The following is a 69,740-nucleotide window of genomic DNA, read 5'->3' as shown; positions in this document are numbered from 1 at the left end:
AGACACCAACTGTCCCACTCAGCCCCACAGGCACTGTGGACTTTCTCCTTCTATCCAAAAGAAGATCGGTACTCGAGGAAGCAACACATGAAGCTTTGTGCCCCGCTGCTCAACCCCTCTTATAAATCAGCTTCTGCCAAGCTCACCCAACACCACACAGCCTTTCCCGATGACCGTAACCCTGCCAATTTCCCCTCCAAACCAGCTGGATCTCCAGCTGTCCTCCCTTACTTCCAGTCCCATCAAACAAACCTGCCAAACTGTTTCTGCTCTTCCCATAGCATGATGTAGGTTGGACAGGGCCGGTCAGGGCTGTGTCCAGACGAGTCTTGAAAACGTCCAAGGCCAGAGCCTGCACAACATTTATGGACAGTGCATTCCAGTCCTTGAGCTTTTCAGGGTCAAAAAGAACTGGAAAATAAGGTCCTCACACGTCAGTAGAATTCCGCAGGTTCCAAACTGTGTCTGTGGCCTCTCGGCCTACCGGCACCGTGCACTTGGAGAAGAGCCTGGCTTCATCTTCTCCACGTGCTCAGAGCACGTAGCTGTAGACACCCATAAGGTCTCCCTTTGAGCCTTCTTTTGCTAAGGCCTCGTTCCCTCAGGCTCTGAGTGCATCATGTCCTCAAGCTCCCTGCCTGCCTTGGGGCCTCCCGCTGGACTCCCTCCAACACGCCTGTACCTTGCCTGCACACCGAGGAGCCCCAGCCTGAACGCAGGAGCCCAGGCATGGTCTCAGGAGTGCCAAAGAGAGGAGAAGGATGACTTCCCTGCCTGTGCTGGCGCTTTCGCTGGCATCTCAGAGCGCAGTAGGTGTGCTTTGCCACAAGGGCACACTGCTGACTCACCTGCAGCCACTGGCCACCAGGCATCCCCTGCCTCCCCAGCTGCCTGACCTCCAACCTGTGTCTACAGCACGGTCCCAGCCCTCCAGAAGCTGAAAGGTGCCTCTCCCCGGAGGAAGTGCTCGATCATGGCTCAGGCCTTTGGAGAACAATCCTCTTCTGGTGTGTCCTACCTGCATGGTCGCTTCTGGTGGAACTGCAGCGTAAATTCCTTCTGCCTGTGATCTGTCAAGCCAGAAAGGTATTTCAGCATTGCCTGGCTCCGTGTCCGCCGTATCTATCCGTTTGTCAGCTTTGGCACTGGGCTCATGCTCCACCTCGCTTTCTATAAGCTGCCAAAGGCTGATCCATGCATCTGACAGGGTGAGATTGCAGGCTCAGGGGTTCAGCCAACCCCCATGTGCAAGGCAAGGAGGGATCTTCCCTCCTTGGGCTCATTGGCCAGGAATTAAGTCACTAGCATGATCATGCCTCCTGCCTAGAACCATGCCTCATCCAACGGCAGCTCTCGGTGGATGCTGGGGGGAGGCCTAGGAGCAGACAGTAGGATCCGTCTGCTGAGGATTCACTCCTTGGTCAAGCCCCGGGGCTTGGGACTTGGCTGAAAAAGGCGCCCCCATACCATCTCCACAGCGTTCCATCACTGGCACAGAGGCTGGGGAGGCACACGCCCAGCCTAACCACAACCCACAGCACCATGTTGCCCTCTGCTTTACAGCCAGGCTATCATCCATCCCTCCAAGTACCCACCTGAGAACCCCTGGCGGCCTGTGCTGCCCTGGCTCCAGGACACCACCGCTGAGGCAAGCGTGCTGGCTGGCCGCTTTGAACCGCGATGCAAAGAATGCCTGGAGAAGGGATCCTTTACCACCGTTCACGGCGAGGGCCTCTGCCGCTGCACAAACCAGGTTTTCCTCTGTGCTTCTGAGCCCAAGAACGTCGACTCTGAACAGCTAGTGCTGTTCAGAGCCGTGCAGGCTTCCTCTCCACCACAGACCTTGTGCTCAGGAATTGGCTGCAGTGCTGGGGAAGAGGATTTCTCTTACCTGTAAATCTCATCCCGTCGGGGAGATGGAAGTGTCTCTTGGCAGCCACCACAGCCTCATATCCTATTTGCCTCCACGAAAACCCCGATGGCTTGACAGAAATGTACAAGTGGAAGGATGGAAATCCCTACACCCCTGTCCTCCACCGAGAGGGGATTATGGCTAATGAGCACATACAAGCATAGCAAAAATGTGAAAAGGCCAACACCATTATAAGGGCGTTCTGTTGCGTGCCTGGCAAGTAAGGCCTTTTGCCAAAGCCCTGCCAGAGCGCTGCTACTGGCTCTTGCACGACCTCTAGCTTGCTTGCCCAACGGAGACCATGGAAAGATAGAAAAGGGGCACAGGACCCACCCAAGTTTTAGACCTCAAACTAAGGGCATTGCTGCCAGCGGTTGTCCTTCAATGGAGATTTAAATCAGGCTGCAGCTCTTCTGTGCAGAAGACGGGCACTGGAGCTGTCTCAGGCTGCGCTTCTCATTTCAATGCTGTGGCCTGGTTCTATGCCTCATGTGTCGTCACCTACACGGGAGCCCCCGAGAAAAGGTCACTAGGCAGAGTAGTGGCTGTTCTCTGCGTGTTCTTCCTCTTCTGCTGCAACACTTGGTTTACACCCTAAGAAAGGAGGATGTGAAAGCTGCTCTGAGCAGGGTCAAGAGCTGGCAGTTCTTCACATGAGGGAAACACCAGCAGGGTGCCATCACCCTCACCCCCACATCACCGTAGGTCAGGGAGTTGGTGATCCAGGTATCCTGAGGAGGCCCTGGCCTCTGCTGTGCCCTGCTACAAGCAGAGCCTGGCCTTCAGGCCCGTGTTGTTCTGCACAGATCCCTTGGCCAGGGGACAAACTCAGCCCGTCCATTGCAGCCGATGAGCTTTCAGGCAGCTTCGGCTTGGTGCCAGTGATTGCACTGCCCTTGTGTCCTTGCCTCTATCTGAAGTGCAGCAGGAAGGTCTCATGTGAACATGGCTTCTGTTTCGCAGCAGAAATGCTGAATAGAGCTGTTTTATTTCATGACAATCGTCTTAGAGTTTGACTGACCAAGAAGGGGTGACCTTTTCATGGGCAGGACGAGCGTGGTGTGCTGTGCCCTGACTGGAGCCACCTATTTGACAGCACGTAGCTTAGGGCTCCCAGCGTCTGAAGGACATAGGATTATCTGTACTGCCATCTCTTTCTTCAGTGGCATTCTCTGGGATAAGAAATGGCCATTTACAGAGTCTGGGTGCCTTTCCACTGGGAATCAAACCAGCAGCTCCTGGTGCAAAACGTTTGGTGCAGCTGGCAGGTCCCCGTGGGAAATGCCTTTGCAGGGGAAGGACAGTGATTTAAAGAATCACTCTAGCAATATATGAGCAAGCGCAGGTTATCTTTATTTGGCAGCGGTGGGTGCATGGGGGATCGCTGCACCAAAGTCATGCACAGCAAGGGAACCTTTCAGCCCCTTCTTTATACAAGTCACTCATGTCTATTCATTAACTTTCCATGAACTCATTAACATATTTCACACCTGGACAATTAGCACAACATTCCCTCTGTCACCCATTCAAGGATTTAGTACATCTTCAAGTTAACAATATTAAGATATCTCATGCCTGGACAATTTAGCACCCTCCCTGTGTCACCCATTCAAGGATTTAGTACACCCTCAAGTTAACAATAAGGGTCTCCTCAGACAAACATGAGCACATGTTCTTTAAATAAATCGTATATGGCCCATTATTCAATAGTGAAGCAGAGACAGAGCAAATGCCCGACTGGGCCCGCGCACACAGCCATGGAAGGCTGTTACGGGACACGTGGCCTAGGTGGTTTTCCTGGTGAAGCGGGAAGTGAGGAGGGATTATCGGAATGTCCCAGCCCCCCTGAACAATAACTTGTTTCAGGCAGCGTGGGCCCGCACAAGGAAAAGGCAAGGAGAACCTGTGCTGTGTTGGTTGTGGCATCCGTGCTGGAGGTGGACGTGGGGATGTTCGGAGCTGAAGCAGCAGCCCCAGGTGAGATGCAGGCGCGGTAGCTCAAACGCATCTGGGCAGCACATGGTGGTGTGGGAGCAGGGGGCACACGGGGTGGCATCCCTCCTCACCTGCAAACCAGCCCAGGGAAGGGGTGTCCCCTCTTCAGCCCTGGGGCAGGGACAGGGCTGGCCAGGGGCGAATGAACACAGCCCTTGAGTTCTGCTTGTGACACTGCGGAGCCAGCACAACACTCGCCGTGTTACGGCTCTGCTGGATACTGGGGCAGAAGTAACCCTAATTCATGGCAATCTGCACCATCACCCCAAGACGAAAGCAATGACCGGTAACACAGTTGGGAAGGGGCTGTTGGGGGCAGAGGCAGAAGAGTTGTCTCCAAAAGTCTTTCTAACCTTGCAGCCAGGAGGAAACGAGCTACTTACAAGTTGGGGTGGGCTTCCAGAGTGCCCTGCTTCATATCACAGGCCGCGATCCCTTAGCAGGAAAGGCTTTCCATATCCAGCGGGGGAAAATATTCCTCCCACATCCACCCAGCTCACAGCGGGGAGGACTTTGCCCCCCACATTATGCAGCCCCCTCCCTCCAGGACAGTAGCCTCAGAGCAGGACTGGCTGCCTTCAGGGCTTGCTGACAGGTCTCCACCAAGCCAAACACTCCTAGAGCCTGGGGTTATCCAGCAGGGGCATTTGCCTTTCAGTAACCCGGGCTGGCCTGTAAAGCAAGCGACTGGGTCCTGGTGTAGGACTGTAGGTCCCTGGCTTTTGGGCATGGTACAAAAGTTTTAACCAGAATGTATAAGCTAATGAACAATACTATATGGACATACGGTTTTGTTTAATAATCTGCACATCTTCTTGAAGAAAGAGAACATCCCCATACTTTTGATTCAGGATGTGCCATGCAAAGAACTATCAAGGATAATTAGCTGAGGCAATTGCTGCTTGGGACAAGGTGACTCTGCAGAAGAATACATCCAGGAAAGTTGTACCTCATCCTTGTTGCACAGGTAGCAAGAGATTGTCCTTAAGCAAACTGCCTTCATTATAATACTATAACTCACAGCCCCTTAACCAGATGCCTCGGCCCACAAGACACCCTTCCTCAACGAGCATGTGTAGTGACCAGTAAGATTGTGTAACCGTTAAGTAGATTACCCTCCACTCAGTGTTAGAGGGTTGGAAATTAACAAATTCATATTCATCTACTCTGACTGTGGAAACTACCAAGTTGTGTGAGTTCACTCACCACTGAAAGCTAGAGGAACTTTTTATTAAAAGCAGTATCTCGTAGACTTACATTACTCCCTCCTCTGGGAGGCAGTCCTTGACAAAGTTCTCCAAATGGGTCCTTCCCATGCACTGCCATTCTTCATAAAGTCCTTTCCACGGTCTGCAGTCCTTCAGGAATGGAGTGTTCCAGTCTGGGTCCCCCCTGCTGTACAGGTCCTGCTAGAAAATGTCTCCTCCGTAGGCTCCTCTCTGTGGGCCGCAGTTTCTCTGAGGAGCCTCCTCCAGCACAGGGTTCTCTATGCTCTGCAGCTTCCTTCAGGGCATCTCCACCTGTTGTGGCATGAGGTCCTCCGTGGGCTGCAGGGTGGGTATGTGCTGCATCATAGTCCTCCGTGGGTTGGCACAAAGACAAGCTGTGTCACAGTGTCTTCTCCATGGCTGCAGGGGAGTATCTGCTCTGGCACTTCAGGCACCGGCTCCCCCTCCTTCCTCAAAGGACCTCGGTGCCTGCCAAGTTGTTTCTCTCACATTTTCTGACTCTTCTCTCGCAGGTGATGCACAGCACCTTTTACCCCTTCTTGCATATGTTATCAGAGAGGCGCTGCCAGCGCTGCTGATTAGCTCTGCTTTGGCCAGCAGCAGGACCGCCTTGGAGCCGGCTGTCATTGGCTCTGTCTATGGCTCTGACATGGGGGCAGCTTCTGGCAGCTTCCGCAGAAGCCATCCTGCAGCCCGTCCGCTACCACAGCCTTAGGTGAAACACGTGCACTGTCATTACCCCTGGTGTTGATTATGTGCAAAAACCTGTTTTGTGTCTGCAGGATAAAGCCAGCCAGCTCAAGGCGCACAGAGGAGGCTGCTGGCAGCTCCCTCTTGCTACGGGCAATTACCGCACCCCGCACCTGCAGGCAAAACAGCAGCAGAGCAAAGGCCAGCACAGCAATTAAAACAGGGGAAAAATAACAAGAATGCGTGAGCATTCGCAGGGCAGCCAAACATTTGCTCAGCTGCTCTGTAAATTAATGGTTGCTCCTGCCTTTCTCTGCCTTTACAAGAGAGGTATTTGCCTTCACGTGAGCCTAGAGACAGGCTCACTGCTACATCACTTCTGATGCCCAGCCTCAGCGGCTTGCGGCCCAAGGGGAGTCTGGCTTGTCCCAGACACACCCCTTCTGCGGCCACATGAGTGTGTCACTGTGGAACTGCTCCCTCTGCAAGGGCAGGGGCTGGTCCCAGACCCCTGAGGAGATCACCAAGGTCAGGCGGGAGCTGCTACCACTGAGGGATTTAATGTTTCTTTTCCTTCTTTTCCTGGTACCATGGGAATTCTTTGGGTGGCTGCAGCAAAGGGGATGTTCTCCAGCTTTGCATTATCCTCCACACATAGGCTTGAGATGTGGACAGGCTCGATATCTGGAAGGGCCTTGAAAACGTCCACTCTGCGGTGCTTTCTTGAGCGCTTCTCATCATCAAAGAGCCTGGAGCCAGACGCAGCTGCACAAGTCACACAGGCCTGTGCCTCACAGCAGTACAGGCTGGGGAGGCAGAGGCCCAGCCTACACCACAGCCCCCAGGTGCTGCTGCTGAGTAGGCTGAGCTCAGAGCTCCAGGCAAGCAGTGGCAGGGAGGGATGTGCCCCTCACAGCACCGCCCATGTTCTATGCGCTGCTGCGTGCTGTGGGCACCACTGTGGGCTCAGTGCACAGAAATAGGCAGCGCTGTCCTGGAGCTCAGCATCCCGCACATGCAGAACCACCTGGGAGGTCTCACAGGACAGTGAAGACGAGAACCTCCCTGAATCCACCTGCGGTTTCCATTTGTGCACTCCCTGCAGCAGCATCTGAGGGGACTGTCGTCTGGCGCTGCTGTTACCAGAAGATGTAGGGATTGGGCAGAACTGGTGGAGAAATTGCAGCGCAGAGCTGTGCTGTGTCCTCTCTGGATGGTCATTTCTGCAGGGAACTGGAGCAACAGAGGCCTTTTGGGCATGACCTGTAAAGCAGAAACTTCGTTCAGCCTTGCTTGCCTGTGCACCAGTCCATCTGTCACTTCCTGGGCTTGCTCACTGTCCCCGCTCTCCATCTCACTTTTCCCAGGCTCTGAGATGCTGAGCTGCTTGTCCCTGCACCCTTCTTCTGCAGCTGCTTGCCACTCCTCACCGCCCAGATCATCCTGCTTTCCCAGCAGTGCGCACATGTCTTTCCAGCCACTCTTTCTCTCCGTATCTGCCTCTGAGCTGTTTACTTGCTGCTGTCTCCTTCAGCAGCGGCAGCCATGAGCTGTCCCTTCTCCCACCTCTGACTGTATCTTCTTGCTAGCGAAGCTCCTCCATATGAACACCACGTCCTCTGCCCTTGCCCTGTCCCTGTACAGCATTTCAGCTCTCCTTGACTCTAGTTAGCCTTCTCTGTTTGTCCCCCGAGGTTTAGAGACAGCCCTGCAGAGGCTGGTAACCTTTTCTCCAGCACACCTAGGAGAGAAGCTCCTAGATGCCACACAGCTCCGTTCCCCAGCGTCTTCCCTCTTTCAGGCTTGGACTGTATTAGCAGCACACTCAAGAATGCTCGGTACCTGCAAATGCAGGGTAAAGTCTTGTCCTTCCTCTTATGCTCGTTACTCCTGACATCTCCCACATTATTTGCCATACCCACCTGCAGCCCCCGGCTCTCCCTACAGAAACACTCCTGATCCCCCAGGCCATCAGGACTGACACCTCCGTGCTTCCACCACCAGCTGCGCAAACTCTTGCCTCCTTCACCCCAGCCTGGAAGTGGCATCTCACCAAAGGCGCCAGTCCCGCCAGGGCTGCCAGCACAATCAGGGCCATGTCACGCTCTCCCCTTCACGGGGTGTGCAGGCACCTGCCAGCCGGAGGGACCTGATGCTTGCAACTTCACCTCTTCCTCTGCCTCTGCCCGATCAAGAGGCCTCCAAACCACAGCCCAGAGGTGGAGCAAAACTCTCTCCCTGCTGCTCCAGGCAGGCCTCGTTGCACCTGTCCCCAGCCTCTACCACCAGAACGTTCTCCAGAGCCTCGTGGTGTAGGTACCGTCCATCAGAGGGAATGGCATCCCTGGTGTCTTCATCCTGGCATCGGACCCAGGTGTCACACACTCTCCCTTCCCCTCTGGCCGTGGAGCAGGAACCTGAAGAGAAACATCTCTGTAAAGGCATCTGCTGCAGAAACCAGCCGCACAGGGACAGGCACGCTCCCGCACTCTGGCAGGGGGAGGACCACTGCCACACAGCTCTCCGTGTACAGGCAGTCCCCCTGTGTCCCTTCACCTGCCACATTAGCCACAGGCGCCAGGTGCTTGTCCCACCCTGGGCCCCAGAACCGCTATCCCCAGGCAAGCCAAAGGGCTGCTCGGTTTTACTGCCTCCTGCTCCTGGAGCAGGGCTCCTCTGCCACTTCTCACCCAGGGCCCTTGGCTCACACAGCTGGCAGGGACTGCAGAAAACAGCTGGCGAGCGCAGCAGCCCCCATTCACAACCCCGCTCCCACAAGGCCTTCAGGGTCCTGCTGCTCAGCCGAGGCCGTGGCAGAAGGACGGTGGGCTGCCCTCTGCTCTCCAATGTCTGCAAACCTGCCAGGGGCTCCTGGTAATGCACTGTAGCTGCCACCACAGTCCCCAGCTGAGGCAGGACGAAGGGCTGAACCTTTCCCCTCTGCCTCTCAAGCCTGTGCACATGAACTTTCACAGCTGTGTCGTCAGCTCCTGCAGCCGCACCGGCCTCGCTGGGGACTGGCTGGGACCAGGAGCCAACTTTGACATCTAGATGAACACGCCAACCAAATGTTTTATATATATATATATCTGTATTTAGTATCCATCATTGGTAAAATATGCATGATCATTAGTGAAAGATGTAGCTTAGATAGAATATAATCATTTGCAAAGATGGAGTGCATCCTTCCTTGCTTGGAGGCAGGTGGTCAAGGCTGTGAACCCAGGCTGTCTCAGTTGTGACTTTCTGTTCTAACAGGGCCTGGCTATGTTAGTGGGGTGGAAGAGATCCCCAGCCCCTGCCTGCTGAGCAGCAGCAATGCCCGGCTCATGTGGCAGGAGGACCTCTGCTGCCTGCCTCCCTGTGCAGACCCAAGAGGAGTCGCTCCTCGCCAAGGACCACGACTGAAGGGCAATGTTTTATCAGGGCATTTCACTTGCATGTCTGAAATCCTTTTTCCCTAGCTGTGCTACAAGGAACCATCACCTGCAGCAGCACAGCTGCACTTCCTAACCCAACCACAGTAAACCTTGTAACAAGCTGGAGTTCCTTCTTAATGAGGATAGCACCTGCAATGGTCCTTGTAGAAGAGGGAGGGATGGCATTTCTCCATACAGACGAGTAAGCCATTTGGCCGCAGCACCGCCAAAGCGCTGCTCCTGGCCCTTGGCATGCCCCCTGGTTTGCCTGCCCGACCGAGGAGATCTTGGACATGGAGGAAACGGGTACAGAATCCATGCAGGTTTTACAGTCCAAACTAAGGGCGCTGCTGCCAGAGGTTCTGGGGGTTTTTTGATGGTGATTTAAACCACCTACTGATGGAGCTGCCATGGTTCTTTACACCTCTCTTACTCCCCTGCTGATTGCCTTGATTTATACCCTGAGAACTCAGGATGTCCCAGCTGCTACTATCTGCTGATTTGCAGTCAACTTCTGTCCAGCTTGCGGTGGTTCACAGTAGCAATGATGTCAGATCTGTTTCCAATGGAAGAAAATGCTCTAAAAGCTTGACCAACCGCAATGGTAATCCTTCTGTGGACGCGATCTGCACAGTGTCCTGTGCCCTGGCTGTGGCCTGCTGATGTAAGGGGGAGTTTGTGAGCATTGTGGACTGTCTGAGAAGGGCATATATGACTGTTAATTGAAACACTTGATTCACAGAGGTGAGGAGTGGAATGTATTTGGTTTATGGGGCAAGGTTATGGTAGCAGGGGGGCTGCCGGGTGGCTTCTGTGAGAAGATGCCAGTCAGTGCCGCCCCATGTTGTTCAGAGCCAGTTTCAGGTGGCTACAAGACGGACCTGCCACTGACCAAAGCTGGGCCAGTCAGTGACGGTGGTGCGCCTCCACAATAATACATTTAAGAAGGTTGAAAAAGTGGTGCACAAGAGCATGTGGGAAGAGGAATGAGAATATGGGAGAGAACAACTCTGCAGGCACTGAAGTCAGCAAAGAAGGAGGAGGGATGAGGTGCTCCAGGTTCATGTGTGGCTCATGACACAGGTTGTCCCTGATGAGCTGGTGATGCAGCTTGTCCCCCTGCAGCCCATGGAGGTTAAGGGTGGGCAGACATCCACCTGCAGCCCATGGAGCCCATGCCACAGCAGGTGGATGTGCCCTGAAGGAAGCTGTGACCCCATGGAGATCCCATCATGGAGCAGGCTTCTGGCAAGATCTGTGGCCCCACGGGGGATCCACGCTGTAGCAGTTTGGGAACTGCAGCCCACGGAAAGGACTCGTGTTGGAGAAGGACAGTCTCCCACGGGAGGGACCCCACCGCAGCAGGGAAAGAGCATGAGGAGGAAGAGGCGGCAGAGGGAATGAGTTATGAACTGACTGCAGCACCCATTGCACATCCTCCTGTGTTCCTCTGGGGGAGGAAGTAGGGACGTCAGGACGGAAGGTGAGCCCAGGCATAAGGAAGTGTTGCAGGGAAGGTGTTTTAAAATTTATTCTCATTTCTCATTCTCCTACTCTGATTTGATTGGCAAGAAATTAATTTCTCCAAGCTGAGCCTGTTTGCCTGTGACACCAACTGCTGGGTCAAAATTTCCCTGTCCTTGCCACAAACCATGAGCCTTCTTATTTTTCCATCCTGGTGAGGAGTGGGAGTGATAGAGCAGAGTGGGGAGACGTTGCAGCCAGGCAAGGTCACCCAACTCCAACACGCCATGCTCATGCTGGCCCAGTACAGCAGTAGAGATAGTTAACTGTCACAGCAGTATCCAAACTAGCCAGCTGCAACAAGGCTTTTACCATCACATACCCCCTTAACTTCAATAAGTAGCTCCCCATCTTGCCCCGGCAGAGCTGCCAATCCCTCACAGGTTTCACAAGGTCATCTACTGTCCATGCTGTTTCCTCATCCTCTTCAGGCCAGTACACCCTGCTGCGTTCCTCTGCTGCATCTGGATTCTCTCTTCACCCAGGGCTCCTCTTGCAGCCAGCCTCTACCTTATCCAGCCCCCCCTTCTACTTCACACATCTCCCTGGCACTCTCCTTGGTTTTTTATACATCCAGAACACACGTGCACTCTTTCTCCTCCCTCTGCTTCTTCCAGGTCTCTCTTCATCCAGTGGTCCCCTTCCATACCCCTTAGAGCTATTTAACTACTTAGCAGGAACCAGCCACAGCTGCGCATTATCCACATCAGCCAACCCACCGACCCTGAAGGCAGCCCAGCTGGTATTATCAATGTTAATTAACAGGACTTCATTGCTCTATAATTCCTCTACAGCTAACAAACTTCCCTTTGCAGAAGGGACATTGCAGCAGCAGAGCCACCTGGGAGGTGACCAAAAGCCCACTGCCCACACTCCCGGTGCTGGCAGGGAGCAGAGCTTCTTTGTCATGACAGTGCTTTTTGCCAAGCACTTTGCGTATGGTGACACCATGACCCAAGGCCATGGCTGAGAGATCGGGAACTCAGGCATAGCCAGGAAGAAGCAGGAAAATAACAGCAGGAGACACAAAGGATTGCTCTGTTGGCAAGGAATCTTGGGGACAGCATCTGGGGACGATGGTGGTGACACAGCAGATCTCCAAGAAGGAAAGCCTGACAGGAAGAAATGCACAAGGATCTGCAGGGAATTGCCTGATTGAATGCCCAGGGAGCTTGTTAGTGTTTAACAACTCCAAGCTGAGATCTTTGTGTGCGTCCTTGGGATGGGGAAAATTACCGGGTGGAAGCTGCTGCTGTGTTTGCCCAAGGCAGCCAGGCAAAGGTGAGACACCCACTAAGCTGAGCATCGTGCTGGAGCATTTGCGTTCGCTTTATTCTTGACATCGTGAACTCCCTGTGCCATGGCAGCACTTGGAGGACCTAGAGGTGTCACTTGGCCTTCCTAAAAGTCATGAAGCCAGCATCCTTGGCAAGAGGAGAAGCAGCCTGAGGTGGCCTGGATGGGAATCGGTCCCCTGGGAAGGCGTTGCGGGACAATGCCGGCAGGCCTTTTCAGACAGGCCAGGGGACGCCACGGTACCCGCAAGGCTCTGACCCCGTGCTGGGCAAGCACGAGCGCGTGGTGGGAAACACGCTGCGCCCCGCTGCCTTGCACAGACCCTCTCAGGCTCCCCGTGCAGCGCGGCCCAAGCGCGGCTGTTTGCTGCCTCGGAGCACCGATGCGCAGCAGCCCTCGAGGAGGAGAGGTGCTGAGCCCGGGCAGCGACTGCAAGGGGCACCCGCTGATCCCGGTGCCGGTGCCGGTGCCGCAGGCGGTGGCGGGAAGCGCCCCGGCCGGGCGGGGCGAGGCGGCAGCGCCCCCTGGCGGGCCCGGCCGGGGCTGTCCCCCCCCCCCGACACCACGCCCGGCGCCGGCCGCCGAGGTTCGTGCCCGGCCGCAGCCCCGGCTCCGAGCCCCGTGTCTCCCACGGCGCAGTAATACACCGCCGCGTCCCTGCGCCGGGCCGGGCGAGCCACAGGGCGCTGGACCGGGTCTGCCGCCACCGACATCCGCCCCGGAGGGTCCTGCACCTCTCTGGACCCTTTGTGACCGCTCGTGATGAATGCGGGGCCTCGGCCCGGGAGCTGGCGGTACCACACTATCGACTCTTCTGTCCGTATGCTGGGGTTGAGCAGTTGATGGCGATGCCGGTGTCCTCGGTGGTCTCTGCCGACGGCTCCTGCTGCAGCTGGGCTCTGCCCACAGCCACTGCCGAGGAGAAAAAGAAGGGGGAATCCTCAAAACCTGCTTTGTGCCCTGCCCGCCTGCCGTTCGCCATGGCAAATCCCAGTCGGGAACATTCGGGCATGGGGGGGGAGAAGTGTTTCCAGAGGATGTCTACAGGTGCATTAACGGAGGTGTCCGTTAACGGCTGGCAGACATACGCACGCGAGAGTGACAGGTGGAGTCACTGGACAGAAAACAGGGACAAAGGGAAGGAGCCCGAGGGGAAGCAGCAGCGGGAAGGAGCCCGAGGGGAAGCAGCAGCGGGGAAGGAGCCCGAGGCGAAGAGCCCGAGGGGAAGCAGCAGCGGGAAGAGCCCGAGGGGAAGCAGCAGCGGGGAAGGAGCCCGAGGGGAAGCAGCAGCGGGGAAGGAGCGGCTGCAGGCGCTCCGCGGCAGAAGGCGGAGGGAAGGAGGCAGCGGGCAGGGCTGGACAGCGAGAGCACGGCGAGTTTCCGCAGGGAAGGCGGGATGGCAGCAGAGGGGAGGGAGGGACGCGAGCCCGGCGCGGCGGCAGGGCTCCGTGCAGAAGCCCGAGGGGACGGCAAGCCCCGCGGGGGCCCCCGCAGGCCGAGCCCCGGCCCGCCCCCCGCCGCCAGCCCCGCGCACCCAGCAGCAGCGCGGCCAGCCCCGCCAGCCCTGCGCCCCGGCCCCGCCGCATGCCGCCGCTCCGCCGCCCGCGCCTCGCTGCCCCCGCGCCAGCCCCCGCTCTGGGCGGGCGGCCGCGGCGCCTCCTCTCCGCCGCCTCCTCTGCTCCGCGGCCGCCGCCAGCTCCGCCCCGGGGCTGAGCCCGGCGCCGGCGCCGCTCGGGGGCTCGCCGCAGCCTGGGCAGCAGCGGGGCCTCGGCCCGGGAGATGGAGCAGCTTCCAGAGCTGCCTCCCCGCTCCGGGGCTGGAAGCGGCAGCCCCCGCTGCCCTGCGGGTGCCGGGGAGCAGCCTCAGAGCCTGCCTTCTGCTGCCTCTGCAGCCCCAGCCCTGGGCCGCAGTGTCCTGTGCAGGCAAAGGCAGCGTGAGGACGCGTGTGCCCACGGGCGTGCGGGGCTCAGGCTGAGCAGGGGTGTTGGGGAAGCACAGCGTTGGGCACAACGGACCTCCAGAGCTCATCGAGATCCACCCACTGCTTGCAACAATGCCCACTGCATGAGGTTACGCGAGGTCACAGTCGGTCCAGCCTTGGACAGGCTCGCTCAGGTTGGTACTGCAGGAACGCCAGGCACATCCATTCCAGTTCTTGTTGTTGGCTGTTGGCCTGTTGCTTAAGCACACCTCCCCGTGTTCCAGCAGTTCTTCATTGCCTTGGCTTCTGTTGCAGAGCACTTCCCGAGTGCAGTCCCTCTTCTCTGTTTCCTTTGAACAGGAGATCCTGCCCCTGCTGGGAACAATTTTGGCTCCACAGAGATACCGTCTGGTCCTGTGGGTTGGCTTTATCCCTAAAACTTGTGGTAAGCATCCTCCTTTCCATTTCCCCTGGCATTCATGAAACATTGGAGTGTGGGTCCTGCTGCCTATCCCTGAGAGGCCCTGCTATTGTCTGCCTGCTGGGCTTTGCACCACTGCTCACAACTCCTGGAGCCTGCTAGTCCAGGCCCTTTGCTACTCACCTCTTCTTGATCCCTTTTGTCACCACTTTGGGGATCAACAAAGTATGGGAGAAGACGCCACTCCAGCTGTTGCCCAGCAGTGCTGAGAAAGGGGAGCAATCGCCTCTCTTGGCCTCTTGGCAATGCTTTGTCTGAGGCGGCCGAGGATTCCCTTGGAACTCCTTGGCGCAGGGGCAGTACTGGCTCATGGCCAGCTTGGTGTCTACCAAGGCAAAGGCAGCCTTCAGCACCTCAGTTTTTCCCCTATTCTGTGCCACCAGGGCCCATCTCATTGAGCATGCTCCTTCATTTGCTGTATTCTTCCTTTTGTTACCCATGCCCTTAGAGGAGCCCTTCTTGCCTTTGACATCCCTCCCTCGACTGACTTCCAGGGGCTTTCCCTTCCTTAACCTCATTGGAGGTTGTCTCTGTACGCCTCCCAGGTTACTTGTTGTGGCTTCCCACCTTCCGTATGCTTCCTTTTTGTGTTGAGATTGACCAGGAGCTCCTTGTTCATCCAGGTAGGCCTCCTGGCGTTTATTTCCAGACTTCTTCCTTGGTGGCATGGGCTGCTCTTTGTAGAGGAATGAAGGCAGAGGGTTAATTAGCTTGATAACATGCATCTGCTGGCCTTTCCTCAGCAGCAGCAGGTTGATTGACATGGATGATGTGCAGCTGTAGCTCGTTCCCACTAAGTGTTAAATAGCCCAGAGGATTGTGGAGAAAATGTCAGATGGAACAGGAGGAGTGTGGTCTGATCTCTGGAGGAAGGTGATACAGCACTGACAATAGAATCTGACCAACGGGTAAAGCCTTGTTGCAGCAGCACTTGAGCCCGGAGAATGCAATTCTTGACTAGGAACCAGCTTTCTTGGGCCCCTGTTGCCTCTAGGGCCTTATCCCAGGGGACTCTTCTGAGTACATCTTTGAAGCAGCCAAGATTCAGCCTCCCTTACCTTTCAGGCTGAGGAAGACACAGCCAGCTCCTCCAAGTCAGTGACAATCAGACCCTGTATCCTGGCATCTCTGCTCAGGAGCAGCCCCTTGGCCTCAGAGCATGTCCTGCAGATGGGCCGCCCAACCACGGCTGCCCTCAGTGAGGATCCTGGTGCTGCTGGCGGCCTGAGCTGTCAGCAGCTCTCAGGCCTATGAGGAATGGTATTCCTCATGGTTTCGGTAGCGTAGTGCTGCAAAAGGAAGCCTCAGTGAGAAGATGGCTCCAAAGGAAGCAGGCGTGGGGCTGGAGTGAGGAAAAAAGCATTTACAAGAGCCCAAGACATTCTCCTCCTCCTCCTCCTCCTCCACCTGTCCCCATAATGATGGGCCATGGCCTGCACCCAAGGGCAAGGATAGCAAGTGCAGGTCACCTGTACACCCTCTATGCCAGAAACAGTTCCCTGCACAGCACGGCAGTTGCACGCATGGGCAGGGCTAAGGCGACTCACAGGCTGACGCTGAAATCAGCCTGGCCAGGCCACAGACGACGGCACCCAGTGCCCAAGCCCCCACAGCTGCTCTGTGCTGCCTGGCCTTCCCCCAGGCAGGAAGCAGCTTTCCCCCAGGCCAGCTCTTCTCCTGGAGGACATGTTGCCCACCTCTGCCTGCTGGTCTGCTCCCCCATTCAGCTCTTGGATAGACTTGTACAGCATGGTCCCGCTGCAGAAGAGATGAGGCAGGGCTGAGGGCAGCACACAAGTGTAGGGCATAAGAAAGGCTCCAGGGACGGACAGAGCGCACTGAGAAGAGACTTCCTCAGGCTCCCAACACACAGCAGCCGGAGGGTTTTCCAAAATCCTGTCATCATGTCGTTCCAGGAAGGAGCATTGCCACGTGGCATGTCACTTATGTACCTTTCCTCTTACCTTGAGCTCTGACCTGTGAGGGGACGCATCCTCGAGCAGCTGCTCTAAGGAATACCTGAAGAAGCAACGTGCCGCAGGGAAACCAGAAAGCAAGAGCAGCAGCAAGGCACCAATGCAGAAACTGTGCTGATCTCCTGCATTGCCTGTCACCTCAGCAGAGCCATTGGGCAGAATACTCACGTAAGCCACAGCGAAGGCACGGGGACCTCAGATCTTTCACCGCCTTCGGCTGCCTCTCAGGCCACTGACCCCGGCCCTCCCTGGAAGAGGGTCTTGGCCTGCAGAGCTCTGGGGTGGACGGGGGAAGGAGCGCTGCCCGGGGACACCTGAGGGCCCTTCCCCCAAGCTCAGCCTTGCACCGGCACGTCCCCTCCCTCCCCTGGCTCGTCGCACAGCCGGAGCATCTCCCTGTGCCAGGGTGTCTTGCACAGCAGCGAGGTGCACGGCACTGGCCGAGACCTCGACTTGCGCTGGCTGCAGGACGCTCTATTTCCCTGTGGTGTTCAGCAACGTGGTGAATGGCCGCTCTGCCTGGGGAACTACCCGCTGCCTGCTACGAGACGTGCTGTGGGGGCTTAGCCTTTCTCTGCTGGTACCAGAGCAGACGAGGAATCGTACCGTCAGTCAAAGCCAGGCTTACCCAGCGGTTGCCTCAGGAAGTCAACGATGACGAGATACGCAAGGACCATGCTGAGATGGATCGTCCTGCATGTGTGAGAGCGACTCAAAGACCGCCCGCGTCCCCACCGGGAGCTCTGAGAGAGCAGAGCTGCCAGAACGACTCTGCCAGGGAACCCAGAACGAGAAAGGGAGGAGGAATTCTTGTTCTTACGCATGCCTGAAATGCCTGTGCTGTGCTCCTGCCTCCTCCAGCAGTGGCACCTGTTGCTCCTGCACTCAGCAGCTTCTGCCTTGCCAGGGTGGAGGGGCGACAGGCCTGCAGCTGGGGACCAACCTCTCTGACACATCCTCCCATGCAATGTCGTGGGAATCTCTCCTTCCCTGATGCCTGTGTCCTCTCTCTCACAGCACAAGGCCTTGGTGGGGTTGGCCTGTCCTAGCACCTTCACGGTGCCTAGCGCCAAGCTCCTGTCAGCACAGCCCAAGGCTGCAGCTCTTACAAAACATCATCTTCAACACCCCCAAGCCCTGCAGACACCAACTGTCCCACTCAGCCCCACAGGCACTGTGGACTTTCTCCTTCTATCCAAAGAAGATCGGTACTCGAGGAAGCAACACATGAAGCTTTGTGCCCCGCTGCTCAACCCCTCTTATAAATCAGCTTCTGCCAAGCTCACCCAACACCACACAGCCTTTCCCGATGACCGTAACCCTGCCAATTTCCCTTCCTCCAAACCAGCTGGATCTCCAGCTGTCCTGCCCTTACTTCCAGTCCCATCAAACAAACCTGCAAACTGTTTCTGCTCTTCCCATAGCATGATGTAGGTTGGACAGGGCCGGTCAGGCTGTGTCCAGACGAGTCTTGAAAACGTCCAAGGCCAGAGCCTGCACAACATTTATGGACAGTGCATTCCAGTCCTGAGCTTTTTCAGGGTCAAAAAGAACTGGAAAATAAGGTCCTCACACGTCAGTAGAATTCCGCAGGTTCCAAACTGTGTCTGTGGCCTCTCGGCCTACCGGCACCGTGCACTTGGAGAAGAGCCTGGCTTCATCTTCTCCCGTGCTCAGAGCACGTAGCTGTAGACACCCATAAGGTCTCCCTTTGAGCCTTCTTTTGCTAATGCCTCGTTCCCTCAGGCTCTGAGTGCATCATGTCCTCAAGCTCCCTGCCTGCCTTGGGGCCCTCCCGCTGGACTCCCTCCAACACGCCTGTACCTTGCCTGCACACCGAGGAGCCCCAGACTGAACGCAGGAGCCCAGGATGGTCTCAGGAGTGCCAAAGAGAGGAGAAGGATGACTTCCCTGCCTGTGCTGGCTCCGCTTTCCCGCTGGCATCTCAGAGCGCAGTAGGTGTGCTTTGCCACAAGGGCACACTGCTGACTCACCTGCAGCCAACTGGCCACCAGGCATCCCCTGCCTCCCAGCTGCCTGACCTCCAACCTGTGTCTACAGCACGGTCCCAGGGCCCTCCAGAAGCTGAAAGGTGCCTCTCCCCGGAGGAAGTGCTCGATCATGGCTCAGGCCTTTGGAGAACAATCCTCTTCTGGTGTGTCCTACCTGCATGGTCGCTTCTGGTGGAACTGCCAGCGTAAATTCCTTCTGCCTGTGATCTGTCAAGCCAGAAAGGTATTTCAGCGTTGCCTGGCTCCGTGTCCGCCGTATCTATCCGTTTGTCAGCTTTGGCACTGGGCTCATGCTCCACCTCGCTTTCTATAAGCCTGCCAAAGGCTGATCCATGCATCTGAACAGGGTGAGATTGCAGGCTCAGGGTTCAGCCAACCCCCAGGTGCAAGGCAAGGAGGGATCTTCCCTCCTTGGGCTCATTGGCCAGGAATTAAGTCACGAGCATGATCATGCCTCCTGCCTAGAACCATTCTCTCAACGGCAGCTCTCGGTGGATGCTGGGGGGAGCTAGGAGCAAGACAAGTAGGATCCTTCTGCTGAGGATTCACTCCTGTGTTCCAAGCCCCTGGGCTTGGACTTGGCTGAAAAAGTCGCCCCCATACCCAATCTCCACAGCTTTCCTCACTGGCACAGAGGCTGGGGAGGCACACGCCCAGCCTAACCACAACCCACAGCACCATGTTGCCCTCTGCTTTACAGCCAGGCTTCATCCATCCCTCCAAGTACCCACCTGGAGAACCCCTGGCGGCCTGTGCTGCCCTGGGCTCCAGGACACCACCGCTGAGGCAAGCGTGCTGGCTGGCCGCTTTGAACCGCATGCAAAGAATGCCTGGAGAAGGGATCCTTTACCACCGGTTCACGGCGAGGGCCTCTGCCGCTGCACAACCAGGTTTTCCTCTGTGCTTCAGAAGCCCAAGAACGTCGACTCTGAACAGCTGAGTGCTGTTCAGAGCCGTGCAGGCTTCCTCTCCACCACAGACCTTGTGCTCAGGAATTGGCTGCAGTGCTGGGGGAAGAGGATTCTCTTACCTGTAAATCTCATCCCTTCTGGGAGATGGAATTGTCTCTTGGCAGCCACCACAGCCTCATATCCTATTTCCTCCACGAAAACCCCGATGTCTTGACAGAAATGTACAAGTGGAAGGATGGAAATCCCTACACCCCTGTCCCTCCACCGAGAGGGGATTATGGCTAATGAAGCACATACAAGCATAGCAAAAATGTGAAAAGGCCAACACCATTATAAGGGCGTTTCTGTTGCGTGCCTGGCAAGTAAGGCCTTTTGCCAAAGCCCTGCCAGAGCGCTGCTACTGGCTCTTGGCACGACCTCTAGCTTGCTTGCCCAACGGAGACCATGGAAAGATAGAAAAGGGGCACAGGACCCACCCAAGTTTTAGACCTCAAACTAAGGGCATTGCTGCCAGCGGTTGTCCTTTCCAATGGAGATTTAAATCATGCTGCAGCTCTTCTGTGCAGAAGACGGGCACTGAGCTGTCTCAGGCTGCGCTTCTCATTTCAATGCTGTGGCCTGGTTCTGTGCCTCATGTGTCTTCACCTACACGGGAGCCCCCGAGAAAAGGTCACTAGGCAGAGTAGTGGCTGTTCTCTGCGTGGTTCTTCCTCTTCTGCTCAACACCTTGGTTTACACCCTAAGAAAGGAGGATGTGAAAGCTGCTCTGAGCAGGGTCAAGAGCTGGCATTTCTTCACATGAGGGAAACAACCAGCAGGGTGCCATCACCCTCACCCCCACATCACCGTAGGTCAGGGAGTTGGTGATCCAGGTATCCTGAGGAGGCCCTGGCCTCTGCTGTGCCCTGCTACAAGCAGAGCCTGGCCTTCAGGCCCGTGTTGTTCTGCACAGATCCCTTGGCCAGGGGACAAACTCAGCCCGTCCATTGCAGCCGATGAGCTTTCAGGCAGCTTCGGCTTGGTGCCAGTGATTGCACTGCCCTTGTGTCCTTGCCTCTATCTGAAGTGCAGCAGGAAGGTCTCATGTGAACATGGCTTCTGTTTCGCAGCAGAAATGCTGAATAGAGCTGTTTTATTTCATGACAATCGTCTTAGAGTTTGACTGACCAAGAGGGGTGACCTTTTCATGGGCAGGACGAGCGTGGTGTGCTGTGCCCTGACTGGAGCCACCTATTTGACAGCACGTAGCTTAGGGCTCCCAGCGTCTGAAGGACATAGGATTATCTGTACTGCCATCTCTTTCTTCAGTGGCATTCTCTGGATAAGAAATGGCCATTTACAGAGTCTGGGTGCCTTTCCACTGGGAATCAAACCAGCAGCTCCTGGTGCAAAACGTTTGGTGCAGCTGCAGGTCCCCGTGGGAACTGCCTTTGCAGGGGAAGGACAGTGATTTAAAGAATCACTCTAGCAATATATGAGCAAGCGCAGGTTATCTTTATTTGGCAGCGGTGGGTGCATGGGGGATCGCTGCCACCAAAGTCATGCACAGCAAGGGAACCTTTCAGCCCCTTCTTATACAAGTCACTCATGTCTATTCCATTAACTTTCCATGAACTCATTAACATATTTCACACCTGGACAATTAGCACAACATTCCCTCTGTCACCCATTCAAGGATTTAGTACATCTTCAAGTTAACAATATTAAGATATCTCATGCCTGGACAATTTAGCACCCTCCCTGTGTCACCCATTCAAGGATTTAGTACACCCTCAAGTTAACAATAAGGGTCTCCTCAGACAAACATGAGCACATGTTCTTTAAATAAATCGTATATGGCGCCATTATTCAATAGTGAAGCAGAGACAGAGCAAATGCCCGACTGGGCCCGCGCACACAGCCATGGAAGGCTGTTACGGGACACGTGGCCTAGGTGGTTTTCCTGGTGAAGCGGGAAGTGAGGAGGGATTATCGGAATGTCCCAGCCCCCCTGAACAATTAACTTGTTTCAGGCAGCGTGGGCCCGCACAAGGAAAAGGCAAGGAGAACCTGTGCTGTGTTGGTTGTGGCCTCCGTGCTGGAGGTGGACGTGGGGATGTTCGGAGCTGAAGCAGCAGCCCCAGGTGAGATGCAGGCGCGGTAGCTCAAACGCATCTGGGCAGCACATGGTGGTGTGGGAGCAGGGGGCACACGGGGTGGCATCCCTCCTCACCTGCAAACCAGCCCAGGGAAGGGGTGTCCCCTCTTCAGCCCTGGGGCAGGGACAGGGCTGGCCAGGGGCGGGGAATGAACACAGCCCTTGAGTTCTGCTTGTGACACTGCGGAGCCAGCACAACACTCGCCGTGTTACGGCTCTGCTGGATACTGGGGCAGAAGTAACCCTAATTCATGGCAATCTGCACCATCACCCCAAGACGAAAGCAATGACCGGTAACACAGTTGGGAAGGGGCTGTTGGGGGCAGAGGCAGAAGAGTTGTCTCCAAAAGTCTTTCTAACCTTGCAGCCAGGAGGAAACGAGCTACTTACAGTTGGGGTGGGCTTCCAGAGTGCCCTGCTCATATCACAGGCCCGCGATCCCTTAGCAGGAAAGGCTTTCCATATCCAGCGGGGGAAAATATTCCTCCCACATCCACCCAGCTCACAGCGGGGAGGACTTTGCCCCCCACATTATGCAGCCCCTCCCTCCAGGACAGTAGCCTCAGAGCAGGACTGGCTGCCTTCAGGGCTTGCTGACAGGTCTCCACCAAGCCAAACACTCCTAGAGCCTGGGGTTATCCAGCAGGGGCATTTGCCTTTCAGTAACCCGGGCTGGCCTGTAAAGCAAGCGACTGGGTCCTGGGTGTAGGACTGTAGGTCCCTGGCTTTTGGGCATGGTACAAAATGTTTTAACCAGAATGTATAAGCTAATGAACAATACTATATGGACATACGGTTTTGTTTAATAATCTGCACATCTTCTTGAAGAAAGAGAACATCCACATACTTTTGATTCAGGATGTGCCATGCAAGAACTATCAAGGATAATAGCTGAGGCAATTGCTGCTTGGGACAAGGTGACTCTGCAGAAGAATTACATCCAGGAAAGTTGTACCTCATCCTTGTTGCACAGGTAGCAAGAGATTTGTCCTTAAGCAAACTGCCTTCATTATAATACTATAACTCACAGCCCTTACACCAGATGCCTCGGCCCACAAAGGACACCCTTCCTCAACGAGCATGTGTAGTTGACCAGTAAGATTGTGTAACCGTTAAGTAGATTACCCTCCACTCAGTGTTAGAGGGTTGGAAATTAACAAATTCATATTCATCTACTCTGACTGTGGAAACTACCAAGTTGTGTGAGTTCACTCACCACTGAAAGCTAGAGGAACTTTTTATTAAAAGCAGTATCTCGTAGACTACATTACTCCCTCCTCTGGGAGGCAGTCCTTGACAAAGTTCTCCAGATGGGTCCTTCCCATGCACTGCCATTCTTCATAAAGTCCTTTCCACGGTCTGCAGTCCTTCAGGAATGGATTGTTCCAGTCTGGGTCCCCCTGCTGTACAGGTCCTGCTAGAAAAATGTCTCCTCCGTAGGCTCCTCTCTGTGGGCCGCAGTTTCTCTGAGGAGCCTCCTCCAGCACAGGGTTCTCTATGCTCTGCAGCTTCCTTCAGGGCATCTCCACCTGTTGTGGCATGAGGTCCTCCGTGGGCTGCAGGGTGGGTATGTGCTGCATCATAGTCCTCCGTGGGTTGGCACAAGACAAGCTGTGTCACCAGTGTCTTCTCCATGGCTGCAGGGGAGTATCTGCTCTGGCACTTCAGGCACCGGCTCCCCCTCCTTCCTCAAAGACCTCGGTGCCTGCCAAGTTGTTCTCTCACATTTTCTGACTCTTCTCTCGCAGGTGATGCACAGCACCTTTTACCCCTTCTTGCATATGTTATCAGAGAGGCGCTGCCAGCGCTGCTGATTAGCTCTGCTTTGGCCAGCAGCAGGACCGCCTTGGAGCCGGCTGTCATTGGCTCTGTCTATGGCTCTGACATGGGGGCAGCTTCTGGCAGCTTCTCGCAGAAGCCATCCCTGCAGCCCGTCCGCTACCACAGCCTTAGGTGAAACACGTGCACTGTCATTACCCTGGTGTGATTATGTGCAAAACCTGTTTTGTGTCTGCAGGATAAAGCCAGCCAGCTCAAGGCGCACAGAGGAGGCTGCTGGCAGCTCCCTCTTGCTACGGGCAATTACTGCACCCGCACCTGCAGGCAAAACAGCAGCAGAGCAAAGGCCAGCACAGCAATTAAAACAGGGGAAAAATAACAAGAATGCGTGAGCATTCACAGGGCAGCCAAACCATTTGCTCAGCTGCTCTGTAAATTAATGTTGCTCCTGCCTTTCTCTGCCTTTACAAGAGAGGGTATTTGCCTTCACGTGAGCCTAGAGACAGGCTCACTGCTACATCACTTCTGATGCCCCAGCCTCAGCGGCTGCGGCCCAAGGGGAGTCTGGCTTGTCCCAGACACACCCCTTCTGCGGCCACATGAGTGTGTCACTGTGGAACTGCTCCCTCTGCAAGGGCAGGGGCTGGTCCCAGACCCCTGAGGAGATCACCAAGGTCAGGCGGGAGCTGCTACCACTGAGGGATTTAATGTTTCTTTTCCTTTCTTTTCCTGGTACATGGGAATTCTTTGGGTGGCTGCAGCAAAGGGGATGTTCTCCAGCTTTGCATTATCCTCCACACATAGGCTTGAGATGTGGACAGGCTCGATATCTGGAAGGGCCTTGAAAACGTCCACTCTGCGGTGCTTTCTTGAGCGCTTCTCATCATCAAAGAGCCTGGATCCAGACGCAGCTGCACAAGTCACACAGGCCTGTGCCTCACAGCAGTACAGGCTGGGGAGGCAGAGGCCCAGCCTCACCACAGCCCCAGGTGCTGCTGCTGAGTAGGCTGAGCTCAGAGCTCCAGGCAAGCAGTGGCAGGGAGGGATGTGCCCCTCACAGCACCGCCCATGTTTCTATGCGCTGCTGCGTGCTGTGGGCACCACTGTGGGCTCAGTGCACAGAAATAGGCAGCGCTGTCCTGGAGCTCAGCATCCCGCACATGCAGAACCACCTGGGAGGTCTTCCACAGACAGTGAAGACGAGAACCTCCCTGAATCCACCTGCGGTTTCCATTTGTGACACTCCCTGCAGCAGCATCTGAGGGACTGCTGTCTGGCGCTGCTGGTACCAGAAGATGTAGGGATTGGTCAGAACTGGTGGAGAAATTGCAGCGCAGAGCTGTGCTGTGTCCTCTCTGGATGGTCATTTCTGCAGGGAACTGGAGCACAGAGTCCTTTTGGGCATGACCTGTAAAGGCAGAAACTATCTTTCAGCCTTGCTTGCCTGTGCACCAGTCCATCTGTCACTTCCTGGGCTTGCTCACTGTCCCCGCTCTCCATCTCACTTTTCCCAGGCTCTGAGATGCTGAGCTGCTTGTCCCTGCACCCTTCTTTCTGCAGCTGCTTGCCACTCCTCACCGCCCAGATCATCCTGCTTTCCAGCAGTGCGCACATGTCTTTCCAGCCACTCTTTCTCTCCGTATCTGCCTCTGAGCTTTGTTAACTGCTGCTGTCTCCTTCAGCAGCAGCAGCCATGAGCTGTCCTTCTCCCACCTCTGACTGTATCTTCTTGCTAGCGAAGCTCCTCCATATGACACACCACGTCCTCTGCCCTTGCCCTGTCCCTGTACAGCATTTCAGCTCTCCTTGACTCTAGTTAGCCTTCTCTGTTTGTCCCCCGAGGTTTAGAGACAGCCCTGCAGAGGCTGGTAACCTTTTCTCCAGCACACCTAGGAGAGAAGCTCCTAGATGCCACACAGCTCCGTTCCCCAGCGTCTTCCCTCTTTCAGGCTTGGACTGTATTAGCAGCACACTCAAGAATGCTCGGTACCTGCAAATGCAGGGTAAAGTCTTGTCCTTCCTCTTATGCTCGTTACTCCTGACATCTCCACATTATTTGCCATACCCACCTGCAGCCCCGGCTCTCCCTACAGAAACACTCCCTGATCCCCCAGGCCAGTCAGGACTGACACCTCCGTGCTTCCACCACCAGCTGCGCAAACTCTTGCCTCCTTCACCCCAGCCTGGAAGTGGCATCTCACCAAAGGCTGCCAGTCCCGCCAGGGCTGCCAGCACAATCAGGGCCATGTCACGCTCTCCCTTCACGGGGTGTGCAGGCACCTGCCAGCCGGAGGGACCTGATGCTTGCAACTTCACCTCTTCCTCTGCCTCTGCCCGATCAAAGAGGGCCTCCAAACCACAGCCCAGAGGGTGGAGCAAAACTCTCTCCCTGCTGCTCCAGGCAGGCCTCGTTGCACCTGTCCCCCAGCCTCTACCACCAGAACGTTCTCCAGAGCCTCGTGGTGTAGGTACCGGTCCATCAGAGGGAATGGCATCCCTGGTGATCTTCTCCTGGCATCGGACCCAGGTGTCGCACACTCTCCCTTCCCCTCTGGCCGTGGAGCAGGAACCTGAAGAGAAACATCTCTGTAAAGAGCATCTGCTGCAGAAACCAGCCGCACAGGGACAGGCACGCTCCCGCACTCTGGCAGGGGGAGGACACTGCCACACAGCTCTCCGTTGTACAGGCAGTCCCCCTGTGTCCCTTCACCTGCCCACATTAGCCACAGGCGCCAGGTGCTTGTCCCACCCTGGGCCCCAGAACCGCTATCCCCAGGCAAGCCAAAGGGCTGCTCGGTTTACTGCCTCCTGCTCCTGGAGCAGGGCTCCTCTGCCACTTCTCACCCAGGGCCCTTGGCTCACACAGCTGGCAGGGACTGCAGAAAACAGCTGGCGAGCGCAGCAGCCCCCATTCACAACCCCGCTCCCACAAGGCCTTCAGGGTCCTGCTGCTCAGCCGAGGCCGTGGCAGAAGGACGGTGGGCTGCCCTCTGCTCTCCAATGTCTGCAAACCTGCCAGGGGCTCCTGGTAATGCACTGTAGCTGCCACCACAGTCCCCAGCTGAGGCAGGACGAAGGGCTGAACCTTTCCCCTCTGCCTCTCAAGCCTGTGCACATGAACTTTCACAGCTGTGTCAGCTCCTGCAGCCGCACCGGCCTCGCTGGGGACTGGCTGGGACCAGGAGCCAACTTTGACATCTAGATGAACACGCCAACCAAATGTTTTATATATATATATATATATCTGTATTTAGTATCCAATCATTGGTAAAATATGCATGATCATTAGTGAAAGATGTAGCTTAGATAGAATATAATCATTTGCAAAGATGGAGTGCATCCTTCCTTGCTTGGAGGCAGGTGGTCAAGGCTGTGAAACCAGATATATGGCCTTCTATGGAAACCGGTGGTTAAAATCAAGTAGGTAAGGGAGGCTCCCTTGGTTCCTCCTGGTAGCCCGGGCCAGGCTTTGGTGGGATCTGAGAGGAGAGTGAAACCAGATGTCTCTGCATTGAAATTAGGTGATCTTGTTTATTCAACACTATAAGAGCTGGACCCTCTGACAGTGACTTTGGAGACCTCACCTACGAGTGGATGCCCTGTGTAGGACCTCCCAAATGCCGGGACAGGCTCTCCAAATCCTCACTGTAACCAGGGCTCCCAGCAGCTGTGGACCCGGATGACGGTAAAGTATTAAGGCAATTGGTGATGTATCTTTCTTAACCGCTGTAGCCTGTCATAGGCAGCAGTGATTAGGTGCCAGGCTGTCTCAGTTGTGACTTTCTGTTCTAACAGGGCCTGGCTATGTTAGTGGGGTGGAAGAGAATCCCCAGCCCTGCTGCTGAGCAGCAGCAATGCCCGGCTCATGTGGCCGGAGGACCTCTGCTGCCTGCCTCCATGTGCAGACCCAAGAGGAGTCGCTCCTCGCCAAGGACCACGACTGAAGGGCATGTTTTATCAGGGCATTTCACTTGCATGTCTGAAATCCTTTTTCCCTAGCTGTGCTACAAGGAACCATCACCTGCAGCAGCACAGCTGCACTTCCTAACCCAACCACAGTAAACCTTGTAACAAGCTGGAGTTCCTTCTTAATGAGGATAGCACCTGCAATGGTCCTTGTAGAAGAGGGAGGGATGGCATTTCTCCATACAGACGAGTAAGCCATTTGGCCACAGCACCGCCAAAGCGCTGCTCCTGGCCCTTGGCATGCCCCCTGGTTTGCCTGCCCGACCGAGGAGATCTTGGACATGGAGGAAACGGGTACAGAATCCATGCAGGTTTTACAGTCCAAACTAAGGGCGCTGCTGCCAGAGGTTCTGGGGGTTTTTTGATGGTGATTTAAACCACCTACTGATGGAGCTGCCATGGTTCTTTACACCTCTCTTACTCCCCTGCTGATTGCCTTGATTTATACCCTGAGAACTCAGGTTGTCCCAGCTGCTACTACCTGCTGATTTGCAGTCAACTTCTGTCCAGCTTGCGGTGGTTCACAGTAGCAATGATGTCAGATCTGTTTCCAATGGAAGAAAATGCTCTAAAAGCATGACCAACCGCAATGGAGTAATCCTTCTGTGGACGCGATCTGCACAGTGTCCTGTGCCCTGGCTGTGGCCTGCTGATGTAAGGGGGAGTTTGTGAGCATTGTGGACTGTCTGAGAAGGGCATATATGACTGTTAATTGAAAACACTTGATTCACAGAGGTGAGGAGTGGAATGTATTTGGTTTATGGGGCAAGGTTATGGTAGCAGGGGGGCTGCCGGGGTGGCTTCTGTGAGAAGATGCCAGTCAGTGCCGCCCCATGTTGTTCAGAGCCAGTTTCAGGTGGCTACAAGACGGACCTGCCACTGACCAAAGCTGGGCCAGTCAGTGACGGTGGTGGCGCCTCCACAATAATACATTTAAGAAGGTTGAAAAAGTGGTGCACAAGAGCATGTGGGAGAAGAGGAATGAGAATATGGGAGAGAAACAACTCTGCAGGCACTGAAGTCAGCAAAGAAGGAGGAGGGGATGAGGTGCTCCAGGTTCATGTGTGGCTCATGACACAGGTTGTCCTGATGAGCTGGTGATGCAGCTTGTCCCCCTGCAGCCCATGGAGGTTAAGGGTGGGGCAGACATCCACCTGCAGCCCATGGAGGAGCCCATGCCACAGCAGGTGGATGTGCCCTGAAGGAAGCTGTGACCCATGGAGATCCCATCATGGAGCAGGCTTCTGGCAAGATCTGTGGCCCCACGGGGGATCCACGCTGTAGCAGTTTGTGAAGAACTGCAGCCCACGGAAAGGACTCGTGTTGGAGAAGGACAGTCTCCCACGGGAGGGACCCCACACCGCAGCAGGGAAAGAGCATGAGGAGGAAGAGGCGGCAGAGGGAATGAGTATGAACTGACTGCAGCACCCATTGCACATCCTCCTGTGTTCCTCTGGGGGAGGAAGTAGGGACGTCAGGACGGAAGGTGAGCCCAGGCATAAGGAAGTGTTGCAGGGAAGGTGTTTTAAAATTTATTCTCATTTCTCATTCTCCTACTCTGATTTGATTGGCAAGAAATTAATTTCTCCAAGCTGAGCCTGTTTGCCTGTGACACCAACTGCTGGGTCAAAATTTCCCTGTCCTTGCCACAAACCATGAGCCTTCTTATTTTTCCATCCTGGTGAGGAGTGGGAGTGATAGAGCAGAGTGGGGGGAGACGTTGCAGCCAGGCAAGGTCAACCCAACTCCAACACGCCATGCTCATGCTGGCCCAGTACAGCAGTAGAGATAGTTAACTGTCACAGCAGTATCCAAACTAGCCAGCTGCAACAAGGCTTTTACCATCACATACCCCCTTAACTTCAATAAGTAGCTCCCGCATCTTGCCCCGGCAGAGCTGCCAATCCCTCACAAGGTTTCACAAGGTCATCTACTGTCCATGCTGTTTCCTCATCCTCTTCAGGCCAGTACACCCTGCTGCGTTCCTCTGCTGCATCTGGATTCTCTCTTCACCCAGGGCTCCTCTTGCAGCCAGCCTCTACCTTATCCAGCCCCCCTTCTACTTCACACATCTCCCTGGCACTCTCCTTGGTTTTTTATACATCCAGAACACACGTGCACTCTTTCTCCTCCCTCTGCTTCTTCCAGGTCTCTCTTCATCCAGTGGTCCCCTTCCATACCCCTTAGAGCTATTTAACTACTTAGCAGGAACCAGCCACAGCTGCGCATTATCCACATCAGCCAACCCACCGACCCTGAAGGCAGCCCACAGCTGTGTATTATCAATGTTAATTAACAGGACTTCATTGCTCTATAATTCCTCTACAGCTAACAAACTTCCCTTTGCAGAAGGGACATTGCAGCAGCAGAGCCACCTGGGAGGAGGTGACCAAAAAGCCCACTGCCCACACTCCCGGCGCTGGCAGGGAGCAGAGCTTCTTTGTCATGACAGTGCTTTTTGCCAAGCACTTTGCGTATGGTGACACCATGACTGAAGGCCATGGCTGAGAGGATCGGGAACTCAGGCATAGCCAGGAAGAAGCAGGAAAATAACAGCAGGAGACACAAAGGATTGCTCTGTTGGCAAGGAATCTTGGGGACAGCATCTGGGGGACGATGGTGGTGACACAGCAGATCTCCAGGAAGGAAAGCCTGACAGGAAGAAATGCACAAGGATCTGCAGGGAATTGCCTGATTTGAATGCCCAGGGAGCTTGTTAGTGTTAATAACAACTCCAAGCTGAGATCTTTGTGTGCGTCCTTGGGATGGGGAAAATTACCGGGTGGAAGCTGCTGCTGTGTTTGCCCAAGGCAGCCAGGCAAAGGTGAGACACCCACTAAGCTGAGCATCGTGCTGGAGCATTTGCGTTCGCTTTATTCTTGACATCGTGAACTCCCTGTGCCATGGCAGCACTTGGAGGACCTAGAGGTGTCACTTGGCCTTCCTAAAAGTCATGAAGAGCTCAGCATCCTTGGCAAGAGGAGAAGCAGCCTGAGGTGGCCTGGATGGGAATCGGTCCCCTCTGGGAAGGCGTTGCGGGACAATGCCGGCAGGCCTTTTCAGACAGGCCAGGGGACGCCACGGTACCCGCAAGGCTCTGACCCCGTGCTGGGCAAGCACGAGCGCGTGGTGGGAAACACGCTGCGCCCCGCTGCCTTGCACAGACCCTCTCAGGCTCCCCGTGCAGCGCGGCCCAAGCGCGGCTGTTTGCTGCCTCGGAGCACCGATGCGCAGCAGCCCTCGAGGAGGAGAGGTGCTGAGCCCGGGCAGCGACTGCAAGGGGCACCCGCTGATCCCGGTGCCGGTGCCGGTGCCGCAGGCGGTGGCGGGAAGCGCCCGCGGCCGGGCGGGCCGAGGCGGCAGCGCCCCCTGGCGGGCCCGGCCGGGGCTGTCCCCCCGCCCCCGACACACACGCCCGGCCCCGGCCGCCGAGGTTCGTGCCCGGCCGCAGCCCCGGCTCCGAGCCCCGTGTCTCCCACGGCGCAGTAATACACCGCCGCGTCCCTGCGCCGGGGCCGGGCGAGCCACAGGGCGCTGGACCGGCGGTCTGCCGCCACCGACATCCGCCCCGGAGGGTCCTGCACCTCTCTGGACCCTTTGTAACCGCTCGTGATGAATGCGGGGCCTCGGCCCGGGAGCTGGCGGTACCACACTATCGACTCTTCTGTCCGTATGCTGGGGTGTGAGCAGTTGATGGCGATGCCGGTGTCCTCGGTGGTCTCTGCCGACGGCTCCTGCTGCACCTGGGCTCTGCCCACAGCCACTGCCGAGGAGAAAAAGAAGGGGGAATCCTCAAAACCTGCTTTGTGCCCTGCCCCGCCTGCCGTTCGCCATGGCAAATCCCAGTCGGGAACATTCGGGCATGGGGGGGGGAGAAGTGTTTCCAGAGGATGTCTACAGGTGCATTAACGGAGGTGTCCGTTAACGGCTGGCAGACATACGAACGCGAGAGTGACAGGTGGAGTCACTGGAGAAAAACAGGGACAAAGGGAAGGAGCCCGAGGGGAAGCAGCAGCGGGGAAGGAGCCCGAGGGGAAGCAGCAGCGGGGAAGGAGCGGCTGCAGGCGCTCCGCGGCAGAAGGCGGAGGGAAGGAGGCAGCGGGCAGGGCTGGACAGCGAGAGCACGGCGAGTTTCCGCAGGGAAGGCGGGATGGCAGCAGAGGGAGGGAGGGACGCGAGCCCGGCGCGGCGGCAGGGCTCCGTGCAGAAGCCCGAGGGGACGGCAGCCCCGCGGGGGCCCCCGCAGGCCGAGCCCCGGCCCGCCCCCCGCCGCCAGCCCCGCGCACCCAGCAGCAGCGCGGCCAGCCCCGCCAGCCCTGCGCCCCGGCCCCGCCGCATGCCGCCGCTCCGCCGCCCGCGCCTCGCTGCCCCGCGCCAGCCCCCGCTCTGGGCGGCGGCCGCGGCGCCTCCTCTCCGCCGCCTCCTCTGCTCCGCGCCGCCGCCAGCTCCGCCCCGGGGCTGAGCCCGGCGCCGGCGCCGCTCGGGGGCTCGCCGCAGCCTGGGGCAGCAGCGGGGCCTCGGCCCGGGAGATGGAGCAGCTTCCAGAGCTGCCTCCCCGCTCCGGGGCTGGAAGCGGCAGCCCCCGCTGCCCTGCGGGTGCCGGGGAGCAGCCTCAGAGCCTGCCTTCTGCTGCCTCTGCAGCCCCAGCCCTGGGCCGCAGTGTCCTGTGCAGGCAAAGGCAGCGTGAGGACGCGTGTGCCCACGGGCATGCGGGGCTCAGGCTGAGCAGGGGTGTTGGGGAAGCACAGCGTTGGGCACAACGGACCTCCAGAGCTCATCGAGATCCACCCCTGCTTGCAACAATGCCCACTGCATGAGGTTACGCGAGGTCACAGTCGGTCCAGCCTTGGACAGGCTCGCTCAGGTTGGTACTGCAGGAACGTCCAGGCACATCCATTCCAGTTCTTGTTGTTGCTGTTGGCCTGTTGCTTAAGCACACCTCCCCGTGTTCCAGCAGTTCTTCATTGCCTTGGCTTCTGTTGCAGAGCACTTCCCGAGTGCAGTCCCTCTTCTCTGTTTCCTTTGAACAGGTAGATCCTGCCCCTGCTGGGAACAATTTTGGCTCCACAGAGATACCGTCTGTTCCTGTGGTTGGCTTTCATCCCTAAACTTGTGGTAAGCATCCTCCTTTCCATTTTCCCTGGCATTCATGAAAACATTGGAGTGTGGGTCCTGCTGCCTATCCCTGAGAGGCCCTGCTATTGTCTGCCTGCTGGGCTTTGCACCACTGCTCACAACTCCTGGAGCCTGCTAGTCCAGGCCCTTTGCTACTCACCTCTTCTTGATCCCTTTTGTCACCACTTTGGGGATCAACAAAGTATGGGAGAAGACGCCACTCCAGCTGTTGCCCAGCAGTGCTGAGAAAAGGGGAGCAATTGCCTCTCTTGGCCTCTTGGCAATGCTTTGTCTGAGGCGGCCGAGGATTCCCTTGGAACTCCTTGGCGCAGGGGCACAGTACTGGCTCATGGCCAGCTTGGTGTCTACCAAGGCAAAGGCAGCCTTCAGCACCTCAGTTTTTCCCCTATTCTGTGCCACCAGGGCCCTCATCTCATTGAGCATGCTCCTTCATTTGCTGTATTCTTCCTTTTGTTACCCATGCCCTTAGAGGAGCCCTTCTTGCCTTTGACATCCCTCCCTCGACTGACTTCCAGGTGGGCTTTCTCTTCCTTAACCTCATTGGAGGTTGTCTCTGTACGCCTCCCAGGTTACTTGTTGTGGCTTCCACCTTCCGTATGCTTCCTTTTTGTGTTTGAGATTGACCAGGAGCTCCTTGTTCATCCATGTAGGCCTCCTGGCGTTCTTTCCAGACTTCTTCCTTGTTGGCATGGGCTGCTCTTTGTAGAGGAATGAAGGCAGAGGGTTAATTAGCATTGATAACATGCATCTGTGGCCTTTCCTCAGCAGCAGCAGGTTGATTGACATGGATGATGTGCAGCTGTAGCTCGTTCCCACTAAGTGGTTAAATAGCCCAAAGGATTGTGGAGAAAAGGTCAGATGGAACAGGAGGAGTGTGGTCTGATCTCTGGAGGAAGGTGATACAGCACTGACAATAGAATCTGACCAACGGGTAAAGCCTTGTTGCAGCAGCACTTGAGCCCGGAGAATGCAATTCTTGACTAGGAACCAGCTTTCTTGGGCCCCTGTTGCCTCTAGGGCCTTATCCCAGGGGACTCTTCTGAGTACATCTTTGAAGCAGCCAAAGATTCAGCCTCCCCTTCCCTTTCAGGCTGAGGAAGACACAGCCAGCTCCTCCCAAGTCAGTGACAATCAGACCCTGTATCCTGGCATCTCTGCTCAGGAGCAGCCCCTTGGCCTCAGAGCATGTCCTGCAGATGGGCAGCCCAACCACGGCTGTCCCTCAGTGAGGATCCTGGTGCTGCTGGCGTGCCTGAGCTGTCAGCAGCTCTCAGGCCTATGAGGAATGGTATTCCTCATGGTTTCGGTAGCGTAGTGCTGCAAAAGGAAGCTCAGTGAGAAGATGGCTCCAAAGGAAGCAGGAGTGGGGCTGGAGTGAGGAAAAGCATTTACAAGAGCCCAAGACATTCTCCTCCTCCTCCTCCCACCTGTCCCCATAATGATGGGCCATGGCCTGCACCCAAGGGCAAGGATAGCAAGGGCAGGTGACCTGTACACCCTCTATGCCAGAAACAGTTCCCTGCACAGCACGGCAGTTGCACGCATGGGCAGGGCTAAGGCGACTCACAGGCTGACGCTGAAATCAGCCTGGCCAGGCCACAGACGACGGCACCCAGTGCCCAAGCCCCCACAGCTGCTCTGTGCTGCCTGGCCTTCCCCCAGGCAGGAAGCAGCTTTCCCCCAGGCCAGCTCTTCTCCTGGAGGACATGTTGCCCACCTCTGCCTGCTGGTCTGCTCCCCCATTCAGCTCTTGGATAGACTTGTACAGCATGGTCCCGCTGCAGAAGAGATGAGGCAGGGCTGAGGGCAGCACACAAGGTAGGGCATAAGAAAGGCTCCAGGGACGGACAGAGCGCACTGAGAAGAGACTTCCTCAGGCTCCCAACACACAGCAGCCGGAGGGTTTTCCAAAATCCTTGTCATCATGTCGTTCCAGGAAGGAGCATTGCCACGTGGCATGTCACTTATGTACCTTTCCTCTTACCTTGAGCTCTGACCTGTGAGGGACGCATCCTCGAGCAGCTGCTCTAAGAGACAGGCCTGCAGGAATACCTGAAGAAGCAACGTGCCGCAGGGAAACCAGAAAGCAAAGAGCAGCAGCAAGGCACCAATGCAGAAACTGTGCTGATCTCCTGCATTGCCTGTCACCTCAGCAGAGCCATTGGGCAGAATACTCACGTAAGCCACAGCGAAGGCACGGGGACCTCAGATTCTTTCACCGCCTTCTGCTGCCTCTCAGGCCACTGACACCGGCCCTCCCTGGAAGAGGGTCTTGGCCTGCAGAGCTCTGGGTGGACGGGGGAAGGAGCGCTGCCCGGGGACACCTGAGGGCCCCTTCCCCCAAGCTCAGCCTTGCACAGGCACGTCCCCTCCCTCCCCTGGCTCGTCGCACAGCCGGAGCATCTCCCTGTGCCAGGGTGTCTTGCACAGCAGCGAGGTGCACGGCACTGGCCGAGACCTCGACTTGCGCTGGCTGCAGGACGCTCTATTTCCCTGTGGTGTTCAGCAACGTGGTGAAATGGCCACTCTGCCTGGACTACCCGCTGCCTGCTACGAGACGTGCTGTGGGGCTTAGCCTTTCTTCTGCTGGTACCAGAGCAGACGAGGAATCGTACCGTCAGTCAAAGCCAAGGCTTACCCAGCGGTTGCCTCAGGAAGTCAACGATGACGAGATACGCAAGGACCATGCTGAGATGGATCGTCCTGCATGTGTGAGAGCGACTCAAAGACCGCCCGCGTCCCCACCGGGAGCTCTGAGAGAGCAGAGCTGCCAGAAACGACTCTGCCAGGGGAACCCAGAACGAGAAAGGGAGGAGAGAATTCTTGTTCTTAGCATGCCTGAAATGCCTGTGCTGTGCTCCTGCCTCCTCCAGCAGTGGCACCTGTTGCTCCTGCACTCAGCAGCTTCTGCCTTGCCAGGGTGGAGGGGCGACAGGCCTGCAGCTGGGGACCAACCTCTCTGACACATCCTCCCATGCAATGTCGTGGGAGTCTCTCCTTCCCTGATGCCTGTGTCCTCTCTCTCACAGCACAAGGCCTTGGTGGGGTTGGCCTGTCCTAGCGCCTTCACGGTGCCTAGCGCCAAGCTCCTGTCAGCACAGCCCAAGGCTGCAGCTCTTACAAACATCATCTTCAACACCCCCAAGCCCTGCAGACACCAACTGTCCCACTCAGCCCCACAGGCACTGTGGACTTTCTCCTTCTATCCAAAAGAAGATCGGTACTCGAGGAAGCAACACATGAAGCTTTGTGCCCCGCTGCTCAACCCCTCTTATAAATCAGCTTCTGCCAAGCTCACCCAACACCACACAGCCTTTCCCGATGACCGTAACCCTGCCAATTTCCCTTTCCTCCAAACCAGCTGGATCTCCAGCTGTCCTGCCCTTACTTCCAGTCCCATCAAACAAACCTGCCAAACTGTTTCTGCTCTTCCCATAGCATGATGTAGGTTGGACAGGGCCGGTCAGGGCTGTGTCCAGACGAGTCTTGAAAACGTCCAAGGCCAGAGCCTGCACAACATTTATGGACAGTGCATTCCAGTCCTTGAGCTTTTTCAGGGTCAAAAAGAACTGGAAAATAAGGTCCTCACACGTCAGTAGAATTCCGCAGGTTCCAAACTGTGTCTGTGGCCTCTCGGCCTACCGGCACCGTGCACTTGGAGAAGAGCCTGGCTTCATCTTCTCCACGTGCTCAGAGCACGTAGCTGTAGACACCCATAAGGTCTCCCTTTGAGCCTTCTTTTGCTAAGGCCTCGTTCCCTCAGGCTCTGAGTGCATCATGTCCTCAAGCTCCCTGCCTGCCTTGGGGCCTCCCGCTGGACTCCCTCCAACACGCCTGTACCTTGCCTGCACACCGAGGAGCCCCAGCCTGAACGCAGGAGCCCAGGCATGGTCTCAGGAGTGCCAAAGAGAGGAGAAGGATGACTTCCCTGCCTGTGCTGGCTCCGCTTTCGCTGGCATCTCAGAGCGCAGTAGGTGTGCTTTGCCACAAGGGCACACTGCTGACTCACCTGCAGCCACTGGCCACCAGGCATCCCCTGCCTCCCCAGCTGCCTGACCTCCAACCTGTGTCTACAGCACGGTCCCAGGGCCCTCCAGAAGCTGAAAGGTGCCTCTCCCCGGAGGAAGTGCTCGATCATGGCTCAGGCCTTTGGAGAACAATCCTCTTCTGGTGTGTCCTACCTGCATGGTCGCTTCTGGTGGAACTGCAGCGTAAATTCCTTCTGCCTGTGATCTGTCAAGCCAGAAAGGTATTTCAGCGTTGCCTGGCTCCGTGTCCGCCGTATCTATCCGTTTGTCAGCTTTGGCACTGGGCTCATGCTCCACCTCGCTTTCTATAAGCTGCCAAAGGCTGATCCATGCATCTGAACAGGGTGAGATTGCAGGCTCAGGGTTCAGCCAACCCCCAGGTGCAAGGCAAGGAGGGGAATTGCTCAGGAATTGGCTGCAGTGCTGGGGGAACATACCTAGAATTCCCTTTACCTGTAAATCTCATCCCTTCGGGTGGGGAGAAGTGTCTCTTGGCAGCCACCACAGTCTCATATCCTATTTCCTCCATGAAAATCCCGACGTCTTAACAAAAGTGTACAAGTGGAAGGATGGAAATCCCTACATCCCTGTCCTCCACCGAGAGGGGATTATGAGTGTGTCACTGTGGAACTGCTCCCTCTGCAAGGGCAGGGGCTGGTCCCAGACCCCTGAGGAGATCACCAAGGTCAGGCGGGAGCTGCTACCACTGAGGGATTTAATGTTTCTTTTCCTTTCTTTTCCTGGTACCATGGGAATTCTTTGGGTGGCTGCAGCAAAGGGGATGTTCTCCAGCTTTACATTATCCTCCACACATAGGCTTGAGATGTGGACAGGCTCGATATCTGGAAGGGCCTTGAAAACGTCCACTCTGCGGTGCTTTCTCGAGCGCTTCTCATCATCAAAGAGCCTGGATCCAGACGCAGCTGCACAAGTCACACAGGCCTGTGCCTCACAGCAGTACAGGCTGGGGAGGCAGAGGCCCAGCCTCACCACAGCCCCCAGGTGCTGCTGCTGAGTAGGCTGAGCTCAGAGCTCCAGGCAAGCAGTGGCAGGGAGGGATGTGCCCCTCACAGCACCGCCCATGTTTCTATGCGCTGCTGCGTGCTGTGGGCACCACTGTGGGCTCAGTGCACAGAAATAGGCAGCGCTGTCCTGGAGCTCAGCATCCCGCACATGCAGAACCACCTGGGAGGTCTCCACAGACAGTGAAGACGAGAACCTCCCTGAATCCACCTGCGGTTTCCATTTGTACACTCCCTGCAGCAGCATCTGAGGGGACTGCGTCTGGCGCTGCTGGTACCAGAAGATGTAGGGATTGGCAGAACTGGTGGAGAAATTGCAGCGCAGAGCTGTGCTGTGTCCCGTCTGGATGGTCATTTCTGCAGGGAACTGGAGCACAGAGTCCTTTTGGGCATGACCTGTAAAGGCAGAAACTTCTTTCAGCCTTGCTTGCCTGTGCACCAGTCCATCTGTCACTTCCTGGGCTTGCTCACTGTCCCCGCTCTCCATCTCACTTTTCCCAGGCTCTGAGATGCTGAGCTGCTTGTCCCTGCACCCTTCTTTCTGCAGCTGCTTGCCACTCCTCACCGCCCAGATCATCCTGCTTTCCAGCAGTGCGCACATGTCTTTCCAGCCACTCTTTCTCTCCGTATCTGCCTCTGAGCTATGTTAACTGCTGCTGTCTCCTTCAGCAGCAGCAGCCATGAGCTGTCCTTCTCCCACCTCTGACTGTATCTTCTTGCTAGCGAAGCTCCTCCATATGACACAGCACGTCCTCTGCCCTTGCCCTGTCCCTGTACAGCATTTCAGCTCTCCTTGACTCTAGTTAGCCTTCTCTGTTTGTCCCCCGAGGTTTAGAGACAGCCCTGCAGAGGCTGGTAACCTTTTCTCCAGCACACCTAGGAGAGAAGCTCCTAGATGCCACACAGCTCCGTTCCCCAGCGTCTTCCCTCTTTCAGGCTTGGACTGTATTAGCAGCACACTCAAGAATGCTCGGTACCTGCAAATGCAGGGTAAAGTCTTGTCCTTCCTCTTATGCTCGTTACTCCTGACATCTCCCACATTATTTGCCATACCCACCTGCAGCCCCGGCTCTCCCTACAGAAACACTCCCTGATCCCCCAGGCCGTCAGGACTGACACCTCCGTGCTTCCACCACCAGCTGCGCAAACTCTTGCCTCCTTCACCCCAGCCTGGAAGTGGCATCTCACCAAAGGCTGCCAGTCCCGCCAGGGCTGCCAGCACAATCAGGGCCATGTCACGCTCTCCCTTCACGGGGTGTGCAGGCACCTGCCAGCCGGAGGGACCTGATGCTTGCAACTTCACCTCTTCCTCTGCCTCTGCCCGATCAAAGAGGCCTCCAAACCACAGCCCAGAGGGCGGAGCAAAACTCTCTCCCTGCTGCTCCAGGCAGGCCTCGTTGCACCTGTCCCCCAGCCTCTACCACCAGAACGTTCTCCAGAGCCTCGTGGTGTAGGTACCGTCCATCAGAGGGAATGGCATCCCTGGTGATCTTCTCCTGGCATCGGACCCAGGTGTCGCACACTCTCCCTTCCCCTCTGGCCGTGGAGCAGGAACCTGAAGAGAAACATCTCTGTAAAGAGCATCTGCTGCAGAAACCAGCCGCACAGGGACAGGCACGCTCCCGCACTCTGGCAGGGGGAGGACACTGCCACACAGCTCTCCGTTGTACAGGCAGTCCCCCTGTGTCCCTTCACCTGCCCACATTAGCCACAGGCGCCAGGTGCTTGTCCCACCCTGGGCCCCAGAACCGCTATCCCCAGGCAAGCCAAAGGGCTGCTCGGTTTTACTGCCTCCTGCTCCTGGAGCAGGGCTCCTCTGCCACTTCTCACCCAGGGCCCTTGGCTCACACAGCTGGCAGGGACTGCAGAAAACAGCTGGCGAGCGCAGCAGCCCCCATTCACAACCCCGCTCCCACAAGGCCTTCAGGGTCCTGCTGCTCAGCCGAGGCCGTGGCAGAAGGACGGTGGGCTGCCCTCTGCTCTCCAATGTCTGCAAACCTGCCAGGGGCTCCTGGTAATGCACTGTAGCTGCCACCACAGTCCCCAGCTGAGGCAGGACGAAGGGCTGAACCTTTCCCCTCTGCCTCTCAAGCCTGTGCACATGAACTTTCACAGCTGCGTCAGCTCCTGCAGCCGCACCAGCCTCGCTGGGGACTGGCTGGGACCAGGAGCCAACTTTGACATCTAGATGAACATGCCAACCAAATGTTTTATATATATATATATATATCTGTATTTAGTATCCAATCATTGGTAAAATATGCATGATCATTAGTGAAAGATGTAGCTTAGATAGAATATAATCATTTGCAAAGATGGAGTGCATCCTTCCTTGCTTGGAGGCAGGTGGTCAAGGCTGTGAAACCAGATATATGGCCTTCTATGGAAACCGGTGGTTAAAATCAAGTAGGTAAGGGAGGCTCCCTTGGTTCCTCCTGGTAGCCCTGGCCAGGCTTTGGTGGGATCTGTGGGAGGAGAGTGAAACCAGATGTCTCTGCATTTGAAATCAGGTGATCTTGTTTATTCAACACTATAAGAGCTGGACCCTCTGACAGTGACTTTGGAGACCTCACCTACGAGTGGATGCCCTGTGTAGGACCTCCCAAATGCCGGGACAGGCTCTCCAAATCCTCACTGTAACCAGGGCTCCCAGCAGCTGTGGACCCGGATGACGGTAAAGTATTAAGGCAATTGGTGATGTATCTTTCTTAACCGCTGTAGCCTGTCATAGGCAGCAGTGATTAGGTGCATTGCCTTGTTTTATTCTTGCTGTATCCTTTCACTTACTACTTGTTTCACTTCCTATTCTATTTTTTAAAATGTAAGTAAAGATAAACTCACTTCTTTAACTAGGGGTCTATTTCCTTTGTACTGACCCGGTCTATGGCAAAACACCTCTCTGCAGGAGGCCTTCCCACAGCAGCAGGAGCAGGCTGGAAGTGGACTGTGAAGCCGGGGCAGCCAGTTTGTAATTGTGTGCCTGAGCCAACGTTACAAAGGTACCAGCAAGAAACCACTTCTCCTTGTGAATTCAAAGCAATGGCTTGCCCCCAGGCTGTCTCAGTTGTGACTTTCTGTTCTAACAGGGCTTGGCTATGTTAGTGGGGTGGAAGAGATCCCCAGCCCCTGCCTGCTGAGCAGCAGCAATGCCCGGCTCATGTGGCAGGAGGACCTCTGCTGCCTGCCTCCCTGTGCAGACCCAAGAGGAGTCGCTCCTCACCAAGGACCACGACTGAAGGGCAATGTTTTATCAGGGCATTTCACTTGCATGTCTGAAATCCTTTTTCCCTAGCTGTGCTACAAGGAACCATCACCTGCAGCAGCACAGCTGCACTTCCTAACCCAACCACAGTAAACCTTGTAACAAGCTGGAGTTCCTTCTTAATGAGGATAGCACCTGCAATGGTCCTTGTAGAAGAGGGAGGGATGGCATTTCTCCATACAGACGAGTAAGCCATTTGGCCACAGCACCGCCAAGGCGCTGCTCCTGGCCCTTGGCATGCCCCCTGGTTTGCCTGCCCAACCGAGGAGATCTTGGACATGGAGGAAACGGGTACAGAATCCATGCAGGTTTTACAGTCCAAACTAAGGGCGCTGCTGCCAGAGGTTCTGGGGTTTTTTGGTGGTGATTTAAACCACCTACTGATGGAGCTGCCATGGTTCTTTACACCTCTCTTACTCCCCTGCTGATTGCCTTGATTTATACCCTGAGAACTCAGGATGTCCCAGCTGCTACTATCTGCTGATTTGCAGTCAACTTCTGTCCAGCTTGCGGTGGTTCACAGTAGCAATGATGTCAGATCTGTTTCCAATGGAAGAAAATGCTCTAAAAGCATGACCAACCGCAATGGAGTAATCCTTCTGTGGACGCGATCTGCACAGTGTCCTGTGCCCTGGCTGTGGCCTGCTGATGTAAGGGGGAGTTTGTGAGCATTGTGGACTGTCTGAGAAGGGCATATATGACTGTTAATTGAAAACACTTGATTCACAGAGGTGAGGAGTGGAATGTATTTGGTTTATGGGGCAAGGTTATGGTAGCAGGGGGGCTGCAGGGGTGGCTTCTGTGAGAAGGTGCCAGTCAGTGCCACCCCATGTTGTTCAGAGCCAGTTTCAGGTGGCTACAAGACGGACCTGCCACTGACCAAAGCTGGGCCAGTCAGTGACGGTGGTGGCGCCTCCACAATAATACATTTAAGAAGGTTGAAAAAGTGGTGCACAAGAGCATGTGGGAGAGAGGAATGAGAATATGGGAGAGAAACAACTCTGCAGGCACTGAAGTCAGCAAAGAAGGAGGAGGGGATGAGGTGCTCCAGGTTCATGTGTGGCTCATGACACAGGTTGTCCCTGATGAGCTGGTGATGCAGCTTGTCCCCCTGCAGCCCATGGAGGTTAAGGGTGGGGCAGACATCCACCTGCAGCCCATGGAGGAACCCATGCCACAGCAGGTGGATGTGCCCTGAAGGAAGCTGTGACCCCATGGAGATCCCATCATGGAGCAGGCTTCTGGCAAGATCTGTGGCCCCACGGGGGATCCACGCTGTAGCAGTTTGGGAAGAACTGCAGCCCACGGAAAGGACTCGTGTTGGAGAAGGACAGTCTCCCACGGGAGGGACCCCACACCGCAGCAGGGAAAGAGCATGAGGAGGAAGAGGCGGCAGAGGGAATGAGTTATGAACTGACTGCAGCACCCATTGCACATCCTCCTGTGTTCCTCTGGGGGAGGAAGTAGGGACGTCAGGACGGAAGGTGAGCCCAGGCATAAGGAAGTGTTGCAGGGAAGGTGTTTTAAAATTTATTCTCATTTCTCATTCTCCTACTCTGATTTGATTGGCAAGAAATTAATTTCTCCAAGCTGAGCCTGTTTGCCTGTGACACCAACTGCTGGGTCAAAATTTCCCTGTCCTTGCCACAAACCATGAGCCTTCTTATTTTTCCATCCTGGTGAGGAGTGGGAGTGATAGAGCAGAGTGGGGGAGACGTTGCAGCCAGGCAAGGTCAACCCAACCCCAACACGCCATGCTCATGCTGGCCCAGTACAGCAGTAGAAATGGTCTAACAACCTTCCTGGTGCAGAAGGGACATTGCAGCAGCAGAGCCACCTGGGAGGAGGTGACCAAAAAGCCCACTGCCCACACTCCCGGCGCTGGCAGGGAGCAGAGCTTCTTTGTCATGACAGTGCTTTTTGCCAAGCACTTTGCGTATGGTGACACCATGACTGAAGGCCATGGCTGAGAGGATCGGGAACTCAGGCATAGCCAGGAAGAAGCAGGAAAATAACAGCAGGAGACACAAAGGATTGCTCTGTTGGCAAGGGATCTTGGGGACAGCATCTGGGGGACGATGGTGGTGACACAGCAGATCTCCAAGAAGGAAAGCCTGACAGGAAGAAATGCACAAGGATCTGCAGGGAATTGCCTGATTTGAATGCCCAGGGAGCTTGTTAGTGTTAATAACAACTCCAAGCTGAGATCTTTGTGTGCGTCCTTGGGATGGGGAAAATTACCGGGTGGAAGCTGCTGCTGTGTTTGCCCAAGGCAGCCAGGCAAAGGTGAGACACCCACTAAGCTGAGCATCGTGCTGGAGCATTTGCGTTCGCTTTATTCTTGACATCGTGAACTCCCTGTGCCATGGCAGCACTTGGAGGACCTAGAGGTGTCACTTGGCCTTCCTAAAAGTCATGAAGAGCTCAGCATCCTTGGCAAGAGGAGAAGCAGCCTGAGGTGGCCTGGATGGGAATCGGTCCCCTCTGGGAAGGCGTTGCGGGACAATGCCGGCAGGCCTTTTCAGACAGGCCAGGGGACGCCACGGTACCCGCAAGGCTCTGACCCCGTGCTGGGCAAGCACGAGCGCGTGGTGGGAAACACGCTGCGCCCCGCTGCCTTGCACAGACCCTCTCAGGCTCCCCGTGCAGCGCGGCCCAAGCGCGGCTGTTTGCTGCCTCGGAGCACCGATGCGCAGCAGCCCTCGAGGAGGAGAGGTGCTGAGCCCGGGCAGCGACTGCAAGGGGCACCCGCTGATCCCGGTGCCGGTGCCGCAGGCGGTGGCGGGAAGCGCCCGCGGCCGGGCGGGGCGAGGCGGCAGCGCCCCCTGGCGGGCCCGGCCGGGGCTGTCCCCCCGCCCCCGACACACACGCCCGGCCCCGGCCGCCGAGGTTCGTGCCCGGCCGCAGCCCCGGCTCCGAGCCCCGTGTCTCCCACGGCGCAGTAATACACCGCCGCGTCCCTGCGCCGGGGCCGGGCGAGCCACAGGGCGCTGGACCGGCGGTCTGCCGCCACCGACATCCGCCCCGGAGGGTCCTGCACCTCTCTGGACCCTTTGTGACCGCTCGTGATGAATGCGGGGCCTCGGCCCGGGAGCTGGCGGTACCACTGGATTAAGTCTCCTGTCCCTATGCTGGGGTGTGAGCAGTTGATGGCGATGCCGGTGTCCTCGGTGGTCTCTGCCGACGGCTCCTGCTGCACCTGGGCTCTGCCCACAGCCACTGCCGAGGAGAAAAAGAAGGGGGAATCCTCAAAACCTGCTTTGTGCCCTGCCCCGCCTGCCGTTCGCCATGGCAAATCCCAGTCGGCAACATTCGGGCATGGCGGGGGAAGAAGAGTTTCCAGAGGATGTCTAGCGGTGCATTAACGGAGGTGTCCGTTAACGGCTGGCAGACATACGAACGCGAGAGTGACAGGTGGAGTCACTGGAGAAAAACAGGGACAAAGGGAAGGAGCCCGAGGGGAAGCAGCAGCGGGGAAGGAGCCCGAGGGGAAGCAGCAGCGGGGAAGGAGCCCGAGGGGAAGCAGCAGCGGGGAAGCAGCAGCGGGGAAGGAGCCCGAGGGGAAGCAGCAGCGGGGAAGGAGCGGCTGCAGGCGCTCCGCGGCAGAAGGCGGAGGGAAGGAGGCAGCGGGCAGGGCTGGACAGCGAGAGCACGGCGAGTTTCCGCAGGGAAGGCGGGATGGCAGCAGAGGGAGGGAGGGACGCGAGCCCGGCGCGGCGGCAGGGCTCCGTGCAGAAGCCCGAGGGGACGGCAGCCCCGCGGGGGCCCCCGCAGGCCGAGCCCCGGCCCGCCCCCCGCCGCCAGCCCCGCGCACCCAGCAGCAGCGCGGCCAGCCCCGCCAGCCCTGCGCCCCGGCCCCGCCGCATGCCGCCGCTCCGCCGCCCGCGCCTCGCTGCCCCGCGCCAGCCCCGGCTCTGGGCGGCGGCCGCGGCGCCTCCTCTCCGCCGCCTCCTCTGCTCCGCGCCGCCGCCAGCTCCGCCCCGGGGCTGAGCCCGGCGCCGGCGCCGCTCGGGGGCTCGCCGCAGCCTGGGGCAGCAGCGGGGCCTCGGCCCGGGAGATGGAGCAGCTTCCGGAGCTGCCTCCCCGCTCCGGGGCTGGAAGCGGCAGCCCCCGCTGCCCTGCGGGTGCCGGGGAGCAGCCTCAGAGCCTGCCTTCTGCTGCCTCTGCAGCCCACTTGGGTCATAGAGAAGGTGTGCGAGAAGATGCCGCTCCAGCTGTTGCCCAGCAGTGCTGAGAAAAGGGGAGCAATCGCCTCTCTTGGCCTCTTGGCAATGCTTTGTCTGAGGCGGCCGAGGATTCCCTTGGAACTCCTTGGCGCAGGGGCACAGTACTGGCTCACGGCCAGCTTGGTGTCTACCAGAAGCCTAGTTTGTTCTCTGCACAGGACTGCTTTCTATGGGTGACCCCGGGCTGCCCTGGTGCGTGGTGCTGTTCTTCCAAGGACGGGAGTTTTTCCCTTTCCCTTGTTGAACTGCATGAGGTTCCCATCAGCCCATTTCTCCAGCCTGGTGTGGTCCCTGTGGCCAGTGGCCAGACCCTCTGGAACAGCAGCCACTCCTCCCAGGTTGGGGTGCTCTGCAACCCTGCTGCGGGCACGCTCTGTTCCATCATAGAGATCATTAGAGAAGGGGTTGAACAGGGCCCACTATTGATCCATGGAACACCCACTACTCAGTGGCCTGTGACTCAGTTTTGCGCCACTGACCGGCCCCCCCTGGGCCTGGACATTCAGAGAGTTTTCAATCCACCTCACTGTCTGCTCATGCAGCGCTCTATGTCAATGGCTTCTTTAATGAGGATGGCATCAAAGGCCTTGCTCAAGTGGAGCCAGATGAGATCCACTGCTCTCCCATCATCTCCCAAGCCAGCCTCTTCATCGCAGAAGCTTACCAGCTTGGTCAGGCGTGAGTTCCCTTTGGTGAAGCCATACTGACTACTCATGGTGGCTTTCTCATCGCTATCATGCCTGCATTAATCAGGCTTTCTGGGATTACCTGCTCCATCCCCTTCACAGAGACTGAGGTGAGGCTGAAAAGCCTGTGGTTCCTTGGATTCTCCTTCTTTTTTCTTGAATGAAGGAGCAACATTGGCTTTCCTCCAGTGCTCAGGCACGTCTTCCAGTCACCGTGGTCATTTGAAGATACTCGTGAGTGACCTGGCAATGACATGAGCCAGCTCCCTCAGCTCTTGCGGTGCATGCTGTCAGAGCCCACGGACAGTTTCTATGTGCAGTTTGCTTCAGTATTCCCTGACCTGATCTCCTTCTGCCAAGGGCAGGTCTCCCTTACTCCCGACTTTCCCCAGGTCTGCAATTGGGATTCCTGAAGGCCAGTCTTGCTAGTAAGGAGTGAGGCAAAAGCGGCCTTCAGCACCTCAGTTTTTCCCCTATTCTGTGCCACCAGGGCCCTCATCTCATTGAGCATGCTCCTTCATTTGCCGTATTCTTCCTTTTGTTACCCATGCCCTTAGAGGAGCCCTTCTTGCCTTTGACATCCCTCCCTCGACTGACTTCCAGCTGGGCTTTCTCTTCCTTAACCTCATTGGAGGTTGTCTCTGTACGCCTCCCAGGTTACTTGTTGTGGCTTCCACCTTCCGTATGCTTCCTTTTTGTGTTTGAATTCCACCAGGAGCTCCTTGTTCATCCATGTAGGCCTCCTGGCGTTCTTTCCAGACTTCTTCCTTGTTGGGATGGGCTGCTCTTGAGCCCGGAGAATGCAATTCTTGACTAGGACCCAGCTTTCTTGGGCCCCTGTTGCCTCTAGGGCCTTATCCCAGGGGACTCTTCTGAGTACATCTTTGAAGCAGCCAAAGATTCAGCCTCCCCTTCCCTTTCAGGCTGAGGAAGACACAGCCAGCTCCTCCCAAGTCAGTGACAATCAGACCCTGTATCCTGGCATCTCTGCTCAGGAGCAGCCCCTTGGCCTCAGAGCATGTCCTGCAGATGGGCAGCCCAACCACGGCTGTCCCTCAGTGAGGATCCTGGTGCTGCTGGCGTGCCTGAGCTGTCAGCAGCTCTCAGGCCTATGAGGAATGGTATTCCTCATGGTTTCGGTAGCGTAGTGCTGCAAAAGGAAGCTCAGTGAGAAGATGGCTCCAAAGGAAGCAGGAGTGGGGCTGGAGTGAGGAAAAGCATTTACAAGAGCCCAAGACATTCTCCTCCTCCTCCTCCTCCCACCTGTCCCCATAATGATGGGCCATGGCCTGCACCCAAGGGCAAGGATAGCAAGGGCAGGTGACCTGTACACCCTCTATGCCAGAAACAGTTCCCTGCACAGCACGGCAGTTGCACGCATGGGCAGGGCTAAGGCGACTCACAGGCTGACGCTGAAATCAGCCTGGCCAGGCCACAGACGACGGCACCCAGTGCCCAAGCCCCCGCAGCTGCTCTGTGCTGCCTGGCCTTCCCCCAGGCAGGAAGCAGCTTTCCCCCAGGCCAGCTCTTCTCCTGGAGGACATGTTGCCCACCTCTGCCTGCTGGTCTGCTCCCCCATTCAGCTCTTGGATAGACTTGTACAGCATGGTCCCGCTGCAGAAGAGATGAGGCAGGGCTGAGGGCAGCACACAAGGTAGGGCATAAGAAAGGCTCCAGGGACGGACAGAGCGCACTGAGAAGAGACTTCCTCAGGCTCCCAACACACAGCAGCCGGAGGGTTTTCCAAAATCCTTGTCATCATGTCGTTCCAGGAAGGAGCATTGCCACGTGGCATGTCACTTATGTACCTTTCCTCTTACCTTGAGCTCTGACCTGTGAGGGACGCATCCTCGAGCAGCTGCTCTAAGAGACAGGCCTGCAGGAATACCTGAAGAAGCAACGTGCCGCAGGGAAACCAGAAAGCAAAGAGCAGCAGCAAGGCACCAATGCAGAAACTGTGCTGATCTCCTGCATTGCCTGTCACCTCAGCAGAGCCATTGGGCAGAATACTCACGTAAGCCACAGCGAAGGCACGGGGACCTCAGATTCTTTCACCGCCTTCTGCTGCCTCTCAGGCCACTGACACTGGCCCTCCCTGGAAGAGGGTCTTGGCCTGCAGAGCTCTGGGTGGACGGGGGAAGGAGCGCTGCCCGGGGACACCTGAGGGCCCCTTCCCCCAAGCTCAGCCTTGCACAGGCACGTCCCCTCCCTCCCCTGGCTCGTCGCACAGCCGGAGCATCTCCCTGTGCCAGGGTGTCTTGCACAGCAGCAAGGTGCACGGCACTGGCCGAGACCTCGACTTGCGCTGGCTGCAGGACGCTCTATTTCCCTGTGGTGTTCAGCAACGTGGTGAAATGGCCGCTCTGCCTGGGACTACCCGCTGCCTGCTACGAGACGTGCTGTGGGGCTTAGCCTTTCTTCTGCTGGTACCAGAGCAGACGAGGAATCGTACCGTCAGTCAAAGCCAAGGCTTACCCAGCGGTTGCCTCAGGAAGTCAACGATGACGAGATACGCAAGGACCATGCTGAGATGGATCGTCCTGCATGTGTGAGAGCGACTCAAAGACCACCCGCGTCCCCACCGGGAGCTCTGAGAGAGCAGAGCTGCCAGAAACGACTCTGCCAGGGGAACCCAGAACGAGAAAGGGAGGAGAGAATTCTTGTTCTTAGCATGCCTGAAATGCCTGTGCTGTGCTCCTGCCTCCTCCAGCAGTGGCACCTGTTGCTCCTGCACTCAGCAGCTTCTGCCTTGCCAGGGTGGAGGGGCGACAGGCCTGCAGCTGGGGACCAACCTCTCTGACACATCCTCCCATGCAATGTCGTGGGAGTCTCTCCTTCCCTGATGCCTGTGTCCTCTCTCTCACAGCACAAGGCCTTGGTGGGGTTGGCCTGTCCTAGCGCCTTCACGGTGCCTAGCGCCAAGCTCCTGTCAGCACAGCCCAAGGCTGCAGCTCTTACAAACATCATCTTCAACACCCCCAAGCCCTGCAGACACCAACTGTCCCACTCAGCCCCACAGGCACTGTGGACTTTCTCCTTCTATCCAAAAGAAGATCGGTACTCGAGGAAGCAACACATGAAGCTTTGTGCCCCGCTGCTCAACCCCTCTTATAAATCAGCTTCTGCCAAGCTCACCCAACACCACACAGCCTTTCCCGATGACCGTAACCCTGCCAATTTCCCTTTCCTCCAAACCAGCTGGATCTCCAGCTGTCCTCCCCTTACTTCCAGTCCCATCAAACAAACCTGCCAAACTGTTTCTGCTCTTCCCATAGCATGATGTAGGTTGGACAGGGCCGGTCAGGGCTGTGTCCAGACGAGTCTTGAAAACGTCCAAGGCCAGAGCCTGCACAACATTTATGGACAGTGCATTCCAGTCCTTGAGCTTTTTCAGGGTCAAAAAGAACTGGAAAATAAGGTTCTCACACGTCAGTAGAATTCCGCAGGTTCCAAACTGTGTCTGTGGCCTCTCGGCCTACCGGCACCGTGCACTTGGAGAAGAGCCTGGCTTCATCTTCTCCACGTGCTCAGAGCACGTAGCTGTAGACACCCATAAGGTCTCCCTTTGAGCCTTCTTTTGCTAAGGCCTCGTTCCCTCAGGCTCTGAGTGCATCATGTCCTCAAGCTCCCTGCCTGCCTTGGGGCCTCCCGCTGGACTCCCTCCAACACGCCTGTACCTTGCCTGCACACCGAGGAGCCCCAGCCTGAACGCAGGAGCCCAGGCATGGTCTCAGGAGTGCCAAAGAGAGGAGAAGGATGACTTCCCTGCCTGTGCTGGTTCCGCTTTCGCTGGCATCTCAGAGCGCAGTAGGTGTGCTTTGCCACAAGGGCACACTGCTGACTCACCTGCAGCCACTGGCCACCAGGCATCCCCTGCCTCCCCAGCTGCCTGACCTCCAACCTGTGTCTACAGCACGGTCCCAGCGCCCTCCAGAAGCTGAAAGGTGCCTCTCCCCGGAGGAAGTGCTCGATCATGGCTCAGGCCTTTGGAGAACAATCCTCTTCTGGTGTGTCCTACCTGCATGGTCGCTTCTGGTGGAACTGCAGCGTAAATTCCTTCTGCCTGTGATCTGTCAAGCCAGAAAGGTATTTCAGCATTGCCTGGCTCCGTGTCCGCCGTATCTATCCGTTTGTCAGCTTTGGCACTGGGCTCATGCTCCACCTCGCTTTCTATAAGCTGCCAAAGGCTGATCCATGCATCTGAACAGGGTGAGATTGCAGGCTCAGGGTTCAGCCAACCCCCAGGTGCAAGGCAAGGAGAGATCTTCCCTCCTTGGGCTCATTTGGCCAGGAATTAAGTCACGAGCATGATCATGCCTCCTGCCTAGAACCATTCTCTCCAACGGCAGCTCTCGGTGGATGCTGGGGGGAGCCTAGGAGCAAGACAAGTAGGATCCTTCTGCTGAGGATTCACTCCTGTGTTCCAAGCCCCTGGGCTTGGACTTGGCTGAAAAAGTCGCCCCCATACCAATCTCCACAGCTTTCCTCACTGGCACAGAGGCTGGGGAGGCACACGCCCAGCCTAACCACAACCCACAGCACCATGTTGCCCTCTGCTTTACAGCCAGGCTTCATCCATCCCTCCAAGTACCCACCTGGAGAACCCCTGGCAGCCTGTGCTGCCCTGGGCTCCAGGACACCACCGCTGAGGCAAGCGTGCTGGCTGGCCGCTTTGAACCGCATGCAAAGAATGCCTGGAGAAGGGATCCTTTACCACCGGTTCACGGCGAGGGCCTCTGCCGCTGCACAAACCAGGTTTTCCTCTGTGCTTCAGAAGCCCAAGAACGTCGACTCTGAACAGCTGAGTGCTGTTCAGAGCCGTGCAGGCTTCCTCTCCACCACAGACCTTGTGCTCAGGAATTGGCTGCAGTGCTGGGGGAAGAGGATTCTCTTACCTGTAAATCTCATCCCTTCTGGGAGATGGAATTGTCTCTTGGCAGCCACCACAGCCTCATTCCTATTTCCTCCACGAAAACCCCGATGTCTTGACAGAAATGTACAAGTGGAAGGATGGAAATCCCTACACCCCTGTCCTCCACCGAGAGGGGATTATGGCTAATGAAGCACATACAAGCATAGCAAAAATGTGAAAAGGCCAACACCATTATAAGGGCGTTTCTGTTGCGTGCCTGGCAAGTAAGGCCTTTTGCCAAAGCCCTGCCAGAGCGCTGCTACTGGCTCTTGGCACGACCTCTAGCTTGCTTGCCCAACGGAGACCATGGAAAGATAGAAAAGGGGCACAGGATCCACCCAAGTTTTAGACCTCAAACTAAGGGCATTGCTGCCAGCGGTTGTCCTTTCCAATGGAGATTTAAATCATGCTGCAGCTCTTCTGTGCAGAAGACGGGCACTGAGCTGTCTCAGGCTGCGCTTCTCATTTCAATGCTGTGGCCTGGTTCTATGCCTCATGTGTCTTCACCTACACGGGAGCCCCCGAGAAAAGGTCACTAGGCAGAGTAGCGGCTGTTCTCTGCGTGGTTCTTCCTCTTCTGCTCAACACCTTGGTTTACACCCTAAGAAAGGAGGATGTGAAAGCTGCTCTGAGCAGGGTCAAGAGCTGGCATTTCTTCACATGAGGGAAACAACCAGCAGGGTGCCATCACCCTCACCCCCACATCACCGTAGGTCAGGGAGTTGGTGATCCAGGTATCCTGAGGAGGCCCTGGCCTCTGCTGTGCCCTGCTACAAGCAGAGCCTGGCCTTCAGGCCCGTGTTGTTCTGCACAGATCCCTTGGCCAGGGGACAAACTCAGCCCGTCCATTGCAGCCGATGAGCTTTCAGGCAGCTTCGGCTTGGTGCCAGTGATTGCACTGCCCTTGTGTCCTTGCCTCTATCTGAAGTGCAGCAGGAAGGTCTCATGTGAACATGGCTTCTGTTTCGCAGCAGAAATGCTGAATAGAGCTGTTTTATTTCATGACAATCGTCTTAGAGTTTGACTGACCAAGAAGGGGTGACCTTTTCATGGGCAGGACGAGCGTGGTGTGCTGTGCCCTGACTGGAGCCACCTATTTGACAGCACGTAGCTTAGGGCTCCCAGCGTCTGAAGGACATAGGATTATCTGTACTGCCATCTCTTTCTTCAGTGGCATTCTCTGGGATAAGAAATGGCCATTTACAGAGTCTGGGTGCCTTTCCACTGGGAATCAAACCAGCAGCTCCTGGTGCAAAACGTTTGGTGCAGCTGGCAGGTCCCCGTGGGAAATGCCTTTGCAGGGGAAGGACAGTGATTTAAAGAATCACTCTAGCAATATATGAGCAAGCGCAGGTTATCTTTATTTGGCAGCGGTGGGTGCATGGGGGATCGCTGCACCAAAGTCATGCACAGCAAGGGAACCTTTCAGCCCCTTCTTTATACAAGTCACTCATGTCTATTCATTAACTTTCCATGAACTCATTAACATATTTCACACCTGGACAATTAGCACAACATTCCCTCTGTCACCCATTCAAGGATTTAGTACATCTTCAAGTTAACAATATTAAGATATCTCATGCCTGGACAATTTAGCACCCTCCCTGTGTCACCCATTCAAGGATTTAGTACACCCTCAAGTTAACAATAAGGGTCTCCTCAGACAAACATGAGCACATGTTCTTTAAATAAATCGTATATGGCCCATTATTCAATAGTGAAGCAGAGACAGAGCAAATGCCCGACTGGGCCCGCGCACACAGCCATGGAAGGCTGTTACGGGACACGTGGCCTAGGTGGTTTTCCTGGTGAAGCGGGAAGTGAGGAGGGATTATCGGAATGTCCCAGCCCCCCTGAACAATTAACTTGTTTCAGGCAGCGTGGGCCCGCACAAGGAAAAGGCAAGGAGAACCTGTGCTGTGTTGGTTGTGGCATCCGTGCTGGAGGTGGACGTGGGGATGTTCGGAGCTGAAGCAGCAGCCCCAGGTGAGATGCAGGCGCGGTAGCTCAAACGCATCTGGGCAGCACATGGTGGTGTGGGAGCAGGGGGCACACGGGGTGGCATCCCTCCTCACCTGCAAACCAGCCCAGGGAAGGGGTGTCCCCTCTTCAGCCCTGGGGCAGGGACAGGGCTGGCCAGGGGCGGGAATGAACACAGCCCTTGAGTTCTGCTTGTGACACTGCGGAGCCAGCACAACACTCGCCGTGTTACGGCTCTGCTGGATACTGGGGCAGAAGTAACCCTAATTCATGGCAATCTGCACCATCACCCCAAGACGAAAGCAATGACCGGTAACACAGTTGGGAAGGGGCTGTTGGGGGCAGAGGCAGAAGAGTTGTCTCCAAAAGTCTTTCTAACCTTGCAGCCAGGAGGAAACGAGCTACTTACAAGTTGGGGTGGGCTTCCAGAGTGCCCTGCTTCATATCACAGGCCGCGATCCCTTAGCAGGAAAGGCTTTCCATATCCAGCGGGGGAAAATATTCCTCCCACATCCACCCAGCTCACAGCGGGGAGGACTTTGCCCCCCACATTATGCAGCCCCCTCCCTCCAGGACAGTAGCCTCAGAGCAGGACTGGCTGCCTTCAGGGCTTGCTGACAGGTCTCCACCAAGCCAAACACTCCTAGAGCCTGGGGTTATCCAGCAGGGGCATTTGCCTTTCAGTAACCCGGGCTGGCCTGTAAAGCAAGCGACTGGGTCCTGGTGTAGGACTGTAGGTCCCTGGCTTTTGGGCATGGTACAAAATGTTTTAACCAGAATGTATAAGCTAATGAACAATACTATATGGACATACGGTTTTGTTTAATAATCTGCACATCTTCTTGAAGAAAGAGAACATCCACATACTTTTGATTCAGGATGTGCCATGCAAAGAACTATCAGGATAATTAGCTGAGGCAATTGCTGCTTGGGACAAGGTGACTCTGCAGAAGAATTACATCCAGGAAAGTTGTACCTCATCCTTGTTGCACAGGTAGCAAGAGATTTGTCCTTAAGCAAACTGCCTTCATTATAATACTATAACTCACAGCCCTTACACCAGATGCCTCGGCCCACAAAGACACCCTTCCTCAACGAGCATGTGTAGTTGACCAGTAAGATTGTGTAACCGTTAAGTAGATTACCCTCCACTCAGTGTTAGAGGGTTGGAAATTAACAAATTCATATTCATCTACTCTGACTGTGGAAACTACCAAGTTGTGTGAGTTCACTCACCACTGAAAGCTAGAGGAACTTTTTATTAAAAGCAGTATCTCGTAGACTTACATTACTCCCTCCTCTGGGAGGCAGTCCTTGACAAAGTTCTCCAAATGGGTCCTTCCCATGCACTGCCATTCTTCATAAAGTCCTTTCCACGGTCTGCAGTCCTTCAGGAATGGATTGTTCCAGTCTGGGTCCCCCCTGCTGTACAGGTCCTGCTAGAAAAATGTCTCCTCCGTAGGCTCCTCTCTGTGGGCCGCAGTTTCTCTGAGGAGCCTCCTCCAGCACAGGGTTCTCTATGCTCTGCAGCTTCCTTCAGGGCATCTCCACCTGTTGTGGCATGAGGTCCTCCGTGGGCTGCAGGGTGGGTATGTGCTGCATCATAGTCCTCCGTGGGTTGGCACAAGACAAGCTGTGTCACCAGTGTCTTCTCCATGGCTGCAGGGGAGTATCTGCTCTGGCACTTCAGGCACCGGCTCCCCTTCCTTCCTCAAAGACCTCGGTGCCTGCCAAGTTGTTTCTCTCACATTTTCTGACTCTTCTCTCGCAGGTGATGCACAGCACCTTTTACCCCTTCTTGCATATGTTATCAGAGAGGCGCTGCCAGCGCTGCTGATTAGCTCTGCTTTGGCCAGCAGCAGGACCGCCTTGGAGCCGGCTGTCATTGGCTCTGTCTATGGCTCTGACATGGGGGCAGCTTCTGGCAGCTTCTCGCAGAAGCCATCCCTGCAGCCCGTCCGCTACCACAGCCTTAGGTGAAACACGTGCACTGTCATTACCCTGGTGTGATTATGTGCAAAACCTGTTTTGTGTCTGCAGGATAAAGCCAGCCAGCTCAAGGCGCACAGAGGAGGCTGCTGGCAGCTCCCTCTTGCTACGGGCAATTACCGCACCCGCACCTGCAGGCAAAACAGCAGCAGAGCAAAGGCCAGCACAGCAATTAAAACAGGGGAAAAATAACAAGAATGCGTGAGCATTCGCAGGGCAGCCAAACCATTTGCTCAGCTGCTCTGTAAATTAATGTTGCTCCTGCCTTTCTCTGCCTTTACAAGAGAGGGTATTTGCCTTCACGTGAGCCTAGAGACAGGCTCACTGCTACATCACTTCTGATGCCCCAGCCTCAGCGGCTGCGGCCCAAGGGGAGTCTGGCTTGTCCCAGACACACCCCTTCTGCGGCCACATGAGTGTGTCACTGTGGAACTGCTCCCTCTGCAAGGGCAGGGGCTGGTCCCAGACCCCTGAGGAGATCACCAAGGTCAGGCGGGAGCTGCTACCACTGAGGGATTTAATGTTTCTTTTCCTTTCTTTTCCTGGTACCATGGGAATTCTTTGGGTGGCTGCAGCAAAGGGGATGTTCTCCAGCTTTGCATTATCCTCCACACATAGGCTTGAGATGTGGACAGGCTCGATATCTGGAAGGGCCTTGAAAACGTCCACTCTGCGGTGCTTTCTTGAGCGCTTCTCATCATCAAAGAGCCTGGATCCAGACGCAGCTGCACAAGTCACACAGGCCTGTGCCTCACAGCAGTACAGGCTGGGGAGGCAGAGGCCCAGCCTCACCACAGCCCCCAGGTGCTGCTGCTGAGTAGGCTGAGCTCAGAGCTCCAGGCAAGCAGTGGCAGGGAGGGATGTGCCCCTCACAGCACCGCCCATGTTTCTATGCGCTGCTGCGTGCTGTGGGCACCACTGTGGGCTCAGTGCACAGAAATAGGCAGCGCTGTCCTGGAGCTCAGCATCCCGCACATGCAGAACCACCTGGGAGGTCTCCACAGACAGTGAAGACGAGAACCTCCCTGAATCCACCTGCGGTTTCCATTTGTACACTCCCTGCAGCAGCATCTGAGGGGACTGCGTCTGGCGCTGCTGGTACCAGAAGATGTAGGGACTGGCAGAACTGGTGGAGAAATTGCAGCGCAGAGCTGTGCTGTGTCCTCTCTGGATGGTCATTTCTGCAGGGAACTGGAGCACAGAGTCCTTTTGGGCATGACCTGTAAAGCCAGAAATATCTTTCAGCCTTGCTTGCCTGTGCACCAGTCCATCTGTCACTTCCTGGGCTTGCTCACTGTCCCCGCTCTCCATCTCACTTTTCCCAGGCTCTGAGATGCTGAGCTGCTTGTCCCTGCACCCTTCTTTCTGCAGCTGCTTGCCACTCCTCACCGCCCAGATCATCCTGCTTTCCAGCAGTGCGCACATGTCTTTCCAGCCACTCTTTCTCTCCGTATCTGCCTCTGAGCTTTGTTAACTGCTGCTGTCTCCTGCAGCAGCAGCAGCCATGAGCTGTCCTTCTCCCACCTCTGACTGTATCTTCTTGCTAGCGAAGCTCCTCCATATGACACACCACGTCCTCTGCCCTTGCCCTGTCCCTGTACAGCATTTCAGCTCTCCTTGACTCTAGTTAGCCTTCTCTGTTTGTCCCCCGAGGTTTAGAGACAGCCCTGCAGAGGCTGGTAACCTTTTCTCCAGCACACCTAGGAGAGAAGCTCCTAGATGCCACACAGCTCCGTTCCCCAGCGTCTTCCCTCTTTCAGGCTTGGACTGTATTAGCAGCACACTCAAGAATGCTCGGTACCTGCAAATGCAGGGTAAAGTCTTGTCCTTCCTCTTATGCTCGTTACTCCTGACATCTCCCACATTATTTGCCATACCCACCTGCAGCCCCGGCTCTCCCTACAGAAACACTCCCTGATCCCCCAGGCCGTCAGGACTGACACCTCCGTGCTTCCACCACCAGCTGCGCAAACTCTTGCCTCCTTCACCCCAGCCTGGAAGTGGCATCTCACCAAAGGCTGCCAGTCCCGCCAGGGCTGCCAGCACAATCAGGGCCATGTCACGCTCTCCCTTCACGGGGTGTGCAGGCACCTGCCAGCCGGAGGGACCTGATGCTTGCAACTTCACCTCTTCCTCTGCCTCTGCCCGATCAAAGAGGCCTCCAAACCACAGCCCAGAGGGCGGAGCAAAACTCTCTCCCTGCTGCTCCAGGCAGGCCTCGTTGCACCTGTCCCCCAGCCTCTACCACCAGAACGTTCTCCAGAGCCTCGTGGTGTAGGTACCGTCCATCAGAGGGAATGGCATCCCTGGTGATCTTCTCCTGGCATCGGACCCAGGTGTCGCACACTCTCCCTTCCCCTCTGGCCGTGGAGCAGGAACCTGAAGAGAAACATCTCTGTAAAGAGCATCTGCTGCAGAAACCAGCCGCACAGGGACAGGCACGCTCCCGCACTCTGGCAGGGGGAGGACACTGCCACACAGCTCTCCGTTGTACAGGCAGTCCCCCTGTGTCCCTTCACCTGCCCACATTAGCCACAGGCGCCAGGTGCTTGTCCCACCCTGGGCCCCAGAACCGCTATCCCCAGGCAAGCCAAAGGGCTGCTCGGTTTTACTGCCTCCTGCTCCTGGAGCAGGGCTCCTCTGCCACTTCTCACCCAGGGCCCTTGGCTCACACAGCTGGCAGGGACTGCAGAAAACAGCTGGCGAGCGCAGCAGCCCCCATTCACAACCCCGCTCCCACAAGGCCTTCAGGGTCCTGCTGCTCAGCCGAGGCCGTGGCAGAAGGACGGTGGGCTGCCCTCTGCTCTCCAATGTCTGCAAACCTGCCAGGGGCTCCTGGTAATGCACTGTAGCTGCCACCACAGTCCCCAGCTGAGGCAGGACGAAGGGCTGAACCTTTCCCCTCTGCCTCTCAAGCCTGTGCACATGAACTTTCACAGCTGCGTCAGCTCCTGCAGCCGCACCAGCCTCGCTGGGGACTGGCTGGGACCAGGAGCCAACTTTGACATCTAGATGAACACGCCAACCAAATGTTTTATATATATATATCTGTATTTAGTATCCAATCATTGGTAAAATATGCATGATATTAGTGAAAGATGTAGCTTAGATAGAATATAATCATTTGCAAAGATGGAGTGCATCCTTCCTTGCTTGGAGGCAGGTGGTCAAGGCTGTGAAACCAGATATATGGCCTTCTATGGAAACCGGTGGTTAAAATCAAGTAGGTAAGGGAGGCTCCCTTGGTTCCTCCTGGTAGCCCTGGCCAGGCTTTGGTGGGATCTGAGAGGAGAGTGAAACCAGATGTCTCTGTATCTGAAATTAGGTGATCTTGTTTATTCAACACTATAAGAGCTGGACCCTCTGACAGTGACTTTGGAGACCTCACCTATGAGTGGATGCCCTGTGTAGGACCTCCCAAATGCCGGGACAGGCTCTCCAAATCCTCACTGTAACCAGGGCTCCCAGCAGCTGTGGACCCGGATGACAGTAAAGTATTAAGGCAATTGGTGATGTATCTTTCTTAACCGCTGTAGCCTGTCATAGGCAGCAGTGATTAGGTGCATTGCCTTGTTTTATTCTTGCTGTATCCTTTCACTTACTACTTGTTTCACTTCCTATTGTATTTTTTAAAATGTAAGTAAAGATAAACTCACTTCTTTAACTAGGGGTCTCTTTTCGTTGTACTGACCCGGTCTATGGCAAAACACCTCTCTGCAGGAGGCCTTCCCACAGCAGCAGGAGCAGGCCGGAAGTGGACTGTGAAGCCGGGGCAGCCAGTTTGTAATTGTGTGCCTGAGCCAACGTTACAAAGGTACCAGCAAGAAACCACTTCTCCTTGTGGATTCAAAGCAATGGCTTGCCCCCAGGCTGTCTCAGTTGTGACTTTCTGTTCTAACAGGGCCTGGCTATGTTAGTGGGGTGGAAGAGATCCCCAGCCCCTGCCTGCTGAGCAGCAGCAATGCCCGGCTCATGTGGCAGGAGGACCTCTGCTGCCTGCCTCCCTGTGCAGACCCAAGAGGAGTCGCTCCTCACCAAGGACCACGACTGAAGGGCAATGTTTTATCAGGGCATTTCACTTGCATGTCTGAAATCCTTTTTCCCTAGCTGTGCTACAAGGAACCATCACCTGCAGCAGCACAGCTGCACTTCCTAACCCAACCACAGTAAACCTTGTAACAAGCTGGAGTTCCTTCTTAATGAGGATAGCACCTGCAATGGTCCTTGTAGAAGAGGGAGGGATGGCATTTCTCCATACAGACGAGCAAGCCATTTGGCCACAGCACCGCCAAGGCGCTGCTCCTGGCCCTTGGCATGCCCCCTGGTTTGCCTGCCCAACCGAGGAGATCTTGGACATGGAGGAAACGGGTACAGAATCCATGCAGGTTTTACAGTCCAAACTAAGGGCGCTGCTGCCAGAGGTTCTGGGGTTTTTTGATGGTGATTTAAACCACCTACTGATGGAGCTGCCATGGTTCTTTACACCTCTCTTACTCCCCTGCTGATTGCCTTGATTTATACCCTGAGAACTCAGGATGTCCCAGCTGCTACTATCTGCTGATTTGCAGTCAACTTCTGTCCAGCTTGCGGTGGTTCACAGTAGCAATGATGTCAGATCTGTTTCCAATGGAAGAAAATGCTCTAAAAGCATGACCAGCCGCAATGGAGTAATCCTTCTGTGGACGCGATCTGCACAGTGTCCTGTGCCCTGGCTGTGGCCTGCTGATGTAAGGGGGAGTTTGTGAGCATTGTGGACTGTCTGAGAAGGGCATATTTGACTGTTAATTGAAAACACTTGATTCACAGAGGTGAGGAGTGGAATGTATTTGGTTTATGGGGCAAGGTTATGGTAGCAGGGGGGCTGCAGGGGTGGCTTCTGTGAGAAGGTGCCAGTCAGTGCCACCCCATGTTGTTCAGAGCCAGTTTCAGGTGGCTACAAGACGGACCTGCCACTGACCAAAGCTGGGCCAGTCAGTGACGGTGGTGGCGCCTCCACAATAATACATTTAAGAAGGTTGAAAAAGTGGTGCACAAGAGCATGTGGGAGAGAGGAATGAGAATATGGGAGAGAAACAACTCTGCAGGCACTGAAGTCAGCAAAGAAGGAGGAGGGGATGAGGTGCTCCAGGTTCATGTGTGGCTCATGACACAGGTTGTCCCTGATGAGCTGGTGATGCAGCTTGTCCCCCTGCAGCCCATGGAGGTTAAGGGTGGGGCAGACATCCACCTGCAGCCCATGGAGGAACCCATGCCACAGCAGGTGGATGTGCCCTGAAGGAAGCTGTGACCCCATGGAGATCCCATCATGGAGCAGGCTTCTGGCAAGATCTGTGGCCCCACGGGGGATCCACGCTGTAGCAGTTTGGGAAGAACTGCAGCCCACGGAAAGGACTCGTGTTGGAGAAGGACAGTCTCCCACGGGAGGGACCCCACACCGCAGCAGGGAAAGAGCATGAGGAGGAAGAGGCGGCAGAGGGAATGAGTTATGAACTGACTGCAGCACCCATTGCACATCCTCCTGTGTTCCTCTGGGGAGGAAGTAGGGACGTCAGGACGGAAGGTGAGCCCAGGCATAAGGAAGTGTTGCAGGGAAGGTGTTTTAAAATTTATTCTCATTTCTCATTCTCCTACTCTGATTTGATTGGCAAGAAATTAATTTCTCCAAGCTGAGCCTGTTTGCCTGTGACACCAACTGCTGGGTCAAAATTTCCCTGTCCTTGCCACAAACCATGAGCCTTCTTATTTTTCCATCCTGGTGAGTAGTGGGAGTGATAGAGCAGAGTGGGGGAGACGTTGCAGCCAGGCAAGGTCAACCCAACCCCAACACGCCATGCTCATGCTGGCCCAGTACAGCAGTAGAAATGGTCTAACAACCTTCCTGGTGCAGAAGGGACATTGCAGCAGCAGAGCCACCTGGGAGGAGGTGACCAAAAAGCCCACTGCCCACACTCCCGGCGCTGGCAGGGAGCAGAGCTTCTTTGTCATGACAGTGCTTTTTGCCAAGCGCTTTGCGTATGGTGACACCATGACCCAAGGCCATGGCTGAGAGGATCGGGAACTCAGGCATAGCCAGGAAGAAGCAGGAAAATAACAGCAGGAGACACAAAGGATTGTTCTGTTGGCAAGGAATCTTGGGGACAGCATCTGGGGGACGATGGTGGTGACACAGCAGATCTCCAGGAAGGAAAGCCTGACAGGAAGAAATGCACAAGGATCTGCAGGGAATTGCCTGATTTGAATGCCCAGGGAGCTTGTTAGTGTTAATAACAACTCCAAGCTGAGATCTTTGTGTGCGTCCTTGGGATGGGGAAAATTACCGGGTGGAAGCTGCTGCTGTGTTTGCCCAAGGCAGCCAGGCAAAGGTGAGACACCCACTAAGCTGAGCATCGTGCTGGAGCATTTGCGTTCGCTTTATTCTTGACATCGTGAACTCCCTGTGCCATGGCAGCACTTGGAGGACCTAGAGGTGTCACTTGGCCCTTCCTAAAAGTCATGAAGAGCTCAGCATCCTTGGCAAGAGGAGAAGCAGCCTGAGGTGGCCTGGATGGGAATCGGTCCCCTCTGGGAAGGCGTTGCGGGACAATGCCGGCAGGCCTTTTCAGACAGGCCAGGGGACGCCACGGTACCCGCAAGGCTCTGACCCCGTGCTGGGCAAGCACGAGCGCGTGGTGGGAAACACGCTGCGCCCCGCTGCCTTGCACAGACCCTCTCAGGCTCCCCGTGCAGCGCGGCCCAAGCGCGGCTGTTTGCTGCCTCGGAGCACCGATGCGCAGCAGCCCTCGAGGAGGAGAGGTGCTGAGCCCGGGCAGCGACTGCAAGGGGCACCCGCTGATCCCGGTGCCGGTGCCGGTGCCGCAGGCGGTGGCGGGAAGCGCCCGCGGCCGGGCGGGCCGAGGCGGCAGCGCCCCCTGGCGGGCCCGGCCGGGGCTGTCCCCCCGCCCCCGACACACACGCCCGGCCCCGGCCGCCGAGGTTCGTGCCCGGCCGCAGCCCCGGCTCCGAGCCCCGTGTCTCCCACGGCGCAGTAATACACCGCCGCGTCCCTGCGCCGGGGCCGGGCGAGCCACAGGGCGCTGGACCGGCGGTCTGCCGCCACCGACATCCGCCCCGGAGGGTCCTGCACCTCTCTGGACCCTTTGTGACCGCTCGTGATGAATGCGGGGCCTCGGCCCGGGAGCTGGCGGTACCACTAGATGAACTCTTCTGTCCGTATGCTGGGGTGTGAGCAGTTGATGGCGATGCCGGTGTCCTCGGTGGTCTCTGCCGACGGCTCCTGCTGCACCTGGGCTCTGCCCACAGCCACTGCCGAGGAGAAAAAGAAGGGGGAATCCTCAAAACCTGCTTTGTGCCCTGCCCCGCCTGCCGTTCGCCATGGCAATCCCAGCCAGGAACGTTCGGGCATGGGGGGGGGAGAAGAGTTTCCAGAGGATGTCTAGCGGTGCATTAACGGAGGTGTCCGTTAACGGCTGGCAGACATACGAACGCGAGAGTGACAGGTGGAGTCACTGGAGAAAAACAGGGACAAAGGGAAGGAGCCCGAGGGGAAGCAGCAGCGGGGAAGGAGCCCGAGGGGAAGCAGCAGCGGGGAAGCAGCAGCGGGGAAGGAGCCCGAGGGGAAGCAGCAGCGGGGAAGCAGCAGCGGGGAAGGAGCGGCTGCAGGCGCTCCGCGGCAGAAGGCGGAGGGAAGGAGGCAGCGGGCAGGGCTGGACAGCGAGAGCACGGCGAGTTTCCGCAGGGAAGGCGGGATGGCAGCAGAGGGAGGGAGGGACGCGAGCCCGGCGCGGCGGCAGGGCTCCGTGCAGAAGCCGAGGGGACGGCAGCCCCGCGGGGGCCCCCGCAGGCCGAGCCCCGGCCCGCCCCCCGCCGCCAGCCCCGCGCACCCAGCAGCAGCGCGGCCAGCCCCGCCAGCCCTGCGCCCGGCCCCGCCGCATGCCGCCGCTCCGCCGCCCGCGCCTCGCTGCCCCGCGCCAGCCCCGGCTCTGGGCGGCGGCCGCGGCGCCTCCTCTCCGCCGCCTCCTCTGCTCCGCGCCGCCGCCAGCTCCGCCCCGGGGCTGAGCCCGGCGCCGGCGCCGCTCGGGGGCTCGCCGCAGCCTGGGGCAGCAGCGGGGCCTCGGCCGGGAGATGGAGCAGCTTCCGGAGCTGCCTCCCCGCTCCGGGGCTGGAAGCGGCAGCCCCCGCTGCCCTGCGGGTGCCGGGGAGCAGCCTCAGAGCCTGCCTTCTGCTGCCTCTGCAGCCCACTTGGGTCATAGAGAAGGTGTGCGAGAAGATGCCGCTCCAGCTGTTGCCCAGCAGTGCTGAGAAAAGGGGAGCAATCGCCTCTCTTGGCCTCTTGGCAATGCTTTGTCTGAGGCGGCCGAGGATTCCCTTGGAACTCCTTGGCGCAGGGGCACAGTACTGGCTCATGGCCAGCTTGGTGTCTACCAGAAGCCTAGTTTGTTCTCTGCACAGGACTGCTTTCTATGGGTGACCCCGGGCTGCCCTGGTGCGTGGTGCTGTTCTTCCAAGGACGGGAGTTTTTCCCTTTCCCTTGTTTCCCTTGTTTCCCGCCCGCGTCCCCACCGGGAGCTCTGAGAGAGCAGAGCTGCCAGAAACGACTCTGCCAGGGGAACCCAGAACGAGAAAGGGAGGAGAGAATTCTTGTTCTTAGCATGCCTGAAATGCCTGTGCTGTGCTCCTGCCTCCTCCAGCAGTGGCACCTGTTGCTCCTGCACTCAGCAGCTTCTGCCTTGCCAGGGTGGAGGGGCGACAGGCCTGCAGCTGGGGACCAACCTCTCTGACACATCCCCCCATGCAATGTCGTGGGAGTCTCTCCTTCCCTGATGCCTGTGTCCTCTCTCTCACAGCACAAGGCCTTGGTGGGGTTGGCCTGTCCTAGCGCCTTCACGGTGCCTAGCGCCAAGCTCCTGTCAGCACAGCCCAAGGCTGCAGCTCTTACAAACATCATCTTCAACACCCCCAAGCCCTGCAGACACCAACTGTCCCACTCAGCCCCACAGGCACTGTGGACTTTCTCCTTCTATCCAAAAGAAGATCGGTACTCGAGGAAGCAACACATGAAGCTTTGTGCCCCGCTGCTCAACCCCTCTTATAAATCAGCTTCTGCCAAGCTCACCCAACACCACACAGCCTTTCCGGATGACCGTAACCCTGCCAATTTCCCTTTCCTCCAAACCAGCTGGATCTCCAGCTGTCCTCCCCTTACTTCCAGTCCCATCAAACAAACCTGCCAAACTGTTTCTGCTCTTCCCATAGCATGATGTAGGTTGGACAGGGCCGGTCAGGGCTGTGTCCAGACGAGTCTTGAAAACGTCCAAGGCCAGAGCCTGCACAACATTTATGGACAGTGCATTCCAGTCCTTGAGCTTTTTCAGGGTCAAAAAGAACTGGAAAATAAGGTTCCTCACACGTCAGTAGAATTCCGCAGGTTCCAAACTGTGTCTGTGGCCTCTCGGCCTACCGGCACCGTGCACTTGGAGAAGAGCCTGGCTTCATCTTCTCCACGTGCTCAGAGCACGTAGCTGTAGACACCCATAAGGTCTCCCTTTGAGCCTTCTTTTGCTAAGGCCTCGTTCCCTCAGGCTCTGAGTGCATCATGTCCCTCAAGCTCCCTGCCTGCCTTGGGGCCTCCCGCTGGACTCCCTCCAACACGCCTGTACCTTGCCTGCACACCGAGGAGCCCCAGCCTGAACGCAGGAGCCCAGGCATGGTCTCAGGAGTGCCAAAGAGAGGAGAAGGATGACTTCCCTGCCTGTGCTGGCTCCGCTTTCGCTGGCATCTCAGAGCGCAGTAGGTGTGCTTTGCCACAAGGGCACACTGCTGACTCACCTGCAGCCACTGGCCACCAGGCATCCCCTGCCTCCCCAGCTGCCTGACCTCCAACCTGTGTCTACAGCACGGTCCCAGGGCCCTCCAGAAGCTGAAAGGTGCCTCTCCCCGGAGGAAGTGCTCGATCATGGCTCAGGCCTTTGGAGAACAATCCTCTTCTGGTGTGTCCTACCTGCATGGTCGCTTCTGGTGGAACTGCAGCGTAAATTCCTTCTGCCTGTGATCTGTCAAGCCAGAAAGGTATTTCAGCATTGCCTGGCTCCGTGTCCGCCGTATCTATCCGTTTGTCAGCTTTGGCACTGGGCTCATGCTCCACCTCGCTTTCTATAAGCTGCCAAAGGCTGATCCATGCATCTGAACAGGGTGAGATTGCAGGCTCAGGGTTCAGCCAACCCCCAGGTGCAAGGCAAGGAGGGATCTTCCCTCCTTGGGCTCATTTGGCCAGGAATTAAGTCACGAGCATGATCATGCCTCCTGCCTAGAACCATTCTCTCCAACGGCAGCTCTCGGTGGATGCTGGGGGGAGCCTAGGAGCAAGACAAGTAGGATCCTTCTGCTGAGGATTCACTCCTGTGTTCCAAGCCCCTGGGCTTGGACTTGGCTGAAAAAGTCGCCCCCATACCAATCTCCACAGCTTTCCTCACTGGCACAGAGGCTGGGGAGGCACACGCCCAGCCTAACCACAACCCACAGCACCATGTTGCCCTCTGCTTTACAGCCAGGCTTCATCCATCCCTCCAAGTACCCACCTGGAGAACCCCTGGCGGCCTGTGCTGCCCTGGGCTCCAGGACACCACCGCTGAGGCAAGCGTGCTGGCTGGCCGCTTTGAACCGCATGCAAAGAATGCCTGGAGAAGGGATCCTTTACCACCGGTTCACGGCGAGGGCCTCTGCCGCTGCACAAACCAGGTTTTCCTCTGTGCTTCTGAAGCCCAAGAACGTCGACTCTGAACAGCTGAGTGCTGTTCAGAGCCGTGCAGGCTTCCTCTCCACCACAGACCTTGTGCTCAGGAATTGGCTGCAGTGCTGGGGGAAGAGGATTCTCTTACCTGTAAATCTCATCCCTTCTGGGAGATGGAATTGTCTCTTGGCAGCCACCACAGCCTCATATCCTCTTTCCTCCACGAAAACCCCGATGTCTTGACAGAAATGTACAAGTGGAAGGATGGAAATCCCTACACCCCTGTCCTCCACCGAGAGGGGATTATGGCTAATGAAGCACATACAAGCATAGCAAAAATGTGAAAAGGCCAACACCATTATAAGGGCGTTTCTGTTGCGTGCCTGGCAAGTAAGGCCTTTTGCCAAAGCCCTGCCAGAGCGCTGCTACTGGCTCTTGGCACGACCTCTAGCTTGCTTGCCCAACGGAGACCATGGAAAGATAGAAAAGGGGCACAGGATCCACCCAAGTTTTAGACCTCAAACTAAGGGCATTGCTGCCAGCGGTTGTCCTTTCCAATGGAGATTTAAATCATGCTGCAGCTCTTCTGTGCAGAAGACGGGCACTGAGCTGTCTCAGGCTGCGCTTCTCATTTCAATGCTGTGGCCTGGTTCTATGCCTCATGTGTCTTCACCTACACGGGAGCCCCCGAGAAAAGGTCACTAGGCAGAGTAGCGGCTGTTCTCTGCGTGGTTCTTCCTCTTCTGCTCAACACCTTGGTTTACACCCTAAGAAAGGAGGATGTGAAAGCTGCTCTGAGCAGGGTCAAGAGCTGGCATTTCTTCACATGAGGGAAACAACCAGCAGGGTGCCATCACCCTCACCCCCACATCACCGTAGGTCAGGGAGTTGGTGATCCAGGTATCCTGAGGAGGCCCTGGCCTCTGCTGTGCCCTGCTACAAGCAGAGCCTGGCCTTCAGGCCCGTGTTGTTCTGCACAGATCCCTTGGCCAGGGGACAAACTCAGCCCGTCCATTGCAGCCGATGAGCTTTCAGGCAGCTTCGGCTTGGTGCCAGTGATTGCACTGCCCTTGTGTCCTTGCCTCTATCTGAAGTGCAGCAGGAAGGTCTCATGTGAACATGGCTTCTGTTTCGCAGCAGAAATGCTGAATAGAGCTGTTTTATTTCATGACAATCGTCTTAGAGTTTGACTGACCAAGAAGGGGTGACCTTTTCATGGGCAGGACGAGCGTGGTGTGCTGTGCCCTGACTGGAGCCACCTATTTGACAGCACGTAGCTTAGGGCTCCCAGCGTCTGAAGGACATAGGATTATCTGTACTGCCATCTCTTTCTTCAGTGGCATTCTCTGGGATAAGAAATGGCCATTTACAGAGTCTGGGTGCCTTTCCACTGGGAATCAAACCAGCAGCTCCTGGTGCAAAACGTTTGGTGCAGCTGGCAGGTCCCCGTGGGAAATGCCTTTGCAGGGGAAGGACAGTGATTTAAAGAATCACTCTAGCAATATATGAGCAAGCGCAGGTTATCTTTATTTGGCAGCGGTGGGTGCATGGGGGATCGCTGCACCAAAGTCATGCACAGCAAGGGAACCTTTCAGCCCCTTCTTTATACAAGTCACTCATGTCTATTCATTAACTTTCCATGAACTCATTAACATATTTCACACCTGGACAATTAGCACAACATTCCCTCTGTCACCCATTCAAGGATTTAGTACATCTTCAAGTTAACAATATTAAGATATCTCATGCCTGGACAATTTAGCACCCTCCCTGTGTCACCCATTCAAGGATTTAGTACACCCTCAAGTTAACAATAAGGGTCTCCTCAGACAAACATGAGCACATGTTCTTTAAATAAATCGTATATGGCCCATTATTCAATAGTGAAGCAGAGACAGAGCAAATGCCCGACTGGGCCCGCGCACACAGCCATGGAAGGCTGTTACGGGACACGTGGCCTAGGTGGTTTTCCTGGTGAAGCGGGAAGTGAGGAGGGATTATCGGAATGTCCCAGCCCCCCTGAACAATTAACTTGTTTCAGGCAGCGTGGGCCCGCACAAGGAAAAGGCAAGGAGAACCTGTGCTGTGTTGGTTGTGGCATCCGTGCTGGAGGTGGACGTGGGGATGTTCGGAGCTGAAGCAGCAGCCCCAGGTGAGATGCAGGCGCGGTAGCTCAAACGCATCTGGGCAGCACATGGTGGTGTGGGAGCAGGGGGCACACGGGGTGGCATCCCTCCTCACCTGCAAACCAGCCCAGGGAAGGGGTGTCCCCTCTTCAGCCCTGGGGCAGGGACAGGGCTGGCCAGGGGCGGGAATGAACACAGCCCTTGAGTTCTGCTTGTGACACTGCGGAGCCAGCACAACACTCGCCGTGTTACGGCTCTGCTGGATACTGGGGCAGAAGTAACCCTAATTCATGGCAATCTGCACCATCACCCCAAGACGAAAGCAATGACCGGTAACACAGTTGGGAAGGGGCTGTTGGGGGCAGAGGCAGAAGAGTTGTCTCCAAAAGTCTTTCTAACCTTGCAGCCAGGAGGAAACGAGCTACTTACAAGTTGGGGTGGGCTTCCAGAGTGCCCTGCTACATATCACAGGCCGCGATCCCTTAGCAGGAAAGGCTTTCCATATCCAGCGGGGGAAATATTCCTCCCACATCCACCCAGCTCACAGCGGGGAGGACTTTGCCCCCCACATTATGCAGCCCCCTCCCTCCAGGACAGTAGCCTCAGAGCAGGACTGGCTGCCTTCAGGGCTTGCTGACAGGTCTCCACCAAGCCAAACACTCCTAGAGCCTGGGGTTATCCAGCAGGGGCATTTGCCTTTCAGTAACCCGGGCTGGCCTGTAAAGCAAGCGACTGGGTCCTGGTGTAGGACTGTAGGTCCCTGGCTTTTGGGCATGGTACAAAATGTTTTAACCAGAATGTATAAGCTAATGAACAATACTATATGGACATACGGTTTTGTTTAATAATCTGCACATCTTCTTGAAGAAAGAGAACATCCACATACTTTTGATTCAGGATGTGCCATGCAAAGAACTATCAAGGATAATTAGCTGAGGCAATTGCTGCTTGGGACAAGGTGACTCTGCAGAAGAATTACATCCAGGAAAGTTGTACCTCATCCTTGTTGCACAGGTAGCAAGAGATTTGTCCTTAAGCAAACTGCCTTCATTATAATACTATAACTCACAGCCCTTACACCAGATGCCTCGGCCCACAAAGACACCCTTCCTCAACGAGCATGTGTAGTTGACCAGTAAGATTGTGTAACCGTTAAGTAGATTACCCTCCACTCAGTGTTAGAGGGTTGGAAATTAACAAATTCATATTCATCTACTCTGACTGTGGAAACTACCAAGTTGTGTGAGTTCACTCACCACTGAAAGCTAGAGGAACTTTTTATTAAAAGCAGTATCTCGTAGACTTACATTACTCCCTCCTCTGGGAGGCAGTCCTTGACAAAGTTCTCCAAATGGGTCCTTCCCATGCACTGCCATTCTTCATAAAGTCCTTTCCACGGTCTGCAGTCCTTCAGGAATGGATTGTTCCAGTCTGGGTCCCCCCCTGCTGTACAGGTCCTGCTAGAAAAATGTCTCCTCCGTAGGCTCCTCTCTGTGGGCCGCAGTTTCTCTGAGGAGCCTCCTCCAGCACAGGGTTCTCTATGCTCTGCAGCTTCCTTCAGGGCATCTCCACCTGTTGTGGCATGAGGTCCTCCGTGGGCTGCAGGGTGGGTATGTGCTGCATCATAGTCCTCCGTGGGTTGGCACAAGACAAGCTGTGTCACCAGTGTCTTCTCCATGGCTGCAGGGGAGTATCTGCTCTGGCACTTCAGGCACCGGCTCCCCCTCCTTCCTCAAAGACCTCGGTGCCTGCCAAGTTGTTTCTCTCACATTTTCTGACTCTCTCTCGCAGGTGATGCACAGCACCTTTACCCCTTCTTGCATATGTTATCAGAGAGGCGCTGCCAGCGCTGCTGATTAGCTCTGCTTTGGCCAGCAGCAGGACCGCCTTGGAGCCGGCTGTCATTGGCTCTGTCTATGGCTCTGACATGGGGGCAGCTTCTGGCAGCTTCTCGCAGAAGCCATCCCTGCAGCCCGTCCGCTACCACAGCCTTAGGTGAAACACGTGCACTGTCATTACCCTGGTGTGATTATGTGCAAAACCTGTTTTGTGTCTGCAGGATAAGCCAGCCAGCTCAAGGCGCACAGAGGAGGCTGCTGGCAGCTCCCTCTTGCTACGGGCAATTACCGCACCCGCACCTGCAGGCAAAACAGCAGCAGAGCAAAGGCCAGCACATCAATTAAAACAGGGGAAAAAATAACAAGAATGCGTGAGCATTCGCAGGGCAGCCAAACCATTTGCTCAGCTGCTCTGTAAATTAATGTTGCTCCTGCCTTTCTCTGCCTTTACAAGAGAGGGTATTGCCTTCACGTGAGCCTAGAGACAGGCTCACTGCTACATCACTTCTGATGCCCCAGCTCTCAGCGGCTGCGGCCCAAGGGGAGTCTGGCTTGTCCCAG

At 56.2% G+C, this 69,740-nt stretch overlaps 1 protein-coding gene and 3 gene segments (V, D, J or C); all 4 read right to left on the bottom strand.

The window, feature by feature from the left end:
- Positions 1-17,892: 17,892 nt before the first annotated feature.
- On the bottom strand, positions 17,893-25,593 carry LOC119146337. The gene is given in 7 exon segments (XM_037383839.1): positions 17,893-17,996; positions 18,610-18,793; positions 24,341-24,460; positions 24,462-24,527; positions 24,529-24,594; positions 24,596-24,690; positions 25,484-25,593. Coding segments are annotated over 7 exon segments (681 nt in total). The 5' UTR covers positions 25,530-25,593.
- A 1,552-nt stretch (positions 25,594-27,145) lies between these two features.
- LOC119146336 lies at positions 27,146-31,586 on the bottom strand. The segment is given in 3 exon segments: positions 27,146-27,222; positions 30,649-31,011; positions 31,535-31,586. Coding segments are annotated over 3 exon segments (492 nt in total).
- Positions 31,587-37,438: 5,852 nt separating this feature from the next.
- Positions 37,439-38,738, bottom strand: LOC119146335. The segment is given in 2 exon segments: positions 37,439-37,830; positions 38,623-38,738. Coding segments are annotated over 2 exon segments (438 nt in total).
- Positions 38,739-40,007: 1,269 nt separating this feature from the next.
- Positions 40,008-44,562, bottom strand: LOC119146334. The segment is given in 3 exon segments: positions 40,008-40,090; positions 43,553-43,915; positions 44,511-44,562. Coding segments are annotated over 3 exon segments (498 nt in total).
- Positions 44,563-69,740: the final 25,178 nt, after the last annotated feature.

The sequence above is a fragment of the Falco rusticolus genome, chromosome 4, assembly GCF_015220075.1.
Source record: "Falco rusticolus isolate bFalRus1 chromosome 4, bFalRus1.pri, whole genome shotgun sequence".
NCBI lineage: Eukaryota > Metazoa > Chordata > Aves > Falconiformes > Falconidae > Falco > Falco rusticolus.
Note: the sequence above shows the minus strand (reverse complement) of the source record. Positions and strands in the feature narration are given on the sequence as shown.